Below are 72,089 nucleotides of genomic sequence, written 5' to 3'. Positions count from 1 at the left end.
TGGCAGGGTCACGATGATTTCACTAATTATTTCTGCTTTGATCATACACACTCATATTTAAATTATCATTTGTTAAATGATAATGAACAAATCCAGATCTGTTCAAACTAATAAATGCGTTTGCTTCTTTTTCTGAACACCGATTAAGTATAGGTTAACATGCGTTACTCAACTATTTTAACGCTACTGTCACCCGGCGGGATCGGGGCGATGATTTTATTATTTCGGCTTTAATCATCCAAACTCATATTTGCTCAAAACCAGTAAAAGAACTGGAAGTCGGAACTAAAATTGGAAAGGATATAATGATGAGTTGCACACGCATTCCAATTGTCCATTTTTGGTCAAATTTTATTGTCTCTACATGAAAAGTTTTGAATGCGTTATCTATTTTTTTCTCGTTGCGCTGTGGTCTGACCTCATATCACGCACGCGTTTCTCGCGAAAAAGAAAACCGAATGATTATGTTTAATAATTAGTAGGAACATCGGAAGGTGTTCCTGTGTCTTATCGCGTGATTAAGAAGAAAACATGGAAGGAACGGTTCTCTGCAAAACGGGAAAAGACGTGGATAGCGAGATTTCGGTTTCCAACGTTTCATTTGTCGCGTGTTTGAAAGCGGCAATTTGGTCAAGAAATGGAACCTCGTTATATCCGATCAAATTGCTTAATGTTTTTCTTTATCATGATTTACCGAAATTGTCCTCGTTGGATAACCGGAATCTCGATAGAACCGAACACATTATAACCGATTCGTTCTGCCATTACACGCAAAGGAAAACGGGACCGACGCGATCACCTCGTTATAAGCGGTTCCTCGTTATAACCGAACTCGTTATAACGGGGTTTCCCTGTAGGCTGTAGTAGAGGAGACAAGCCAGCCAGCATAGCATGCGTTCTGGAGCTGGAAAAAAAAAATCGTGGAGTGATGGAGAGAACCGATCTCAAGCGCACGTGTGCACAGCGAACGGCTTTAAATAGTGAATATGTATTCAACTGGTTCGTATTCTGTCTTTCAGTAAAAAGGAAATCAGGTGGTTGTTTCACAGGGTTGACAATATTGGCAGTACTGTCTGCGGCATTTTAAATCCTTGAGCGAATAAGTTTTCATATGAGAAAAGATCTAACTCAGTAAGTTTGTGTTGTGTTGAAAGGCAAAAATAATGCTAGTATGCATTTCCAGAGATAATGGTTGGATTCATAGGTTCAACAAGTGATGCGTAAATGTGTACATTTTATGTTTAAAAAACATGTTTTTTTTCCCATACCCTTGATATGACTGAATGAATACAGTCACAGTGTAGTTAAATTGGTATAGGTCTACTTGTCATGCATAAACAGCAAATATACGCATGTCAGATTTGGTATTAAATTGTGCATCACTCAATGATAAGTGGTTTATATTACACATGTAAACACATATTACTTTCATTTTGACAATCCTCGAAAAAATAGTAAGATATCAAATAGTAAGGACCTCCCTCATCGCCTTGCTCAAAAAACCCGGACGAGAAACTACTTTATTTTTTTACTTGGCCTAAGCATCCACAAAAAATTAGCTCAAAAGTTAAATCAGCCATGAATATGTTGGCTTTTACATTCATTAGTTGAATTCTACTGAGTCCTAGCTCAGTCACAATCACACAGACATGATTGACAAAATTAATGCAGTGCAATCTTCACTGTGAAAAACCGCCTCACCTCTAACTTGACTAGATTAAAGGCAAAGACAGCTTCTAATTACGTTGTATGATTTTACCAAAATACCGACTAATTAGTAAATTCCAACAACTTGTCGCTGAATATATGTTAAAGGAGACCTTCGGAAGATTTTCAGATTTTTACATTTGAGCAACTAGAGTTTCAGAATTAATGATAATCGGGATAAGATCTAATATTTTTGAAATTTATAACAAATTCCCATCTAGGATGATAACATGACAGGGTCACCATAAGAATGTTTCAGTTGAGGCTCAAGGAAGCAGAACAAAAGGAGAAGGCATGTACATACAAGTGTAGATTACTAGTATACACCTGTAGGTGAACTTGCAAGCAAACAGTATTGCAATGGAATTGCACTGCTACATTGTACATTTCTGAAATATGTGAACCTCCTATATCGTCGGTTGAGAATGATAAGGGCGTTAAGTTGTCACAAAACCCATAGTGTTCACGATGTCTTTACGCCCTTCTCATTCTCAACAGACGATATAATCATCTTATTCAGCGTAATTTGTTTAAGGTTTTTCAAAGTATTGTTTCTCTGCTCAGGAACCACAATAAATCCCGCAAATCTATATACATGGAGCTGTTGATTTATGTGCTACATGATGTGAAATTATGTAAATCGTCTGGAATGCTCCTTTAAGGACGTTCCTCAGTTGAGTTTTTGCGTATCCTAGCTGCACAGGTTGGCAGTGACGTAACAAAGAGCATAGAAGCGCACGCACGAGTGATGAGCTGAGCTAGCAGCTGAGCTGATGACTGCAGCTGCTAGAAGATCGAGCTAGAGTGTGGTACGTACGGATACCAAACAGCTCCCGGCCACAGCCACCCTCGGCTCGTGTGCCGACTGTACGCGTTACAATCTGTACGTGGTACGTACAGTGGTTCAGTGGTCTGAGCTGCACATGGTCATGCTAGCACAACACTGATCAACGGAATCGGGAAACTTGGAAATGCCTCGTAGTGAAGGAGGCAGACTTAATCGGAAGAAGAAGAAGAAGAAGGAACTGAGCTGTTTCCATTTTCAATCCATCTATCTGTTTTGTGACACACAGTTCATTATCTGTTCATCAACATGGTCAAGTGGAGTGCTAAGGTACCAAGGGCCTATGTATAGGCCCTAGTCGGGGACCATTATAGAATGGGTAGCGAGAATCCTTGATCTCATTGGTCGAGAGCTATGTGTTTATTTATACTGGCCGCACGCTGAGTCACAGTGGTAAACATGTTTATCGAGCACTTATGTAGCAAGAGTACGTGCACTTGTAACAAAGGTTTGCACATTAAGCAAGCATTCGCGCACTCAGCACGAGACTCCTATTGGCTAAAACAACCATGCATCAGTATGATGCACGGTTAGCCATGCGTCCAGTAAAAGCTGATGCATGGTTTTCGGGCTCTCGTCTACGGCAAGCCAAAAGGAAATGCATCCAGTAAATTTGTAATCGGGTAACATGATGGAAAAATGGGTTTTTGGCAAGGAAATTACCCATTCTATAAAACAGATGACGCATACATCTCTTCTTGCGTCAGTTGGAATATAGTGTGCATTCGGTAACTATGGAATTTAGCCTAAACCCAGGAGGCTTAAGCATTCCATTGTTACCTTATGCTCACAATTCTGACTGAGGCACTCAGACCTGTGCATCATTTGTATACTAGTCTACAAGACTAGGTGTTAAAAACAACAACAACAACAAAACAAGCATATGACACACATTTCATCTTTAGGTCTAAGAACAAAAAAAAAAAAATATGAGTACAGTACTCTCCGCGTAATCGGGTATCGCTTAAACAGGTACTCTGTTTAATTGGGTAGTAATGTCAAAATCAGTTCCAATGCACATTAAAATTACCTGATAATCGGGTTGCCTCTAAATAATTTTCTTCTAATCTAATTTCTATCCACTTGATCGCAGATACAATGTATAAACACTTATATAAAACATCAAGAACATCAAATTTTCCACGGCTAATCGCATTCTCTGCTTAATTTGCAAAGAAGACCAATCATTTGGGGAGTGATTAAACATTAAAACACATTTTGTACCGGTACCCGACTTGCCACACGCAACAACATTCACAATACGAGAAATTTGCAACGAAAATCAGGCCGTGCACCAGCTCCATAATTTTGCTTTTACCTAGTCACTTCTAAAAAAGTAACCCGACGTTCTACGTGACTAGTACATGCAAAGAGACATGTTCATTTCGAAAAACGCCTGCGTGTTCGCGACGAGTCTTTAGTCAAACGACAAAGTTTTCTGAGGACAATAAAGTCCATAAAAAAGAGTGTAAATTATTGCTCTTGACTGAGCAAGTGTAAGATATGTATAATGTGCCGTGCAAGCACACGTGTTGAGCATACAGTGTAGGTGTTTGGTGCAATGTACAATGCATGTATACACATTGTGTGTGTCAAATGTGAATGAGACATGTTCTTCTGTTAATCGGGTACTCTGATTAATCGGGTAAGAAATGCTCTGCTCGAGCCTACCTGATTATGCGGAGAGTACTGTATCTCTGTTAGAATCTAAATTAGATCTACATTTGTCTTTATCAGTACAAAATATTGTGTTTTTTTAATTTTTGGTTACAAAATACAAGGTCACGAAAGTATTATCAAGCAAGTATTTATCAGTTTCACCATTCAGATATTAATTTTTGATTACCAAATCTGGTGTAACAAGAAGAAAATCAAAAAATTGTTTTTTCGGAGGGGGGGGGGTACTCAAGGTACAGTACATCTCCATGTTTGCAACACGTACTTTACCACTGCAACAACCAACACATGCAATCTCATTGTTACAGCAAATGGGTAAAACAAACAAACAAACAAGCATGTCAATGTGGAGTTGTCCACATTTGCGTCCACATAATATCATTATGGCTGTGTAAGGGAAATAATAACAAAAACGCATATGGACCTTCCTTTCTGAATATTTTTTCACCATGTAACTGTAATTGTGACATGTTTTTTGTTTTTGTTTTCTTTGTTTGTTTGTGTGGGGTTTTTTTTTTGAAGAAGACGGGGTTTTGAGTGAACCGCATTAGATTAATGCCTTCTAGCAGGGTATATCCCTGCATTGGTTCCTGGCCAGATTTGGGGGTCTTGCGATGATTTCTGTCATAAGGAGGCTCTGCTAGCACTAAAACAAGCACATGAACCCCCCCCCCCCCATGTTTAGCTCACCTGAGCCGAAGGCTCAAGTGAGCCCTATTGCGATCGCTCTTCGTCAGGCGTCCGTCGTCTGTCGTCCGTCGTGCGTAAACTTTTTACATTTTCATCTTCTTCTTGAGAACCCCTTGACCGATTTTCACCAAACTTGGCAGGTAGTATCCCTAGGGGGTTAGGATCTCAATTTGTTCAAGTGGGCACTATACCCCACCTGGGGGCCCCCAGAGGGGCTCAACCCCCCCCCCCCCCGCCCCCCCCCCAAAAAAAATAAAAATTAAGGAATCTTTTAAAATCTTCTTCTCTAGAACCAGAAGTGATAGAGCTACGTTATTACTATGAATTAGTACATTGATGACTGTAGTGTCAAGTTTGTTCATGGCGGAATCAGGGGTGCTCCCTTTGGGACCCAGGGGAGGGGGAGTGAGGAAGGGTCCTAATGGGGCCCAAATTGTACATTTTCATATTTTTCTTGAAAACCCTATCACAAATTTTCACCAAACTTGGCAGGTAGCATCCCTAGGGGGAAAGAATCCCATTCCCATCAAATGGGCACCACACCCCACCTGGGGGCCCCAGGGGGCCTAAATTTGGACCTAAATTGTAAATTTTCATCCTTTTCTTGAAAACCCTATCACAGATTTTCACCAAACTTGGCAGGTAGTATCCCTAGGTAGAATCTCAATTCCATCAAATGGGCACCATGCCCCACCTGGGGACCCCAGGTTTCCCCCCTCCTGTAAGGAATCTTTACAGAATTTCTCTGGAACCAGAAGTGATTAAGCTAAGTTGATACAGTGAGTCAGTATGATGTATTGATGACTGTTGTTTCAAGTTTGTTCATGGAAAAATCAGGGGTGCCCTAACCCCACCCCCTTGGGACCCAAGGAAGCGGGATGGGATGGGGGGTCCAAATGCGGGCCTAAATTTTCATCTTCTTGCTGAAAACAACATAATGGATTTTCACCAAACTTGGCAAGTAAATATTGTAGCATTCCCATGTGGATAAGATTTCAAAATGGGGGCCCTAGGGGGTCCAAACCTCCTAAATTAATGAATATTCAATAATATTTTTCTCTAGTTCTTATCAAAAATTGATAGGGCTTTTAGTCTTTTTTTCCCCAAGCTGCATAATCCAACATTCTATAAAATACAGTGTACTTTGTAGGTATTTTTTTACCAGTGTGATGGAATATGTAAATTTATGGACACCATGCCGCCACTCTCAAAGCTACCAACCATAAGTTTCCAATGTTCTCAGGTAAGAGTCTGCAAGAATGCATGGATGGTGAACTTGCGATACTCAGGTGAGCGCGTGACCCCCGGGTCTCTTGTTACAATTGGTCTTCATTATTAGTAACCCTTCTTCTACAATTTGATAAAGTTTTGTAAAAATGACATGGGTTTTGAATGTACAGTGCATGACATTCATGAACCCCACCTAAGCAGGGCACCCATGATAGGTTTATAACCAGATTTTTGGGCCCTAGAATGATTTCTATCATATGGGGGTGCTGTCAGCACAAAAACTAGCACATGAACCCCCACTCTTTATTCTTTTTCTGGAATTAGTAAGCCTTTGTCTACAATTTGGTCAAGTTTCGTGAAAATGACATGGGTTTTGAATGTGCAGCATAAGTTTTATGAATCCTCCCTGTCAGGACATCCCTGCATAGGTTTCTGACCAGATTTTTTGGACTTACGATGATAAACATTGTATGTCACATGGGGGCACTGCTAGCGCAAAAACAAACACATGAACCCCCACTTATTAGCTTTCGGCTCAGGTGAGCTATTGCGATCGTCCTTCGTCCATCGTGCGTCGTGCGTCGTGCGTCGTGCGTAAACTTTTTTTATTTTCATCTTCTTCTTGAGAACCCCATGACCGATTTTCACCAAACTTGGCAGGTAGCATCCCTGGGGGGGGGGGGGGGGGGGGGGGGAGGGGGGGGGGGATAGGATCTCAATTTGTTCAAATGGGCACCATGGCCCACCAGGGGGCCCAAACGCCCTAAAGTTAAGGAATCTTTAAAAATCTTCTTCTCTAGAATCAGAAGTGATAGGGCTTAGTTGATACTATGAGTAAGTACATACAATGATGACTGTAGTTTCAAGTTTGTTCATGGGGGAATCAGGGGTGCCCCCCTTGGGACCCAGGCGAGGGGGATGGTGAGGGTCCTAATGGGGCCTAAATTGTACATTTTCATCTTCACTTTGAGATTGCCATGTCTGATTTTCACCAAACTTGGTAAGTAGCATCCCTAGGGGGATAGGATCTCAATTTGTTCAAATGGGCACCATGGCCCACCTGGGGGGGTCCCCAGGGGGCCCAAACCCCCTAAAATTAAGGAACCTTTAAAATCTTCTCTAGAACCAGAAGTGATAGGGCTTAGATGATACTATGAGTTAGTACATTGATGACTGTAGTTTCAAGTTTGTTCATGGGGTTGGCAGAATCAGGGGTTCCCCCCCCCCCCCTCTCTCTCTCTCTTGGGACCCAGGAGAGGGGATGGGGAGAAGTCCTACAGTTGTAATGGAGCCTGAATTGTACATGTTCATCTTCTTCTTGAAAACCTCATGATGAATTTTGACCAAACTTAGCAGGTAGCATCCCTAGGGGGATAGAATCTCAATTCCTTCAAATGGGCACCTCTTTGGGGGCCCCTAGGGGGCCCACCCCCACCCCAACATTAAGGAATATTTAAAATCTTCTGCTCTAGAACCAGAAATGATAAAGCAAAGTTAATACCATGAGTTTGTACATTGATGACTTCAGTTCCAAGTTTGTTCGTTACAGATCCAGGGCTGCCTGCCCCCCCCCCCCCCCCTGGAGTTGAGGGGGGGGGGATCCATATGCAGACCTAAGTTTCCAATGTTCTAAGGTATCCAGAGTGTGCAAGAATGCATAGAAGGTGAAATTGCGATACTCTGGTGAGCGCGTGACCCCCGGGTCTCTTGCTATTATTTTTTCTGGAATTAGTTAGCCTTCTTCTACAGTTTGGTCAAGTTTCGTGAAAATGACATGGGTTTTGAATTTACAGTATAAGTTTTATGAACCTTGTCCTTTAGCTCACCCCTATACAGAAAATGCTGATGAGAAGGATTTGAGAGATTTTCGTGTTTTCTACCATGTGAGGGCGCTGTTTGCTCCAAAATGAGAGTGTAAACCCTAACTTTAAAACCTTTTCCTCGTTTTGGGTACCTTTTTTTTTTGCAATTCTTGCAAATTTGGAGAAAATAATATGGATTTTGAAAGAATTTTGGGTATTTAAGTTTGTCATTGCAGATTTTGTTGCCAATCATGGTCTTGATCCTGTAACGCTATCATTTTCTTATAATATTATATAATAATATAATAATATATTATAGAATAATATTGCCCATAACATTTGTCGGTAACGAGTTAGGGGAATGTGTACTTTTTTCAAAAGATGAAATTTTGTGAAATTCTCTTTATATTTTCCTTATATTGTTGTACGCATGTGACATCTAAGTTATTCATACACTGCAGTAGTCTTCTCATCCAGCGGGTACTGCACAAAAACTTCAAAAATTCATAACTTTTGAACCAATTGTCCGATTTTCCTCAAACTTTCGATGATGTGTTCTACTAATATTGCTACATTCTCTCAATCCTTATGTTTATGAAGGTGAACTTGTCCTTTAAAGGACAAGTTCACCTTCATAAACATAAGGATTGAGAGAATGCAACAATAATAGTAGAACACATCAGTGAAAGTTTGAAGAAAATTGGACAATCGATGCAAAAGTTATGAATTTTTAAATTTTTGTGTTGGAACCACTGGATGAGGAGACTACTACAGCTTGTGAGTCATATGCGTACAACAGTATCAAGAAAATGTAAAAGAAAATTTAACATATTTTCACTTTTTTCGCATAATAAAAGAGCACTTGACTTGCCTCTTTCTAAAGGCGGGGGGAATAATATTACCCATAACATTTGTCGGTAACGAGTCAGGGGAATGTGTACTTTTTTCAAAAGATGGAATTTTGTGAAATTCTCTTTATATTTTCCTTATATTGTTGTACGCATGTGACATCTAAGTTATACATACACTGCAGTAGTCTTCTCATCCAGCGGTTACTGCACAAAACCTTCAAAAATTCATAACTTTTGAACGGATTGTCTGATTTTCCTCAAACTTTCACTGATGTGTTCTACTAATATTGCTACATTCTCTCAATCTTTATGTTTATGAAGGTGAACTTGTCCTTTAATGTCGTTTCCCCTGCTTTCTGAAAGAGGTAAATCAAGTGCTCTTTAGTTATACTAGAAAGGTGAAAGTATGTTTAATTTTCTTTATTTTTTTATACTGTCCATAATGATGTCATGAAGTGTAGTAGTCTTCTCAGCCAGTAATGACAGCACCACACTTAAAATGTGTAAGAGGTAAATCAAGTGCTCTTTAGTTATACTAGAAAGGTGAAAGTATGTTTAATTTTCTTTATTTTTTTTATACTGTCCATAATGATGTCATGAAGTGTAGTAGTCTTCTCAGCCAGTAATGACAGCACCACACTTAAAATGTGTAACTTTTGAATTGATCGTCCAATTTCCTCAAACTTTCACTGGCAATAATGGTGTTGCCTGCACTCAACCCACCACATGATGTATACATTGGGCTTTCTTGTTGTTGTTGTTTTGTGTTTGGCTTCTTTCAAGTGTAGCCTTCATATCACTACCTGAGAGTTGGTGGTTACATTATATGCTAGGAAAAGTAAAATGTCTGTGCCACATAACATTTCCATATATGGAAATGTTAAAAGAAAAGAGTTTGAAATTTTCAAAGGGGTTGATGAGGAAAGCTTGAGCAAATTATCTCTGTACTCGGGCAAATGTTTGAAAAAAGTCCAATATGAATGGTAATGAACCATTTACTGTTTAAGCTGTCATTTTCACCTACAGATATCTTTGCAAATGAGGAGGTCGTAATCATTTTCTCTAGATTTTTTTCACTATTTGACACTGAAGCTACATTTGTATCATAGGTGCATTATTAGCCTATTATATACATTGTAGCTACATTCTCACGCGTTGTTTATGCCGTCCAGCAGTAATTTGTGAAACTTGTGAAAATTGACCCCTTGTGAAAATGATATTATACTATGATGTTTCTCCTTCATTGTCCTTGCCATTATGTGGTATATTGCTTGTAAAGCACTTTTTTTTTCCGGGGGGGGGGGGGGGGGGGTCTAAATGGGTATGATCTCTTGTTGATGTCTCTGCATAAAGAGGAAACACATTTTTTTTTTTTTTTTTTTTTTTTGCTGGTATCTTGTGAGAATACATATATCAAGTCACATTTCGTAAAAAAAGAATAAAAAAAATCATGAAATCTGAGTATTGTTTGTGTGAAAAGTGAACAAGAAGTTCTGTGGAAATGTGGAGAGGGAGGGTAAGAGAGGGAGAGAGAGAAAGAGAGAGAGAGAAGGAAAATGGTCTGATGAAAGTCCAAATCATATGATGTTACACTATTAAGCGGTTGTTACAATCTTTGGACTTGTATGGCTTTACTGGTGTCTTGATTGCCGATAATCTGTTACACTCTTTTCGTCTACAAATGTACAGTGTATCTTTATATTTGAAAAGGCAACCTGTATAATTTCTTCCTATTCATCCATTCACAAGTGCAGGTTTGTGAGTGTGCATTAGTCTTTGTGCACTGTCGATGGACTTAAAGGGAATGTATAGTTTTGGTTGAGACCTAACTTCATTTTTGTAACTTTTTTTGTGAGATAATGAGAAACCTCTAATGAATTTGGAAAGAGCATGTAATTCCATGAGGAATTCAACATTTATTTGATGAAAATTGATTTTGAAATGGCTGAGATATATCCAAAAACAGAGCAGATCCTAATAAAATGTTAGACACACCTTTCATTACAATCACTTTGTTTTACTTTGTATTTGGATGTTTCAGCCATCCCACACCCAATTTTCATCAAATAAACTTTGAATTCCTCATAAATTGGTATGCTGTGTAGTATTTCATACTGTGTTTTCTTGGTATCTCGCAAAAAAAGTTAAAAGCCCAATTCTCATCTCCACCAACACTGTACCATCCCTTTAAAGACACTTTGTAAAGGAGAACTCTGAAAATTAATCTGTAGGGCATGAAGTGTGTTAAAATGAATGAGGAAGTATTGAAAAAATAGGGCAAAGTGCAAACTTACATGTATCTCTGGTGTGTTTCACTATTGTTTGGGATTTAAAGGGATGATACAGTATTGGTGGAGATGGGAATTGGGCTTTTAACATTTTGCAAGATACCAAGAAAACACTTATGATATAGTAGAGAGCATACCATTTTAAGAGGAATTCAAAGTTTATTTGATGAAAATCGGGTTTGGAATAACTGAAACATCCAAAAACAAAGTAAAACAAAGCAATCGTAATAAAGTGTGGGTCCCACACTTTATTAGAATTGCTCTTTTTTGGATATCTCAGCCATTTCAAAACCAATTTTTATCAAATAAACATTGAATTCCTCATAGAATTACATGCTCTTTCATATTTAATATAAATTAATAAAAGGTTTCTCATTGAATGCATTTTGAGAATTAGACTTTAACTATTAAAAGAAGTTCAAACTCCCAGAATGAATTGGTGGGACATGCCAAAGGGGAAAGGAGAAGATGGAATTTAAAACATTAGACTATTGCAGAAATAGATAGAAATGAGACAGAGATGTTCTAGCTCTGTAGGTATCTCATTCACATAAAAAACAAAAATAGAAAACCACTATAGAGAGTGCAAACATCCACCAAGCAGCCATTTCAACATAAATGATTTTAACTGTCCCTTTTCCCACAGGCCCAGTGTTATAAAGAATCCTACCACTCATACACACATGCTGAAAATCGTGCCATTTCCCATAATTTTCCACATAAATTCCACATAAAGATAAAACCTCAATACATGCAGCTTGACCTCTTAAGTTTATTGACCCATCTACGAAAAGATTTTAAAAATTCTTCAAAAATCCATAAAAATTCACGAATCACTACCAAAATTTGATCATATCTGTTCCTTGTATCATTATCAACTTTTGCTTCGAGTTTCATCCAAATCCGTTCATAACTTCTGGATTCCTTTTGCACACAGACAAACAAACAAACTATTAACAAACAAACCAAAACTGATGAAAACATCCATTATAATCTCCTCCTTGGCAGAGGTAATAAGACACACTCAAACAGTTTATCACTACTTAATCACAATGGACGATGTTAATTACACCGTATACTTGTACTTGTAGATTATTAAAAAGCTTTTTGAGCTAATGTTATCATGACCGTCTGTATTGTTCAAATGATCTCTCTAATGATTTGATTAATTATAACTGAATTCGTGGATTGACAAATTATGGACGCACTTGCTAATAGAAGAAATTTCCATTGTGGATCATGAGTTGCAGGTTTGTTCATGAAAGGAGGAAGACTTTGGCCCCACTTTGTCAAATCAGGATGAAAAGTTGTGGTTGAGCTACATAAGCCGGATGTACCCTTCTTATTTTTCTGTGTATAGATAGATCAATCTATGGTGCAGTGAATGCCAGCATAATGGTGTGTGCACTATGCTTTTGAATGTGATCTGTGTGTGGCCATGTGATCAAGTCTACAAGAGGACTGGCCACAATGTATTCTAAGTAGCAGGGATGTTCAAACCACACAGCTTTCCGCTTAGCAAGTCATGGACCTGAATAGTAATTCTATTCCTGAAGGAGTGGATTTCACAACAACTGCTGTAGCTCTCACATTATTAATTTACATTGATGACCTTTCTTTGTTCACACAGAGAAGAGTTCTACCTCTGTAGCTTGTTGCTGGGAATTGTGAATGGAATCAAATTTACAACAAAAATCCTCTTCAGCTGATAAAAACAGGCCATGTCACTTGAAACAACTGTTTCCACAGCATGAAATTTTCTCTCTTTTGTGTAGTCACTCATAACAAGAGCTTGTTGTTGAGTTTAGATGGAATATTCTTATTTCTTGTACTTCTTGTGAATTGGTCAATTAATTGTGATACCGGTACTGTAAAACGAGGAATGTTAGCATGCATTTTAATTTCGCGAATTTCTTGAGCACCAAGATTTGCGAAATTTCTTGTCGACACTACATGCATCGAACGCCAGTGGCAATTTGCGAAAATTTCATGCCAAGAAAAAGGCCATCAGCTCCAATATTCGCAAAAGTTCTATGCAGCGAACATATCATGTTTTACAGTATCTCTGAGGGAAGCCATCGTATATAGAGTACAGAGCAAATTTCCTGCTCCGTTACGAACATCCCATTCCCCAGCAAGCTCATACTGTATACGCTATAATTTTCGCGTACATAAATTTTCGCGAATTGCCGCTTTCACACATTTTTGCGAGTGGTTAAATTCGCGATTTGGGGACCAGAGAAAATATGAAGTGGCAAAGAAAGTGTGAATTTTCAACTTACTAGCAAATAAGAATGATACTAGTTATACACTGCATGAGAAAAACTTACCAAACTCTGCGAACTAGTAAGTTAGAATTCAACATTTTCGAAGTGGTTAAGTCCATCGCGCTAGATTTCTGACGAGTGGTCCCCTTGCGATAATGGATTGGCTCTCTACAGTATTCGTAAGTAGACGTGGACGTGCGTAAACAAGCTTAGCCAGTATGGTCTGTTCGGTAAGCAGTGACATATGGTATACTAGTACTGGAATGTTCGTATCATCAAGGCAAGGGATTCATTTTGGAAGGTAATATTTTCGCGTGTTAATTTCGCGAATAGCTCCCGACTCGCGAAATTCGCGAAAATAAAACCCCCGCGAAATATATAGCGTATACAGTAGTTAGGCTGCTAGACATTGGTCCGGTTAACACACAGGATAATCCATTTATCTCTTCATTTTATCAAGCTCTGCAAACCATATCACGTGCAGACACACAAACCAAAAAAGATGGTAACTCTCACAATTCACATTGCAATGTAAAAATTCTGTTCATCCTGACTTTTGTTTTTTAAAACTCCCTAGATGAATTGGCTCATGCAGTGTGTGTGACCAGCATGCAATAAAACTCTATTTTAAAAAAAATAAATCCCATGATACATCTTGCCACAAGAGAATTAATGTACACAGTCACAACATTAAAGAATTTTGAACTCTATTGACCGATTCTGTGATGCGCTATGTGTATTATTTTTGGCATGGGCAGCGCCATTACGCGGTGTCTTAGCCGACCCCCCTCTTCTCTCCCCCACCCCCTTCCGCGTACGGAATGAAAAACTGATGCATGGTTGTTATAGCCAATGGGTGTGTCGTACTGAGTGCGCGAATGCTTGCTTAGTGCGCGAACCTTTGTTACAAGTGTGCGATAAACATGTTGCCCGGGGGGTGGGGGAGAGGAGAGGGGGTCGGCTAAGACACCTCATGGCTGCGCCCAGTGCCACAAATTGTCTGCTGCCCTCAACGAACCCGAATCGGTCAATAGGCTCAAAGCTTCTGGGTTATAGTCCCTTCTTCTGCCAGTCACCGGTGTTAAAATATAGACACACTGAATCTGGAATGCACTATCATTCCGCCAGTTGTTCCACAATACAGCCACTGTTCTGGTTTTAGAGTGCACAGGCTGTTATGAGGCAATATTGATTGTATAATATACATGTACTGGGTTGTCAGAGGTGTGAAATTTCCCACACACATGTGCAGTTTCCACGACTAATGAAGCTAGAGCATGATACTATTTTCATGTAAGTTTATTGAATTTTCTTTCCCAGATGAGTTGTATGCTATCTTTAAAAAATGTCCTACTTCAGGGTACTGTTTACCACTGAAAGCAGTGATTTTAAAAAGGTCAAGTTATCATGTATTTTGTGCATACATATAAGTCAATTGTATCACAAAACATTGTACCATATAAAAAAAAATGCAATAAAACCTGAAATGTAAGGAGATATCACTATTTATAAACCATAACTGTAGGTGGTTTATTCTAGAAGCAATTCTATCCTAACTATTGTTCACATTTTGTATATATTTAACAATGCTTAAAGGGGATGACTAGTAACTGATCAGTGGGAATCAGTGGCAATGCTGAGGGATGATTGTTCCAATACTTGTGGGATTCATTTAAGAGTACATTATATATCTATTCTTGTGTGAAAATTATTTGCTTCAGAAGGGTCCCATATTCAAGTAATGTGCAGTTTAATGTTTCCAGGTAAGCGTCCCTGGTCAGTGACGGGTCATTAATCTGCACATTATTTGAATATGAGACCGTTCTGAAGCAAATAATTTTCACACAACAGTAGATATATAATGTACTCTTAAATGAATCCCACAAGGATTTGGAACAATCATCCCTCAGCATTCCCACTGATCGGTTACTAGCCATCCCCTTTAACATTGATTATACTGATTAACAATTTTACATTGGTTGTTTCTATTCCTAAATCACATTTTAGAATTTTGAAGCACTAGAGCTGGGTTTTTGTTTCATGTGCAAATGGTAATTAATGCCTTTATTATTGAAAATGATGTTTCGTCTAATTCAAGTGGTAAAATTGATTGCCTCTTAATTGCTGCTACAGTGATGGTTAAAAGTCCGGATCAAACAGTAGTGACTGCACATGAAATACATTCTATCATATAATTACTACTGACTAGTGCACAAGGACCTAGAAATTTTTTGCCCCTTTAGAATATCAAAAGTGCTTCGACACTTCTTGTTGCTGGCCTTGTTACAGTTTGTAATTATACCTGGTTGAAACTAACTCCACTGTATGATTTGTTTTTTCTTCAATCTTACAGGATAATGGCACTTTAGGAAGGCGTTCAAACTCCAGTGGTGTATCAGGTTTCGTTGAGTCATCACAGGTAGCTAGCAATGGCTCGCCTGATGCAAATCGCCTTTATAGTCATTAATGCTGTAAGTATTTCTCTTTTATCCCAATAACTCCCAGAAACCACAATTCTGTGGTTAACCAATTGGTTCTACAAGTGTATTTCTGTCATTGTGAGTCTCATTGCATCCCATTGTATGTGTTTCTCTTTTTCAGTTGAAAATTTTTTGAAAACCTTTTAATTCCGGAATTTATGTTTGATTCTTGAATTGGGAACACATAGAAAGTCAGCCGTCAATGTGATATGATTCTGCCTTTGGTAATTTGTGGATGCATGTCTGTGTGAATATGTGATTGTCATGATGTCTGTTCCTCACAAGCAAAGATTGCTTGAATATTAAATGTCTTTCACGTATTCACCGATGAGTAGGATTTACCGAAGATTTTACAGAGGATATTTGACATTTCTTCTATGATACAGTTGTGTACTAGAATGAAATCACCTAACTCATGGCTCTTCTTCAACCAGTTGCCAGGAAATATGCTTCACACATTACTGTCCGTATCTCAGTGACCATCTATGTGGAGAGAGAGGGGGGGGGGGGGGGGGGGGGGGGGGGGGACTATATACCCAAATGACACTACTGTTTACCACAAATTGCATGCATTGTGCATCTGTTGGTTTAAAAAATAAAGCAAACAAACAAACAATAAGAGAAGTCTGATACTCAATTAGTACTAGTAAGTCTGATAATTGTACATCTTGCTTTTAGTTTATACATGCTGTCACCCATAACATGTTTCTCTTTTCCATGTTTGAGGAAAAAGTGAATGCATTACAAAAATAGGAACACATTTGAGAACAAGGAATAGAATGTATGGTAAAAATGCAAAATTAGATTTCAAGAGATAGGCAAATAGATTCCTTGTATATTTTCATTAATATGTAACAAGCGCTAAGAGGAATGCACTAAGACAGCGAGGAGACAAGCTCTTACAGTCTTATGACTGAGAAGCACTTGACAGGAGTGCTTCTGGATATTTGTCAAACACTGCCCTCTTTTGTGACAGAGTAGATGTTATTTGTATTGTTTATTGACAAGAATTCATCTTTGTTGTTTGTGCGTGTGTTTTTTTTCTTGATTATTTTTTTAGGGTGGTTGGGGATTAGGAGGGGTGCAATAACAATGTGTTCCAGTGTCATGTGTTTTTTTTTTTTCTTTCTGAGAGCAAAGAAGGAGAAGAAGAAGAAGAAGGCAAAAAACAAAACAAAACAAGCTAGAAAAGCGCTCTGAGAGTGCAGACCTCCGCCAAGCATGCAGCTCATTTCCACTACTGATCTTCTTCTCCCATAGAGATATCAGTGATTTCTACCCATACGTACTTTTATAGCATTGTGTGCTGAAAGTCGCCCAATTTCCCAATATAGAAGCCTTTGTTACGTCATAAAGCCTCAGCTGCACGGCGCGCCTCGCCCTAGCAGAAACTAGAGCATGCACTTTAGTGCGCGCATGCAAACCTCAAATACGCACAGCCTGAGCTCTCAAGTTCATTGACCTTACCTGGCAAAATATAAAAAATCCTACTTAAATTCCCCCAAAATTCTCGGATCACTACCTAAAGTTAATCGATTGTTACTTGTGTCATTCTCAACCTTTCCTGCAAGTTTTCATCCCAATCCGTTAACTACTTTTTGAGTTTTATTTTGCACACAGACAAACGAGTGAACGAACGAACGAACGAACGAACACACCAATGGTAACGAAAACATAACCTCCCCCCTTGTTGGAGGTAAAAACAGGCCAGACACAAAACCCAACCAGGAAACAAATAGCACGAGCGTACTGATGTGCTTTCATACACAGTGTCGTTTGTCTATGGTGTAATATCCTGTTTATTCTTCAGTACAGTGTTCTGTAGACATAAAGTCTGGTTGGAGAAACAATTCCAAGCCGCCTATAGATTGTGTAGTGTATGTGGTAGAACTATGCCTTCTATGATACAGTAACTGAGCACTAGTAGTAGGTACAATTAATGTAACTTGAGCAATTTGACTGCTGTGGCCAGTCAACTGGGATGGCTTCATATTTTCACTCAGTAACTATAGCCTCTAAATCACACGTAGATAAAGTTCATTGATCTTGACCTTTGACTTTGAGAATTGACCTTCAACCTCAGTAGGGAGATAGAAATATGTTTCCATTTATTTACAGGATGTACTTCTATATGAATCTTTCCTTCCAACTTACAGCCAGCCGGCAGCGTCGCGAAAATGTGTCTAAATCATTCTACAGCGCAGCGGTGTGACCTTGAAATGGTCTCTCGTGCCGTGTTCGAGGACTGGTTTTCAATCTGCGATATTTCACTTCATGTGCAGGATATCAAACCAGGTTTTTTTGCAGATGATCAGCAAAATTCTGAATTTTACAGAAATCATAATATCAAGTAGAAAAGACTGCGATAACATTTTATAATTTCACATCAAAAATCGTGTTGAAAAAAAAAATAATTCAATTCAAAATCATCCGGTAAATTTCACTTTTCTAGACAATGAGCCAATAAAAAAACATCACGAAATGGGGGGAAATGTATCAATCAATCGAAAAATGTAACTCTTTATGGGTCATTTCGTGTAGATGGGTCAGGATCCAGCAAAATCTAGAGCAACTACACTGTCAACTAGCCTTAATGAAGACAATCCGATTTTCTTGTGCTGTGATTGGTCGATTACCGTCTGCAGAGGCTGACATGAATGACGTCATAGTGAATCTCCACTTACGGCTTCTGCTTTTGCCGGGCCCGACGTAAAACTAACTGTTGATAGACTAACATCAAACCATTTAGAAGTTGATTTGAACACTTATTATCACGTTTCAGTACGTATCTCGTCTTTTGATGAGTCCAATCGATCAAAATAAATGAAGGAATCGACAGAAGAATGTGAATATATACAGAGTGCAAACATGAACCCGTCAGTGTAGTCCCAAGTATTCGTTTTGCAGTGTTGCGATTGCAGCAAAAACGGTAACTGCACCGAACACTCGCTGCGGTGAACCACAGAAGCAGGTATTTCCGTAAGAAGTATCACGTGTATATCTATACGTGCCTATGATTGTTCTGAACTAGTAGTAGTACACTGTAGTAGCTATAGTAGTAGTAGTAGCACTAGTAGTAGTACTAGTACACTGTAGTAGCTATAGTAGTAGTGGACTACTAGTACATTAGTAGTACTAGTACACTTGTAATACCATACCAGTAGTGCCAGCAGCAGCAGCAGCCAGTGGTAGTAGTCCAGCATAGGTGTACTTGTATTTCTCTGGACACTTGTGTGAATGGGTGCATTGGTTATTGTAGTGTCCAGATGACAAGACGGTACATAGGCTGTGGTAACTAATCACTGATGGGACTCAGAGAATGACGATAGTCAAAGCAAGCTGGCTTCCTTGCGGATCTGTTACGTTCTTAGATATGTAAATACAATGTATATATCTTTCATATTTTATTATTATTATTATTATTTTTTTTTTTTTACATTTCATCTTTTGTCTCTGGTTGATGGAAGCAAGCTGCTAGCAAGACAAGAGAACAAAAGCTGAAAATCTACTATGGATTGTACAGATTGATGTATGTGTACTCGAGCCTTTTTATCAAAACAGAAAAAAAGTAATCATCAGTGTAGCATTCATTAATTTACACTGATTTGAAATCCACATTCAAATTCCACAAGACACGACTTTCACACTCTTGCTTGTTTTCCCCTCCTTAAACTGGACATCTCTCTCTTTCTTTCTCTCTCCTCTACCCAGTTTCCACAACGCTCTTCAGTTATTCTGCATTATCTTTTCAAGTACTTGGCAGTATAGGATGACAGGAAAAAACTTTTCATTATACGGATTACCCTAAAGTTCATAACAAACTAACAAAATATTGTAAACATTATTGCTCTTTGTTAAACAGGATGTGATGCAAAAAAAAACAAAACAAAACATTTCTGTTGGCAAGGTTGGTTGTTTACATCTTTTAAGGCACATGTACCACTAGTACTACATGTATTTGGCAAGAACAGCATATATATATGCTATATATATATATATATATATATATATATATATATATATATATATATTGTCGCTGGGGCGACAAGACCACGTATCTACAAAATGTCAAAGGTTCAGGAGAGCCAAAAAACATGGCGGCCAAAGCACTGTAGCGAATGGGATAGCCTTTCCTTTGACATGCCGTGGTGGCTTCATTTTTGGAGTAAGACAGTTGGGATTTGGACAGGACATCACTTAACCCATTATTTGACCCTTAATCCAAAAAAGTCATTTTCACCAAAATTGCAGATACAAGGTCTTGTCACCCCAGCGACGGACTATTATACAGTATATGAAAGATGGCGAAGTAGAGTAGTAATGCATTTCAGTCCAACAGCGCTATTTATTCAGGCTGAATTTTCGAAGAATACATGAATGTCTTCCTCAGGGTTCACAATAACAATTATGAAAATAAACAAAATGAGTATTTCCTTTAAAGTGGTAGTCATAGGGAATGCTTATGGCAATGCCCGAGTGTGGTATCTGAGTAGAGGCATTGTGCGTTTCTTATGAGCATGCTGACTTGCAGTCAAGATCAATTTGTATTATTATGATGTAATAATGATAGCAACCACATGAATTTGTACATGCTTAACCAAGCAGATCATCAACGCATGTAAGTGTATCATACATAAGTGGTAGTCATAGGAATGATTGTGACAACACGCGTATTTCTCAGTGTAATAACTCAGCTGTATATAACTCACATTTTCATAGACTGAGGTATCTGATGTCCAACATTTCGTTATTCCAGTTCTCTCCCAATCTTATACGTGTCTTTAAAAATGTTGGCTGCATGCCTGGTATCTATTATACATACAATATCCCATACCAAGGAGGCTTAGTACCTCCTTTGTCATACACAGCTACTTTCAGTGATACAACTGTATTTGTACTTTCCTTTTCACATACATAAAAGCTTTGTAAGAGAATGATTACTGTAAAAGTGGAAATTTTCGCGTTGTTGAAATTTTCGTGCATATCGCGCAACCATAAAAACAGCGCGAAAATAAAAGTATGTGGATATTTTTGCTTGCCATATATTCCTGTGTGGGATGTCTTGATTCTGTGGAATTAAAATCATGCGAAACTCTTCTTACCCGGCCAAGCGCGAAAATATCCACTTTTACAGTATGTGGAACTTCAAATTTGATGAGGGTAGGTATTTGGTCACATTCTGCCCATCAAAACTTTAGTTTGCCACACAAACCTAGGGCAAATAACATAATTCATAAATGTATAAACTACAATACAGGCTTTAAACGAGAAAGCTAAAACAAAGAATCAGTATACTAGTAGTATGCAGAGGTAGGATTGCTCTTAGATGAATACATGTTCATTATTCACACACATTCTTCACACACTGCATTAGACAAAATAACTTATCAAAACTGACTGACACATCTTCACAGTGGCGGATCCAGGGAGGACCGCAACCGGCGCACACCCCCCCCCCCCCTTAATTTTTTTGTTGAAACAAAAGAAATAAAAAGAAGTTTCTGTAAACAGGTATAAATGCACATATGCTTGGTTTGTGCAACTTTGATCACAATGCAAGCAAGGCTATACCATTTTCAGACAAATCTGCAGTGTCTAGATTTTACATTGTCACTATCACTACCTTCGCTTTCCATAATTACGTGGTTATCTAAATTTGTAAAATTCCTGCATGTACAACCAGGACCACAATTTTGCCCCTGTTTTTTACATTTGCACTGCTTATTCACACACTTATTTTTCTTACATCAACATTGTCTTGTTAAATATGCAACATTATTTCTTCTTTGTTCAATGTCTATTGTAAATCCCAAAAAAGTCAGCAAAAGTAGAATCTTTTTCCTGAATAACTGAAAAGCAGCCATATTGAGTGATGTCTGGATACATGAATAGTGGGACATGTCTGGGGCATTTGCCCAGACAGTTCTCACCCAGCATGATTACAACCTGTGAAACCTAAGAGCAGAATGAGGGGGCAGCAGTTGATCTTCATGAGCATTCTACTGACTTGGGGATACACCTTGAGTGTTATACTGACCAAACAAAATGGGTTTAACTAGAATAATAATTTACAGATGCAATCCTGTACAGCATTCAATTTACCAGTTCCTGCGGGAGGGTCATACAAACAAGCTGTAATGGAGCATTTCCGGCATGTTCCATCTCTTGAGCACTCTTGGCGTTGAGCAAGAGCTGACTGGGTTGGTATCCCTGCAGTGGCTGGCTTGGTGGGGCATTGTTGGCTTGGGGCAGGGGAGATGGTGTTTGGTTGGTGTCTTCATACACCTTTGGCAAGAAGCTGCTTTTGTGGCACATATCTGGTAAGGGGTTGGTGCTGAAAGGCAAATCAGAGTTTAAAAAATATTCTTCAAGAAGAACTACAATTACATGACAGCCAGAGAAGGATTACAGTCATTCAAGCTACTGCCCATAATTCATTTGACTACTCTTAAAATGTGTACAATTAAATTTCATGACTTAACGTTCAGTGGCATCTTAAATAAGAACATTACACTTTTTCTATTGCTCAATAATCATTAACAAAAATTTACAATACAACTGTACCAATTAAAATTTCAATTTATTAATCCCTGTTTGAGGAACTTGAGTGCAAGTTGAAAAGAGCAAGAATTATAACTTACAGATGCAATCCTGTATCCAATTTACCAGTTCCTGCGGGAGGGTCACATGCTTGGATGTTCTGTCTCTTGAGCACTCTTGGCGTAGAGCAGGAGCTGACTGGGTTGGTGTCCCCGCAGTGGCTGGCTTGGTGGGGCATTGTTGGCTTGGGGCAGGAGATGGTGTTTGGTCGATGTCTTCATACACCTTTGGCAAGAAGCTGCTTTTGTGGCACACATCTCGCAAGGGGTTGGTGCTGAAAGGTTAATTCAGAGTTCAAAAAATATATATACTTTGAGAAGGACTACAGTACAATTCAATTACACAACAATTATAATTATTCTAAATATTTGTCAGGAATGAAACTAATTGCAAAAATGTATACAACTGGAATTTATACAGTTCAATTCCAATGGCATTTATAAAGGAGAGCATTGTCTTTCTATTGTTCAAAGATCATTATAGAAATTTTACAAAGAGGCAAAAGAAAAAAGTGAAATAGCAACAATTGAGATGAAAATAAAATGACATTTGGCATGAACGTAATCTATACGAAACATGCATTTGTCAAGTCTATTAAAACACAGTGGAACCAGAAGTAAATAATATTTCATTTGTCACAAAAACATTGGTACATCACCCCATTGTATTCAAATTGTCAAAATGCTAATGCTACGACTGTGATAGTATGACTAGTATGAGGTGGTACATTATTATGATTGTACATATTCCCATACCATAATGTATTTTGAATTCATCAAACTATGGAATGTAGAACTTAACTGTTGGTTCTATTAAAAATAATGATAATAATGATAATAAAATAGTGCAGGGTCTATGCCAAATACAACAAGGGAAATTGACTGATGTCATGTACATTTTACTAGTAGATCGTACTCTGTCATGATCTATATCGATCTCTGTACTTTTAGTTCTAACCAGTAGTAGCGCTAGCTGTGATACGATACCGTGGACGACTATTTTACAGAACAGGACATCTAATTGTACATACGGGACTACGGCCAGTGCGTGCGCGATCAAAACTTGCCACTGCAGAGACAAAATCGAGTCCGGAATTCTCGTTAACGTGAAGGTCACGTGACCCTACATGCATACAGATGGCATCGCAAAACCAATATTTTCGGAAATTTACTTCGACTTTGGGTGCAATTTTGATCACTTCGTTTATTTTTGAGCCAAAATGAGGCTGGTATCAAAATTTCCGCTAGAATCTCATCTATTCAAATAACTGATTAAAATAACCATAGGAGTTGTAGATGGGTCAGGATCCAGCAATGTATCAGTGCATGTCAAAATCAGATTCTATCGCAAGCAGCTTCTTATATCCATTGTATCTCCCTCAAAAAGTGTCAAATTCAGCTAAAAAAAGTATGGAATTAATCATCTTTTATTGGACTGCAAGACTTACCCGGTCACGGCTCCGGAAACAGGTTCATGGCAACGTAACAACGAGCGATGTTGGGGATATACATTTTGCGTCGACAAAAAGCCTCGTCGCCAGACACATGCGCAGAATTCCTGCACGTGGAATAAATTCGGTGGATTTGCTCATTAGCATACGACGCTGCGGACTGACTGAGTAACTGATCAGTGGGAATCAGTGGGAATGCTAGGGGATGATTGTTCCAATCCTTGTGGGATTCATTTAAGAGTACAATATCTATTGTTGTGTGAAAATCATTTGCTTCAGAATGGTCTCATATAATATTCAAGTAATGTGTAGTTCAATGTTTCCAGGTTAGCATGCCTGTACAGTGGCGGGGCGATCGTTTAATTAAATCATTAACAATCACCCAACACTGTACAGGCTACACTTGCTCAAGGTCTTCCTTCATTACTCTTTGGATAGATGCAAAGAGACTCCAACTCTCCAGCTTTCGACAGGTGATCTCCTGCCTAAAGCCCATTTTGGCAAAATCTCCCGTTCTCCCGCTTGAGATTAAATTTCTCCCGCCCTGGCTCTGCATCTCCTGCTTGTATGGTGTTGTAGATGCCAGTCAATTTTATATGCATGCATGAATAGCATCTGCATATGATACAATTAAATGAAGATTTATTATCAAGTCAAAGTATATGATTTGAATCAGTGAATGATTATTTATGTAGTGCCATCCTACGTTGAAAAATAAGCCTGAGATAGCACGAGAGAGCATCTAGAACCCCAATGACCCAAGGGATTTCGCGCACATCAAGTTGGAGTCTCCCGTTTGCTAGGGGTTCAGGCGGGAGAATCTCCAGAACAGAAGGTGCTTGGGGTTGGAGTCTCTGCAAGCAAGCAAGCAAGCAAGCAAACAAACAAACAAGCAAAAACAAACAACAGAGGAAGAAGAAGAATATATATGACCTGAAAACTTTACAGTACTTGTAATTGAATGACTTTTTCCTCAATCTTAATCAGGTGGTACTACTGTGATGCATACCGTAGTGGAAGCTACAAAAAGTGCAGCCCGTGCAGCATGGAGAATTTGCTGAGCGATATAATTCTCCATCCAGAGGAATGCGCTGAAGCGCCATGCCCCTATCGCTGCCCAGAAGGTCTGAACGAAGAGAACCCAGCCCCGCCAAACAGCTGTCCAGTGGACACAACAGTGCAGCCGACCACAACAGGTGAGAGTCGCTTCACAATGTGCAGGGGCTCCCCTTGGATCCTGTCACAGATGTAGTATGCAACTAGCCAAAGTTTAACTTCAGTTCAGCTGTGAGCTAGATCTGACTGCAGCTGTAGCAGGCTTGATATCATAGCTGCATAAAGAAATGACACAGTAAATATCAAAATTTACATTTCGAGTAATTCATCCTAATGCAACAATCTTTAACTTTAATTGCCAGGCTAAAGGACACCAATCAAATAAATGTTGTTTAATCAAGGCAATTCTTCATGTAAATTAATTTTTGCCGCCTTATTTGTGTAAATATTCAGTCAAGGCCAAACTGTCCATGACCCCAATCAATCAAATCAATGGAATTCCAGGCTTGCTGGTCAATTTTAGATTTGGATTGTGTGCAGCAGCAACATGTACTTTTTTTAACTTTTTAGCACCAGCTTCTAAGTGGTATTTACCACCACATAACCTGTTAGACCATGTTTACAGTGCGGGGCTGGGCCGAGCCGCAGCCGAGCCCAGGCCAAGCCCAGCCTCAATTGCGGGGCTGAGCCCTGCAATTTTGTCTATTTACACTGCCGGGCTCGGCCGCGCTTTTAATTCAAACCTTTTAATATTTTGTCGTAGTGGCGCTCTACTTGTAAACAAACGCAATTTGGTATAGTCTGGTTTCCAGACCCTTTGCCAACTGGATTCCGTCGCAACGAAATTGCCGTTCGGGCAAAGACCTTTGCGGAAGGCAAAAATCCTTTCCAGGGCAAAACCACCTTAAACTATACTAGTTTTCGACGTTGAGGGGGTTAATATCCTGAATAGTGAAATAATACAGGCAGAGGGTTTGGAAGCCAGACTAAAATTGGCCGCGCATTTGGCCCAGTTTGCGTTTACACTGAGAAAAGGCCGGGCTCGGCCGCGGCTCGGCCGAAGCCGAGACCACCTCCAGAGCGCGGCCAAATGCACGGCCAATTTTGGCCCCGCATTTGGCCTTTTGCGCGTTTCCACTGAAATAAAGGCAGGCTCGGCCGCGGCTTGGCCGCGGCCCTCGCACTGTAAACGGGGTCCTAATGATTGGATTGTCAGATAATGAATTTGCAAATTTCATAATACTGTCATAGTTCACTTCTGAAGAAGTGAGGATCATTACCTTAAAAGGAAGAGTCTAATTTATAATACGTAAAAATACATGATGTTAACACTAATTACCGTTATGTAAATTCCTTTGTCGTTTTTAAGAGGCTGTAACTCGAACCATCATTTTGATCCGACAATATCAGTTTGGTATTGCCTCCTCCTCCTCTCCATTTCATTTATTCAGTTATTTTGATTTGTTACTGCACTTGTCTCAATACTCAAACTAATTAGTTCTTTCTTTTCCGTAACTATGTTTAGCGCTGTCTACACATGCTCAATATCTTAGTGGAATGGGTAGTGGTAATGGTGGTAGTAGTGGGATTGGTAGTGATAGTAGTAATAGTAGTGGCAGTGGTAGTGGTAGTGGAATTGGTAGTGGTAGTGGTATTGGTGACAGTGGCAGTGGCAGTGGTAATGGAATTGGTAGTGCTTACTATTGGTAATGGTAATGGTAGTGGCAGTGGTAGTGGTAGTTTTGGGAGGGAAGGAGGAGAATTTACAGTTTACCTATACAAGTGTATATTTTGACATTTATTTGACATGATTTGTTAAACTACTAGGCTCGACGACCCTGGCAGTCACCACCCTGGTAACGACAACAAAGTCCGAAGGAGGAGGAACCACCCCTGCAAGATCTAATGGGAGCACGGCCTCTCCACCTGTAACAGCATCCACACGTAACGGAGGAGATGGTACAGTGATATTGATTTCCTGTTTTAAATTGCCATGGGATTCAGGAGTTATGTCATTCAGTTTATAGTAGGATGCAGGCACTACAGATCAACCCAGTGCAAACAGATCTAGAAAAGTGCTCACTCTGCGCAAATGTGTGAAGCATTAATGTTGTCATCAATCATAGTTGTTTTGTGGTTAACCTTGCTATTTTTAGGACACAATATATTCCAGTCCTGCTTCTGAACATCAGACTGTCTCCCAGTGTTGCTCTACCAGGGGAAGCATTAAATTTGTGAAAGTGGACTGAGCTGTGGACTTGTAAATGGTAGACCATTAACCTTAATCATGCCTTGTGACATACCTTATACCTGCTTAGTTTAGTTGTTTGATCCGTGATGTCCATCTTAATCGGGGTGTGGAAAAAAAAAGGAAGATAGCTGGTAGCCATGATGGAAAGAACAGAGATGAAAAAGACTAAATAAAAATGCAACCATAGGTATATTAGACGAACAATTGTCAGAAATTCTTCTGTATATTCCATCTTTGTGACTAAAAGAAAAGAAGAGAAAAAGAAATGGACTCCTCTTCATGGTTGCTTGTGACCATGAGATGTATGTGAGTCAGTACGGTGCAAAAGTTGCATTCCGCCCACTAATGGGCTGTGAATCTCTAGCTACATGGTCAGCGGTATTGGCCAACAACGAAATGAAAAAGATTCCTATTTGATCTGGCTGGGTCTTGAAAAGATTTGTAAGAGCCAAAGTGGAACTGGGGTTGAGAGAGGTTGGGAAGCAAGGCTCTTAAACATATTTAAAGTGAAAATGTAGTTCTCATGCCTTCAAACTGACAAATTTTTACTCTAGAATTAAACAAATGCACAACACTGCTGTCATAACACAAGTTCAGTTGAGTATCAACGAAAATGCGAAATAGCTGCTAAAAAAAGATTCAAGGAAGTATGATTGTGTCAGAGCAGCGTTGAAGAGGCCATCATTTACTGTACACCACTTACAACCTCCCTTCGTCTTGACTAACACAGTGTTTGGGATGTCTGATTGTTTGACTGTTCAGAATCCATGTGGTGGGCCTTTCTTTTGCTGGGAATTTTAAGCTGTGCTGTGCTATGCTGTTTTGCTGCTACGGTGGTATGTTTCGTTTACAAGAGGCGTACGTCACACAACCGATTGAGAGCTGTGCGTCAAAGGTCATTGCGTCCTCTTGTGGGTGAGTGACACAGCCAAAGGATGTCACATCCTTTGGTGCCAAGATCTTGACTAGCGGTCACCACGTTAATCTAAATCAATCAAATCCAACATGACTCCAGACATTTTTGTGCTCCCTTGAGTAGGAATGGCTAATTCTTCCTATTGCATATAACTGTAAAAACTCGTACAATCCAGGTCTTGTTGAATTTCCATAACAATGTGTCAACAATGCTGTGCCAGTGTACAGCGCGAGCTCTATTTGATTGTACACAAAAAAACATGGAAAACTATCTTTATCTCCAATCTACCATACATATGTATTTTTGTAGATTTTTTCAGCAATTGTTACATGTTGGGAAAAGAAATATGAAGTTGTAAGCTATGAAAATGCATTTCTATTGTAAAGTGAGAATGTTTGAGTCATGATAAAAGGATGAAAATTGTATGCAATTACCACATAATATGCTTTGCCCTCACCTCCGGCACAATAACTTTGCATTACCAGATATGCATAAGTCGACACTGAAAGTGTGACCCCCCTTGACCTCCATGTGTTGCATTCAGTGTGTAAGATCACCTCATTCATTTGTTTAATTTTTTATTCGATAGGGAGAATTTGTACCCAAGTTTATTACTGACCATCTGGAACTAAAAAAGTATGCATGGTATTACATAATCATATTATAATTGAAATCATGCGTTTTGGGAGCACCATACCAAGGCATAATTTGCATCGTAAGCTTTTAGTGCCCTATTCAACTCTTTATGTGGCACATTCAAACACTCTACTCGGTCGACATGATGCCAAGTTCGCATATTCTGCTCAAATGCACAAACCGGCCCAAACCATTTGATTAATCGCCAAATGCTACACCTCAATGAGAGCATTTCTTATTCTTTTCCTGTTACTTGTAGCTTGCATTTCATATGGTGATTGACTATCAAGTGGTATTCTGTACTGCATTTACAATAATGTAGCTACTGGTCAATCAAAGAAAAACAAACATAGATTTGTTATACACTTTACATCAAAGATAAACTTGACTTTTTTTTAACCCTTTGCTCACTGCATGTCCAGGGTAACAAAAATCTGTAAAACTAACCAATTTGAAAAACAGACTGTTTTCACAAGGCGTGACTACATGGGTGTCTCAGAATAATGTGGTACATAAAGAGTTCAAAAGAGCTGATTGATAAAATACGACCAGTTCTATTTAATCTTTCTCCCGTGTAAAATATGCAGTGGAGTTGAGAAACTATGACAATTTAATGATGTTGAGATGATAGGTCATTGTGATGTATTTTATATGTGTGTTTCACACTTCTGCCATCTTCCTTTTCATTTGTTTCTGCTTCTTAGAAAATGGTGATGCTGTGGAGCTTTCTACCACCCCACCCTCTACTCCCGACACACTAGATGTAACACCGGATGTAACACCACATGACCAGTCCATAGAGGTTACTGCAAAAGTCCAACTTGCTCGCGTCACAGTGGAATGTGGGTGTGGACGTGTGGATGGGAAGGTCGTCAAAGACCTGCTGCCAGGCACCTCCTACAAGGTTGTCATGGAGACAGCCTCCCACGGAAACTTCCCCAAGATTACGAGCACCACAGGGAATGTGGACCACACTCTTTGTGACTTGACTCTTCGAGAGCTGGAGGGAATGATGAAGCACAACCCAGCAGACAGATGGGTCTACTCGTTGCGAGCAAACTTTGGTCATATCAAAGATGAAGTAATGCTCTCTTCCCTTGCAAGAACTCTCAGGGTGCAGTCCCTGTATGATGCAGTGGGAAATAACTTCCTCGAGGAGATTTTTACCATCGATGACCGGCACAGATCGAGAGATGAAGACAGCTTCAAGGTGTTTGTCATCCTGGAGACACTCAGAGCGAGTCTGTTTCGTGCGGACGATGTGCCGCAGTACCTCATCGACATTGCCAAATGCCTGCTGTCCCTACATCCGCAATGCATGCCCTGTGGGCACGTGGTGCACCAGCTGTTGGGCTTCAGGCCCCTGGTGATGACCACGCAAGTGTGAGTGAGCAAGTGGGGAGGTAGCCACTTCGCAGGAAGTGAACCTCAGTGCAGCTCTGCCTCTCCATCATTACATCTCTCTAAGATTTCTGAGAAGACCTTTCAAGGAGAGTTTGTAATAACACAGACTTTGACTGTACCGCAGGGCGGTGCCACTGGCAAATTATATTTGTGACTACTGCAAAGTGCTGTTAATTAGAAGGACTTGGTCGATGAAATCGCTCGAGTAACCTCATCTTGTTTTATAGAGTGACAAGATAATGAAGGGACCTGTTTGTACAAGAATGTGTATGTCTACCCCTACCTGTTCTGTAGCAACTTGTCGGCCCGTATCTTGCCGGTAAACAATTTGCATCTCTCTGTCTTGCCTCCTAGCTCTTCCTGTATCTTCCCTTTAATAATCAATGGTAATGATCAGAACAAACTTCAATCAATCATGGATATTGTAATTTTATATTTTCATTCTTTATTTTTTCCTTTTCGTTGGGATGGGGGGGGGGGGGTAGGGGTTGAGTTCTGCTCTGTGCACCATTCGTGATAAAGTTCTTTCATGAGGTCAAAGATCTGATGAATTTGTGAAATGCATGTCATCAGAGCAGAAATTGACTGTATTGTGTGTCTGTGTATACAAATGAGCAGCTCTTGTCAGAGACCATAATCTAATTTATAAGCCAAGAGAGCATTCTTCATGTCCAGTACTATGATAGCCACTTTGAATATTGTGTTTGTTTTGTAAGGCATGTGATGGACCATATGTATGAATTGGGACTTTTTGTACTGGGAGTTGGGGGTGTTTCATAAAGACTTTAATAATGTGGTGTAAGTTATGTGTAAATGCCAAATAGAGTACTTTACGTGTACTAGAGTGTGCATTTAACATGAAGTGTGCTATAAGATTTTTGTCATTAATTTATATACATGTAAACTCTTTCTTAAGATGAATGAAAATTAGCTTTTTTATGCCCTTTTCTTCTATTTTCTCTCAAATTGGGAATTTCTTTTGTAGATTTCTTTATTTTTTGAGATATAATTAATTTAGCCAGTTACTGTAATCTTTCTCCAGTATAATGAAGTATGCAGTGAATTGTAGGTGTTCCAATGTAATGAGTGTTCCAAAATAATGATATCTGTACAGCGAAATTCTCCAGAACTAGATTGGTTAAATGTGTGAGCAGTAGCTGTCTTCAATATCCTGTGACGTTCATAGTTTGCTTTTGTTGGTGGTGTGATAATTTCATGTCATGATAGCATGTCCAAATATATCCCTCCTGGGAAATCAGCAGCTGGCCACTGAGGAGGCCAATCTTTATCATGATCTGATGGCAATAGAGTACTAGAGAGTGATGTCATATCCACTCATCGCCATCGGAAACTGGTTCTGAACAACGTTACCTCGCCTGGTCCCTGAACACTATCACTGCTAACCATGCTCACACCGAGTTTCAACCCCAAGCTATATCAAAAGACTGTGACATCATCGCTGTGGTACTCTGCGATGATAATTTTGATGATTGTGATGATCGTGATGATTATGATGATTGATGACAATTACAATTGTTACAGAAATGGACCTACTGCACGTGGACATTCATGGCTTTGTGATATTCATGCACCTGTTTCTGTGAAAAGGGTCACAAAAAAATTTTTAAACATGCTTTCGGCTTTGATCTTATCACCGCCAACAGCCAGCCTGGATAAAAGCAAGGTGGTGCTTTGATAAATCTGAGAACTACATGCGCAAAAGATGATAAATCTCTGAAATGAAGAAAAATTCATTTGCAGTTACAGTGTATATTGGGAAATCATTGCTCAAGCAATTCAATTTGTGAAGTGCACATGCTTTACAAGAGAAAGCAAGCATTTTGGAGAGTTGATTGCTGTTTTGTAATCTAATTTTTTCCCATTTTTGCACATTGTTTATCAGAGTAAACATGGACAGTAACAGTAGACAGCATGTATATCTTAGCATTAAACACCATTCCATGCATGTCCACAAGTGTCCACTTCATTGATTACTTATTTTGTGACACAGAATTTGTCATGTTTTGATGTTTGCTCTGACACCATTGGTGCTTATTCAAAAGCAGTTGAGTCTGAAAAGGCACTTCAGCCAAATATGACCAAAATGAGGGAAACGGTTCTTTTGTCAGTGACGATGCACAATTGCCGATTGCACAATCGTCATTGTCCAAACAACTGAATGTACTTGTTAAGATGCACATATAATCGGGTGGTGGCGGTGATTATGGGATCAAAGAAAGACCTCCATTAATACTAGTAGTCCATGCATTTAGTACATGTAGGTCCATGCTTCAGGTAATAACAGTGGGGTTCACTTGCTTGACAGATTGTCATCTCAGTAGTCCCTTGACCTGTTGATATCTTATCCATCCAGTGCTTGTGGTTGTGTGTCATTACACGCCTGACTGTTTGTAAATATATATGTACCTGGTTCCTTGGAGGAACATTTTCATTGGACAGGCTGCTATATGTGGACGACATGCAATTTGTTGAAGCATTCATTCAACAAGAGAAGCTGTATTCTACTGCAGCATCCAAGTTTAATTGCCAAATCTGTAGTGTTCTTACGTAATATTTTTGATGCCTGGGCATTATGTAAATTCACCTCATTGTCATGTGTGTCTGCATGCCAACAATATTCTAGGATATTTGTTTCCTGAGGTAATCATAACATGTATGTGGAGTGCACGTACATGTCATTTTTATTTCACTTCTTTTTAAATGTAATATACTGCTCTGAACATATCTTTTGATTCTATTACGGTATTTATGGGATTGCAGTATTCAGAATACTGATGGAATTTGGATTAACTTTCCTGATTGATTTTCCAATCACCTTGCCTCATCATTAAGTTGTCTGGTGAAAAAGCCAATTCTTGACACAGACTGTACCAGTCTCCTGAACTGATTTTACTGTAAAACAAGGAATGTTCACGTGCAGTGTAAGATATGGAAATTTTGCAACAGACAAAATTCATGGTATTAAAACGTATGCGAAAATTTGATGAAAAGGCCGTCGGCTCCGATACACCAAAATTTCATGCAGCAAAAATATTGTGTTTTACAGTAGATTGAGTTCATGAATATCTCTGGTCCAAAATATTCAAAATATGCTTGTTTCCTCTGATGCTCCCATATTACCATTACAACAATTTTCTCACTGAGTGCAGCTTTGGTCCAGCAAGTTCACAGGCATGCAGGCTTTATAGTTGCCGTGGTAAATAGGATTAAACACTGGATTCATATGACATGTTATTGGCATCACAGGCAATTGGTGAATAAGTTAATGACTGTATGCTCTGGGACTTTCATGAAAAAATTCCTTATTGTAAGCTTCTGAGCATCTTTTGTTGTGGAATTGGAGTCAGTATCTAGGGCACTGGTCAAATCATGTTCAGTAATTAAACTTGTATAATGCAGGGATGAGCATTTGCACAGTAGATTTGTGGAATACTCCTCCCCCCCCCCCCCCCCCCCCCAAAAAAAAAAAAAAAAAAAAAATCAGGCTAGACTACCACTTAACCAACACTTTTTAGCAAAGTGCTCATGTCAGTACAATGATCTGAATGTTGAAGAGTATGTGTGTGACCCTGCTTGTGTGCTGTAGTATACTGAAATGCCTCATGCTAATATACTTTTGAAAGTAACATATACTTGTGTAGCTTGAACCATATTTTTTTTTTGAATGGAAAATGTGCCCTCTTGAGACCACTTGCTGGCTCTTGCAGGACCAGTACTAGTCATTTAGGATTACCCAGGTGCACAACTCTGTTGAACCCCATGCCCAGGGAAACCTGTGGAGGGGTACCGGTATCGATCAACAAATGGTATCACCTTGCTACATTGTGCCAAATAATAAGAAACGCCTTCCGCTGCCCATTACCAGTCCTTTCCCTTGAAGTAAACTTTAATTTTTTTCTTAACTTACTTGCTCCTACCCTAAAAGGATATGGAGGTACAAACAGTGTTTTGTTTTTAGTTGTAAACCTCAAGCCTTATTAACTGTGTTTGTGCAATGTGTATATGTGTTTATGTGGTTCCAAGAACTGCTGTAAAACTTGTCGGAATAGAAGACTTTACAGAGGTAGTGTGAATGAAAACGTTGCTCTCTGTTTCTTGTGTCTTTTCTATGTAATCACAGATGTGATTTAAATTACTGTACAGTGTATCGTGTTTCCTAAGATTGACCACACTAACATTTTCTGATTCCTTTTCCCTCGTGGCGTAAGTCAAGATCCAATGCTCAAAGAGCTAATGATCTTTTGATTTATTATTTTGTTTTGATGTGATGCCCTACATTAGTATAAAGTACTTTAATATGGTATCTGAAATGTAAGAAACTATGCTGCAGCCATGAGCATTAGCCATTTAACCTGTTCCTTCCGGGAACCGGGTGCGAGTATACCCAAATCCCGCAGTGTTAACTGATAGACAGATCGTAACATTTGAATGGATTGTCTTGTTTTCCTCAAACTTTTTACTAATATTGCTGCATTCACTCAATCCTCATGAATATCTTCGTTTCATTTCCCTTCAACTGCTGATTTTCTGAAAAAAAAATGACTTCTGTGTCTGCATAATTTTTCAAGAAATGTACTCTTTTCACCATACTTTGAATGCAAATTCCACAAATTTATATTGCTGATGTCAAAAGTAGTCTCTTGCCATGCTGTATTTATCAAAAACATATTTTTGGACACTCTTCTGTACATTTGGTATATGTTTGTGTGCTTGGATACCTTGCCAGACATTTGGTGAACATTTGTGTGCTTGGACACTTTTTAGACATTATTTGTGTATTTGTGTGAAAATCTATATTATTACTGTCAGTTTGTGTAATAATCTATACTATTTCTGTCATAATAAGGTTATGTTCTTCATATGTTGGTACTTTCGATCTGAAAGAGTTTGTGTTTCTTCCACATTTCCTCTGTTGGTAAACAGTCTTCTTGAATGCTCGTGTAAAAATTGTGTTATTTTTTTTTTTTGTATGTGTTGTGCATGGTAGGTTTTTAGACAAACATTCCATAGCTGTTAGAAATGACATAACATACATTTCAGTGAATAACGTTTCCTCAGTCAGTGAACTACGTTCCATTATAGTCATGCGATATCACTGCAAAAGAGCAGAGCTAGAGATGTCCAGCCAATCATTTTCACAGGATTTGAGACATTTAAAGGACAAGTTCACCTTCATAGAAATGTAGGTTGAGTGAATGCAGCAATATTAGTAGAACACATCAGTGAGCGTTTGAGGAATATAGGACAATCTGTGGAAAGTTTTTGAAAATTTTTGAAGTTTCTGCTCAGTCACTGCTGGATGAGAAGATTATTACAGCTGATGGTGTCACATGTGTACAATGATATAAAGAAAATATAAAGACAATTCAACATATTCTAACTTTTCTTGCATAATAAGAGAATGCTTGACTTCCCTCTTTCAGAAGGAAATGAGCACTTTTTTCCAAAAGTAAAATTTTGTGAATTTCTCTTTATATTTTCCTTATAAAAATTCTATGAATGTGACATCATACACTCCAGTAGTAGTCTTCTCATCCAGCATTAACTGTGCAGATACTTTAAAATTTCATTACTTTCGAACGGATTATCCAATTTCCCCCAAACTTTCCCCGATGTGTGCTGCTAATATTGTTGAATTCACTCAATTCACATGTATATGAAGGTGGACTTGTTAAGATGGTGGTCCTACATCACAGCTCACGGCTGAAGTTGAATACAGTATTTACAGATGAAAAAGAAGAACTTTCTGTGTTTTATTGCATATAGAATGTCAAAACATGTGCAAGTGAATGATTTTCTGGTACCAAGCATTTTTTTTTTTTTTTGTCATAAGAGAAAAGACACATGTACCTTAATTCAGTTGTGTCTTTTGTATTTTCTAGTACGCTGTCCTTCAGCTTCAAAAAAATTGTGTTTATTTGTTTTTCATGACATCGTAATCATTATAGTGATCTTCCTGTACTACATATTGATGTCACAATTTCAAGCAAAGCGAAAACAGAGAAACCACCTCCCCCCCCCCCCCTCCAAATTGATAGAAGAGCAGGAAAAAGAAGAAAACAACTCTTTGATCTGTTTTTACGTGTCATTTTGAAGTCTCGCCTCGTTTCAGATTTGGGGGATGTGTGAAAATCAGTTGAAATGCATTGTATCAATACTTCACCGAGAACATTTTCTAGTGCATTTCCTATTCTGTCTAGAAAAAAATAAAGAAAGAAAAACCTCAGAACTCTTTGTCTTGTACTTGGGTCAAATCCATTCAATGGACATGTTATTTTCCATCTCTGCTTTCTAGAGTTCTAGAGTATAGTGTATTAATGATGTAAGTAGGTGATTCTGTGGTGCATCAACCAAAGTGCGTGACTATTGGACTCAAATCTCTTAACTGTATACTATACTGTAGTAGGTCTCAAAACTTCACTCATGTACAGTAATGATTTTTTTTTTTTTTTGAATAAATTTTCTAGTACATGCAGTTCATCATACTCTTGTGTTCCTGCATTCTTATTGTTGTCATACATGTATTTAAGGCATATTATAATTATTGTTTGCACATTCCACAAAGCTAGCCTGTGAACAGGTTGCTAGATTGTCCCTATTCTTTGAGGCCGAGTTCAGTTTATTCGGCCAAACTATTTTTCTCGTGACCAAATTTCTCTCAAATTCTGTGTATCCCTTAAATGAACTAGGTATATTATGTACTCCTATAAAATAGATGATATATTATCATATCATGAATACAATAATATTGTCTGTTGTGTCATTGAAAACCATGTATGTGCCTCGACTCTGTATTGAAAAGTACATGCATGTTACCCTTAGTCACAGTACAAATTACACATATGGTATTTGAATCCCTTTAGCATACCTGCCAATTCACACATAAATGATATTCTCATGGTTTAGAGTAGCTGTATTTTAATGATTTTGTCATGGTTTATTTTAGTACTGGTATATTGATGCATTATCAAATTATTTTATATGTTTTTCTATGTTTTTCTATGTTTTTCATGTTGCCAAATTTCATTGTCGGGCCAACAAAAATTAGAGTTAGTGTCGAGCCTTTACTATTGTCTGTGAAATGTTGTAGCTGATCAGACTGCATGCTTTTACATGAAGAATGTTTGTTCAATAAGAAACTGAAATGACACAGGATGTTATACAACCTGAGAATATACAAGGACTTGGGTACTCTTTATTTAAATTGCTCACAAAAGAAATAACAACCTTATAAAAAATATACATGTGTAGGTCTCATCTGCAAATCGGTTTTACTGACTTCTAATCATTCATATACATATAGAGCAGTGGCAGATCTACGAGGGGTGGTGGTAAGTGGATTAAACCCCTTTGTCATTTGATAGCATAAAAATTGTGAGGGCATGACATCATCAACTTACTCATTAGAATATTCATATGGACTGGTCAAGAATTCTTTTCCGAAAAAATGTGAAATTTCAAGATGTCATCTTTCTTATTTTTATACGATTTTTGTCATTTTTGGACGTTCTGTAGAGAATATGTTTCCCTTTCTTTTGGAGTGTATTCATATTTGGGGTGGATTTCCTCTTTTAGTATGCAATGGTTGCTCTTCAAGCAAGTGCAAGTATTTGGCTTAGGGCCTTCTCTTGATAGGACACATAGGACATATGATAGTAGCTAAATTTGCTGCCTTTTGGCATGCAAGCTTTTAGAAATGGCTGCATTTTTTTCCATCTTCACAATCACCATCAAGAAATTCGACAACATTTCGATTTGCTTCAGCGAGTACATCCTCTTCTTGAATACATACTCGAGTACATTCTATACTTCTTGCTATATTTCCCACAGCATACTTCAGTCATAATTATACACTGTGTCAATTTGTGGTGCATATAGGTGTGCAACTGACGAGGTCCATCATTTGTTTGGAAACAAGAATTGACATTTTGTTTGTACCGTATTCTTGGCCACTTCTACAGGAACGAAAAAGACGTTTCATTTTGTCATATTTATACCCCCGCCAAACGAAGTTTGAAGGGGGTATATAGGAATCAGCGGACGGTCGGGCGGTCGGGCGGTCGGTCGGGCGGTCGGGCGGTCGGGCGGTCGGTTGGGCGGTCGGGCGGTCGGGCGGTCGGTCCGTTGCAAATCTTGCGTCGCGAACTACTTCCTCAGTTTTGAACCGATTCCCATAAAACTTGGCACAGATGTGTGCCTTGGGTTGTAGATGTGCAAGACGTATTTTTTGACAGTACCCAAAAGTACGTTGCCATGGTAACGGCATATTATGGGCAAAAATGGGTACAAATCTTGCGTCGCGAACTCCTCCCACAGTTTTTGATCAATTTTTATGAAATTAGGTACAGATGTTCATCTGAATATGTTAATGTGCAAGACACATATTTCCGCAGTGGCAAAAAGTATGTTGCCATGGTAACAGCTCACATATTATGAGCCAAAATGATGGAAAATTTTGTGTTGCAAACTACTTCCTCAGTTTTTGCCCAATTTCCATGAAACTTGGTACAGATGTGTGCCTTTGGTTGTAGATGTGCAAGACACATTTTTTGACAGTACCCGAAAGTACGTTGCCATGGTAACGGCATATTAATGGCAGAAGATCAAGGAAAGATCTTGCGGATTTAACTACTTCCTCAGTTTTTTGACCAAAGCTTATGAAATGTGGCACACACCTTGATCTTGGTGGGAAGATGTGGAAGACATATTTTTCGGACGTGTCGGAAGCTGCGTTGCCATGGTAACGGCATATAAATGGCAGAAGATCAAGGAAAGATCTTGCGGATTGAACTACTTCCTCTGTATTCGACTGAAGCTCATGAAATGTGGCACACACATTGGTCTTGGTGGGAAGATGTGCAAGACATATTTTTTGGATGTGTCGGAAGCTGCGTTGCCATGGTAACGGCATATTAATGGTGGAAGGTCAAGGAAAGATCTTGTGGATTGAACTACTTCCTCAGTTTTTGACAAAAGCTTATGAAATGTGGCGAAATGTGGCACACACAATAGTCTTGGTGGGAAGATGTGCAAGACATATTTTTCGGACGTGTCGGAAGCTGCGTTGCCATGGTAACGGCATTTAAATGGCAGAAGATCAAGGAAAGATCATTCCTTGGGTAAGACTGTCGTCACGGGGCGGGGGTATTAATCACCTTAAGTGATATTTCTAGTTGTCTCTAATACGATATACCCTGTACAACACTGTGACTTTCATCACGATACCCTGGTTACAGATCAGATAGTACAGAAAACACCACACTATAACACTTTCAATCCTGAACAAATGATATACAACTATAGATACAACGTGTTCAGTCGCTTTTGCTTGATTCTGTTGAAACCGCACAGAGAATGAATAAAAGTAGGACCAGAAGAAAATAATAGAAAGATGTGGAAGAAATATCGAAAAAGAATTCGGCAGAGAAGTAGGAAAATGATTAGGTTTTAGTGATGGTGATGATAACGATACTCGGGAGGATAAGACAAAGTCGAAAAAGTAATCATGAGTATTCTCATTGTGTGGTGAATGGAGGTCACGACTGGTAAACACACCTTGAATAAAAGTTGATAAATTTTGAAAGCATCACGCTGTCATGTCGATAGGTCAAGGTGAAAAGAAATATGTCATCATCGTCGTCGTCATCATCATCACCATCATTATTAAAGGGCGTATCTCATCGGAGGAGGCTTCGCCGCGACACGTGCGACTCGAAAGAACCCCAAAATGCCTTGCGCGCTCACCAAGAAGGCGGCTCCACGGCGACTTAAGAGACGTCTCCAAATTAGGTAATAATTTATTTGTCCAGAAGTCGCGGAGACGTCTCTGAGACATCTTCTCAGTCGCAGAGATGTATAAGCGACGTCTCCGGTCGGTGAGTCGCCAATGCTGGGTCTCCGTAAAGTCGCGGAGACGTCTTGTAGACCTCGCCAATAAATTTGGTTTCCGCGACTTTTCCGCCACTAGAAGACGTCGTGGAGACGTCATTGTGGCTAGCTGCAAGGAGACTGAGAAAGAGTCTAAAAAATCTAACAAATTTTATTCTCTTGCGACTCTTGCGACCTGCATTCCAGGAGACGTCTCGGAGACGTCTCCGCGAGCACTGCACGACCGGGGAGACTCGAGTCTCCACCAGGTCGCCAACTAGTCTCCAGTCCGATGAGATACCCACTTTTAAGTATCATTCATGTCTTCATTAAAACGATGATAAAGAAAGATATATCGTAAGTATCACCTCACGTGATGGCAGTTGGATAGTAATTCTTTCTCAATCGGGAATATGCTATACCAATCTTCATAGAAATTATTCCTGTCTTTACTGCACATGTGCAGTCATGACAATAACTCTACAACCTCATGATCTTTAGCAAAAACTGAAAGTCATGATATTACGACCTATGACACTCTGGTCTTGATTAGTACGATATGCATACACTCGACCTGAAAAGGACGGTAGTTAATGTTAAGCAGACAGCAGTTTGCAACACCAGAATAAATTTGTGCGATGGCGCGAAATACTGCTCGTGGAGCATACTATGTAGGTCTCCCACACGCTTCATGTCCTTAGTCGACTTCACAAAATAGTTCCATAATTGTCCTTATCAAGACACTGAAAGATTGATACACCGCATACTAAATGTTATCCTGCGGCTATAATGCGAAAGAAAATTAATCGATCTCACAATGAATATTGTTCATTGTACCGAATGTGTGCGAAATGTTAAATCAAATTAAATTTAGTTTTCGTTCCTCTGTGTGTTTCTTCTTTCGGGTATTATACAATAATGTACATGCATTCTTCTAGAAAGATGGCTACCCGTGGTGGCTAAAACAAAAAGATATGCAAAGACACCTTAGTCTTCAAGTAATGAGGTATATTTTGATATATACAAAATGTGACACAGTTACGCTCTTTTTCTTTCGCATGTATGTATCCACAGGCAGTAATACTCACTTGAACATATTTCAGTCTTTCAGACAGTGTTCATGTCTTCACTTTAAATATAAGTTTGTCTTCCTTTCCAAATCTTGTTTTGGATAAGGAGATAATTCCTTTAAACGTTCCCATAAAATTACCCTGCAAAATACTCTTATAAATGTACATTCTTCCATGTGGTTAGAAAAATAGGAGTATATTGACATCATCACTCCTGCCTGATGTTCCGTGATCATCCGCGAATAAAATTGAAAACATTCAGCCGAAGAAGGCGAAAAGGAAGACACCGAATCCGATGGCGATGATAAGGTTGGCGATCATCACTCGCCGCCAAAATGGCGTCTCTTCCAGGGATCGCATCTTTTCCAGTGACTCCGGTGTCGGCTGGTCCTCGGGCGTGGCCGAAGAGATACCACAAATGATGTTGAAGACGCGGCGGCACATGGACGGCTTCTTGATCTCCACTACAGGGTGAAGTCGTGGTGGTGGCGAGGTTGATGACGAGGAAGAAAACGGAGAAGAAGAGGAGGGTTTTAGAGAGCCATAGGAGAGACAGAGATAGACGGAGTGAAGGGAAATAGAATGAAAAGTAGAGGAAAACGAAACCAAGAGTGTGAACTCGATATCAATCTGTGAAGGATCTATACTCTGACTACTTATTGTGCTATTGAACCTTTCTCTCCACACGCGCCTCTAACTAATTGAGCCTTTTAAACACGATCGACACACACTCGTCAACAATATAATGCAGCCTATCAGAACAGCACTTTCACAGTACTTTCACAGTCACGATCAGGGGGGCATTTCATGAAGGAACTTGTCGGATAAAATGTCCGACAAGTCAATTATATCTGACAAGTTCAGAGGAATCAGCCAATCAGACTAAAGAATTTCTCAAAACTTGTTGGATAAAAGAGACTTGTCAGATATTTCATCCGACAAGTTCCTTCATGAAATGCCCCCCAGAAATTGGAAGCGAAGCTATGAACAACGATCAAAAATCAAGCTTTTGACCACTGCAGATTCAATGGGATGAAAACTGCGATATGGTCCGTATATAGACAAAGTAAAATTGTGTAAATACCTTCCTCAATGTCCAGATGGTTGGCTATTTTCTCTGAGTTGACGGGGTTGTAAGTTTCAGGCATTGCTTCTCGGGGAGCTTTGCTGTGTCTCGTCCACCACGTGAGACGTACGAGCTGCGAGGACAAGAACAGAACATAATTCTGAACGTTGAAAGAGGAAGTGCTTTCAGTTTGTAAGTAAAGGCCTCACATTTAAATCGAAACTCTAATTTGCATTTGAATTTAGTTGTGTACACAGAATATCATTGATTTTGAAATGTCTTCACGAGTGACTATAAGCTCTTCGCAATTCCGATCTTTTTTTTTCTCGTGTGCGCATTTGTGTGTGTCCATTCCGTTATTAACATAAATTTAGGAGCCTACGGGACTTAACATACATTTAATTTCAGTAGACTTGACACTTTATATACATGAGGTATGATTAATCACCCACTTTTATCATTGTGAACAAATGCTGAAACTAACTGAATGAATATGTAAAAAAGTAAAGGAATAAAGAATTGAATGAATGAATGAATGAATGAATGAATGAATGAATGAATGAATGTATGAAAGAATGAATGAATGAATGAATGAATGAATGAATGAATGAATGAATGAATGAAAGAATGGACGAATGAGCAAACATGTTGGGTTTTCTTCGCTTCCACTCAGTGAATGACATACACAATTCCCCTTCAAGGTGCCTTGGCCCAGCCCTTATGATACCCACTCTAGATAATGTGTGTAGACTTTGAAACAAGACCCAGGCTCCCCTTGTGTGGATATCGGATCAGAACGATACCAACAAAGAAGCAAGAACAAGACCAATCAATCACCTTCTCGCTGGGGATGGGTTCCGTGAAGAGACTAATAATGACGATCATGAGGAGCGTCACGGCGAAGAGCACGCAGGCAAAGTGCAGGTAGTGGAAGTTTTTCACGATCTCTGGCCGGTGGTCGGGTTGTCCACAACCCGGACTCGTGTACACGAAGTCGAGCACCATGCGGAGAACGCCCACGACCACACCCGAAAGCAGGCCGTAGAAGGCACCCTGATGGGAAAGCAAGGTAAGACTAGTTTATGAAAGATGCAAACTAATTGTAGATTCCATAAAGAACAATAACAGTACACTATCCGTTATGCACATGCACCTGCATCTCTTAATTTATTAAGAAAGTAAATGCAGATTATAGATTTATCCCATAATGTTGTCAAGATTTCAAGGTTTGCTTCTTGTGTCAACCCTGGCAACCCAATCAAACATTCCGGAATAGAAAATACAATCTACATTTACTCCTTGATTCAAGCGCGTATACGCCATAATTATATCACGAAGTCAAGATGGAGGACCTGCCCTTAGTTTTATAATTATCTTATTGTGTTGTTGTTTTTTTCTGTAAGTATGTTCATGAAAAAAGTAGCAGAAACCAATAAATGAAATCAAATGAAATGAAATGAAAGTGAATATTTTGTCACAAAATGTCATGGCACGCGCACCTCTATCGAGCGCATGTTTTATGTAACGAATAAACAAAAGCGATTCCAATCAGTTTAAATTATCTATCAATATTTTCATTATTGCCTCTTAGGAAAGACACTCACGAACAATGTCGTTTAGTTTCAAAAGAAAGAACTTTGGTCAACAGTTTGCTTGGAAGATGTAAATGTTTTAGTTGTTTGGACACAAAAGCATAAACAGGGTGCACAACATTTTTCTTTTAATTGCAGGATGACATAAAAAACCCAAAGGATGTATAACACTCGTTGAAAATATGCTATATTGAAGTACTTCAAGTTTTTAAAGTTTAGGGGTTGCATGAAATTACTTCAAATTTTACGATCATATTTCTTTCTTTTTCTTTTGTCCACAAAGCGATGAGGGTGAATAAAAGGCTGTTTCTTTAACAATTGAGTAAAACGGAAAATCCTATACGCAAGAGATGATTTGCCAATGAAATTTTGAAAACTTTGGAAGAGGCTTTCTAAATATTGCTTACCAACTAAATATCTCAAGCCGATTCACCTGAAAAGGTACCCTGTCCATCAAACAATGATTTGATATCAAAATTATCGATAGCGACTAATAAACAATGTTTCATATCAGTAAACCTAGAAGACTATACGCGATTACATATTACTGCAAATCAAAAGAAAAAAAACCGAAAATAGAACTACAGGGAAATGAATGAATTAAACAAGACATCACACAATCTGAAACTACTTTTAAATCCGGTATACCTACTTTTTCGGTGATGCGCTCCCAAAACATTCCTCCCACATAGACAGCGAAAATGGGTGGAGTCAAGTATGACGTCATCGACTGGATGTAGACGAAGAGCTGCCCCGTTCCTGAAGCTTGGATAAGAGGTAACCACAGCACCGCGATGATGGCCATGACACCAGTACTGGTCCTACATGCGAACAGATGGTAGTCATGTTGAACGTACATCATACATTAGGGTTAAGATTAGGGGAAGGGTCCGGGATGATTGCCCAGGGGGTATAGTAATTGCCCTAGACCCATACAGAGTATGTTGTCATGTCACAGGCATTTATCGCCATGGAAACTGGTTTCAAACAACATCATCTGGCCAGAATACCGATTCTGTGAACACTATTGTTGCTAACCATGTTCGCACATGGTTCCACAACCCAAGCTATATTAAAAGACATCGTCACTTCGGTACTCTAGCTGTAGCAGTGAATCACGGAAATTGCACAGGCTCATAGTCGTAAATGCAACAACTACACGAGATATAGGCCTTGGTACCGTCATGTCGAAAAGTTAGCACCTGGGCCTGACTTGATTTGATTGGACTTATATGGACCGTTTGGATTATAAAATCACATTAATTATTACAGACAGCCACCAGATTTGCTGAGGAGTGAGTGATACCTGATTATTTCTAGTGTGCATTCTGCTCTTCAAAACAAGGAGGCATCTGATCTTGCACTCTGGCGGGGTTTTGATATCTTAAAGATGTGCTGAAAAAAGGTAACGAACATTCGGAAATGACTGCGAAAAAGAAATAATGATAAACATTTTTTGATATCTTGATTAAGAACAGAGGAGTTTAAATTCTATAATCATCTACAGCCATAACACAGTCTAAAGCCATAAGGTCCGGGATCTTGCAATATGGGGAGGGGGCAGATGTGTTTTAAAATCAACATCTGCACAAGGGTAATGCCATCGTAATTGACAAATATCTCTTTGCATATATAGATTTACCTATATACTGCGTGGCAATAAGTGGAAACTTATTGATCATACACTTTCATTTGCTCTGAAATTCCTCATCAAAGTACGCTCCCCATGCAACCCCTACCCATCTTTCTCTCTAAGACAACACAAGTGGCATCATAAAAAACTATAACAACCACACCTGCACAAGCATCATTGAACTGGCAAACATAGAGACAAATATATTATAAACAACCAAAACAGACATAATGCATACAGCGCAATTATATGATACAAACCTTCCTACAATTAGAAGCTCGCTCTCTCTGGCCAGGGGCCGAAATTTGGTCCATACGTCCATGGTGAAGAGGGTGCTTAAACTGTTGAAAACGGATGTCAGCGTGCTCATGAGTGCAGCCAGCATGGCACCGAACATTAACCCTTTTAGACCTGGAATGAATATTTGAGCAGCAGAGCATAAAGTAAAACTTCGTTTTAATCAATCTGGATTGTGGCTCCATATATCTCGTTAGATTAGGTTTTAGGCCTATGTTTGTCTCTCTACCTTGCATCTTATAGCATTATTATACGATACTTCGAGGGGAATATAAAAAGTTTATTATCATAACAATACATGATTTATCTTTCTATTCTTATTAGAATATACAACATAACTGTTATTTCAATTTAATACATCAAACCGTCGCAATTTTAATAACAGAGTCGAAATTACTCGAAGTAAACCAAAACAAACAAACAAACAAACAAAAAAACCCACAAAAACCCGAATATGGTGATATGCTATTACATCTCTCATTCACTAATATCCCTCTTTCAAATTGATGTTACCATGGCAAACTATTACCGAGATATAATCATAACTTTTGTGACTAATCTATCTCATCTATGGTGCACAGTTTCTCCTCAAAATCTGACGTAAGTGTCCAATGTCCAACGTGTTTATCTAACTATGTTGTCGCTACAATATATGATTTCGGCATTTCAGAAGTCTTTATATAGACAGTCACAAATCAAGTTTGATTCAGCATGAAAAATTAAATAACAAAATAAATCATAACACGGCAACAAAGCATAAATGAAAATGACTCAATCGTGACATAAAAAAACAGGGCTTCCAGGGGCAAGAAAAGGTAAACTTAATTAACATGACTCGCCTGTCTTCTATACCACAAAGAAAACATTTGTTAACAAAGGAATGCAAACATAATAGGCAACGCTATTTGAATTGGACGACCGAAGCAGCATGATGAAATTATATAGCTGAGTGCGGCAGATAGAAATATTGGCCTTACCAGTTGGCATCAATTTCAGCACAAGTCGTGGGTATGCGATGTCAGAGCAGCCATTCGGGTTTCCGCACACAGCCATGCAACGCTCGGGGTCCTGACACGCTACTTCATCTGAAATTTTATGAATAAAAATAAATGAAACATATTTTAGGAATAAAATAAATGAATGGATGATCCTTATCACACGCTCACGGGAGCTGTATAATTTTTTAAGTTAACAGCTACTAAAAACGTCGTGATATCGGTCACTATGTAAACTGCAGCAGACGATGATGGTATCAAACCCTCACTACTTTCTCCAAATGGTTTTCCTTCATTAACAAAATTATTAAATCATTCGTAATTTATATATTTCAGCAGCAAAACTTCCCTCTCTTTACAAAATCGTCACTGCTAAATCTCCTTATAATTACCTCTTTACCAGATAATCACTTCGCCATTTTCATTATGTTCAAAACACGATAAAAATCCTGTTTTTGGTCCGTAAATCAGCACCAGTGAGCGCCCCCTCCCCCCCCCCCTTTCCCTCAAAACAAAAACAAAAACAAATATATATATATATATATATATATATATATATATATAAATGAAAGACTAGTAAGACTTCCACATCATCACCTCACATGATTTGCATATTATGAAATGACTGCAGCGACCACCGAACTGTCATTGTACTGGAGAGGCATCAATGACATCTTAATTCCATAAATTGTCCTTTTCGAGTGTACATATCATAGTATCTATACCGTAGAGAATTTATGCATGCTTTCTTCTTTCGTTCTGCTTCCTTGAGAGCCCCAACTTACGCATTCTTATGGTGAAGCTGTAATGCCATCATCCTTGTTCATTGTAATTTGTTATAGCCTTAGAAAACATTCTTATTCCTAATCCTAATCACTATAACGTCTGAAAATCTGTATCCAGTATAACTAACTTATGTTCAAATGTAAAAGTCTGACAATCACTCGAAGGTCTCCTTGCATGGTTGCTTACCGGGCCAGAGGGCGCGGCTGATCATGCCTGGGTAGATCATTAGAATCAGAGGGAGAACCTTGAGGTAGCTAGCTAGGACGGTCCCGGCTTTGGTCTGAGTGAAGTTCTTGGTCGACAGGGACCTCTGGACCAGGAACTACAGTGATCGGATAGAATAAACAGCACAAATAGACGGCAAACCATTATACAATCGTGTCGTTAGCATCGTTGTTCCGTAGTTGACTCATTCCCGTTGGTAAATGCTGCTACTCTTTTTCATTTCAATACAGTGTACAATTAAGTGTCATGCTTATCATGCTATCTAGGGCTTCGCCTATATGAAAGTTCGACAATATTATGATTACCAAACATTATTTATTTATCATTGTTTATATGAAAGAGGTTGGTCATAACATTGATCTCAGCCATAATCTCAATTATAATCACCTTCACTCTGGAAATTTAGATTCTATAATCGTACTGAATTGTTGTAACTATGAGACTGTACACATCACCCTCGTATTATATCTGTCCTTTGTCATGTTTTCAAAGTCTTGTTTGCCGGGTATAAAACAACGACAAAAACAAGGTAATAAAAGCGGCTCAATAATACGCAAGTTTACAGCATACAGTCTTCAATCTAAAGCCATTAATATTTTTACAAGCAGGATACCTCTGCTCATCGACGTTCCTCTTTTCTCTCAACAGGATGGTGAATCATTTAGCGAGATATCCATTTATAAGGTTATTTGTTTACAAGTTCTCTTCACCATGTATAAATTGATGTTGCCTATCTTTGCACCTTTTCACGTCAGAGTACTTCGACCTATCTATAAAGGGCCTCTCATGATATACCTGGTTGGTGCAGAAATACTGAGCCGAGAGGAGAAATATACCGAAGACGACGCCAGGCCAGGGGTAATCCCCGGCGCCTGCATGGCGGAAGATATGGAAGGCGTTAGTGGACGGCACCCCGCAGAGGGTCGCATTGCCAGGATTCTGATGCATCTCTTGGATGGTGGAGTTGGGGATGGCGTTAAGGTAGGCGCTTCGGAGCTCATCGAAGCCGCCGATTCTGACCATGGCTGCTCGTCAGAACGAAACACGGTAAGTAAAAACAAGTAATATCATAGTGCCATTAATAAAGTGCCACTCATGCACCTACAATAACATAGTAGCAACAGTTACTGCAAGAACAGTTTTGATCATCGAGAGAATGGAAAGCCACTCCCGAGAAAGAGAGAGCTGATTAAGTTGTATCTATATGCTATCATCATCTTCAGCAGTACGAATTTCCTGCCACATTGTACACTTTCACCAAGCCTCTCACTGCCTCGCTCTCTATCAATAGTCTTTAAAGGTTCGTCGCACTTAAATGAAGGCCCTGGCATTCCTTCATTCTCATTTCTCATCTATCCCTCATTGGATGATGACAATGATGATGATGATGATGATGATGATGATGATTATCACTATCATAACTTTATCAGTCATCATCATCGTCATTATCCCCAGCACCGTCATCATCATCATCATCGTCGCCGACGTCATCATCATTGTCGCCATTATCATCATCATCATAGCAATCATAATGTATAGTCAAGCTCTATTTTGACCTGTTAAATAGTCTAAATAGTGGTGAACTCACAGATGAAGAAGAGGATGAAGCCGCCGATGATCATGATGACGGACTGGAGAGCGTCCGTGTAGATGACTGCGGTCAGTCCTCCAGCCATCGTGTAAACAGTGGTCATCACGAGGAGCAGAATGATGGAGAGGTAGAGGTTCCATCCAAGCACTTGTTGTATGATCACGATGCCAGCGTACATCTCCGACTACAGGATGAGATGAAAGGGGCAACATAGAGGGGTTACCATGGAGACGCATAGCGCGTCATGGACGAAATTCACAATAATAGATTACACATTAAGAAGATGACAGCTACTGGGAAGTTTCTGACCTTTCCTGAAAAATCTGGCTAAATCCGTTCTCATCTTTTTTTTTTTTTTTTTTTGCATTAAGTTCGTAAAAGACAAAAAAGCGAACAAATATTAAACAAACGTCGGCAAAACGCAACCCACTCGGCGAAGGTAAAAATCAATCACGTTCAGTTTGGTTTATCGATTTGTTCACTGGTTCCCCTTTTTGCCAAAGTTGGGCAAACGGAATGATGGTAAGACTGAACTCACGGCGAGGGTGGTGATGATGATGAAGACGATGGAGACCACGGAGAGAGAGACACGAAGGCGAGATCCACCAAACCGATGCTGGAGGTACTCGGGGACCGTACTAACCTGCCACGGCCAGGAGGACATCACAGGTTTGTATGAATAGCATTTGGTTATATAAATCTATACACCTTACATTATGCATACATGAGCATTTACGAAGAAAAAAATTCTTATAGCACAGATAGATAGATAGATAGATAGATAGATAGATATGAATACAGATAAATATACAGATATATTCTGTCTTTGGTATCTTTATCTAATCTCTACTTGTCTTTGTCGAATAGTTTTAATAACCATCTTGAGGTGTTCTTTTTTTCTTCTTTATACTCCTTCGAGGGACTTTATTTCATTTCATATATCTAAAAAGTTCACAAATTCTTATGATTCATCTTCTGCTCTAATTCATAAAGTTGTCTTTTCTTGAAATCAAATAACATTTTTTAACAAAAAAAAATCAAATTTATAGTGAGCTCTTTTCTAAATTCTTTCAATAATGCGTATATACATTTGTTACTTTTGTTGTATAATTGCTCAGTATATACAAACGAAAAATCGTACATTGGGCAAAAACTAACATTAAATTCAACAACACCAAAGATTTATCTCTTACATTAAATCCTGTTAATATAATTCGCCCATCCACCGTAATATCAATATGAAAATAATTGCATATAAACTTTGTTATTCTTTTCCAGTATAACTTCGTATCTGTGTAATATAAACATGCCAAATTGATTCAGCTTCGCTGCATTTCTTACAAATCATGTCTGACGTAATTTATCATTTCACTAAATTTTCTTTAAAAGATAAAATTCTATGTAATAACTTAAAACTATAATGCTTTACTTTTTAATTAAATAATTTTCCAGACCTGAAATCAAACAACACCTTCCAATCGATAGATATGAGTACAGATAAATATACATATATATTCTGTCTTTGGTATCTTTATCTAATCTCTTCTTCTCTTTGTCGAATAGTTTTATAATAACCATATTGAGGTTGGCAACCTGCCATTTCTCCTTCGACGTAAGAGCAAAATTATATCATTATGTCAATGAACGAAATAGCAATGTCGTAGGTACATAATAAGCAATGTGGTAATCGGCTATAACCAAGACAAAACATTTATTAGACCGATTACATTTATAATCAGAGTCATTTCAAACATAGTCACCTTTATATAATGTGGTATCTTTATTTCTAATTGCTACTGGACCGAAACTTACCCCGGAAGTAATGTATATCGGCATGAAGATGAATCCCAGCAACAATAAGCAGAAAAGTCCCTGCAACAGAAAGGTATCACAGGACGAATAAATTCATCTGTAACTTTGTGTTCACATTGATGAATAAATTCATCATTAAATTGTGTTCACATCCATTCATACTCTTCCTAAGAATCCTAAACGAAATGTATGCATTTGGTGTAGACACATTAGATTCGTCACGGCTATTGCGTGCAAAATCAGTGTGAACTTGGTTGAGAAACGTTGACGTATACTCCACTATATCTGTTTGAAGAAATGTCTTTCTCAGCCAGCGTCAATGTGAAACGCTATACGAAAGTGACTTACGTGAAACTCGTAGGAGATCACGGCGATTCCATTGTTTGAAGCCGTTCCACTAAGCCCGATGAAATGAATGCTTCCAATGTTGCTGACGTACAACGAAAGACCGACCTAAGAAATATTGGCAAGATCATAGGAAATTTGATAAAGTGTATCTTATCAAAATAATTCAAGGAACATTCTTTCGTCTTATATCATGCCCTCTAACACATTGTATAAACCGTTCACACTTTACGTGTTATCGTACTCAACCTGATACTCACCATTACACATAAAACTGTCAAACAGCCGTGAGTTAAGCTTCTAGACGCTCATGTGGGAGCATAATCAAAATTATTGTGAAGAATTCTGACAAAAAGAAAAATCGTGAGGCCTTTTAGGACAAACTGACCACACAAAAACTTGTGAATTAAATAGGACAGAATGAAACGCGGATTTTAAACCTTGTTCTGTTACAGGCTCTTCCTTCTCTTTGTTTTCTTTCTTTCTTATTGAGCAGCAGCGAAGAATTTGCTAATGTTGATTCTAAAGCTTAACTATAGGCTGATTTGAAACATCTGAACTAGATCCATTGTTTACTTTTGCACAATGTTGAAAAAAAAAGATAGAAAGCTCAGAAGTTGCTACAGTAAAGCTATATCGTAGTACACTGTACACTTTTCGAAAGACTGGCTACTGACTTTTACTTACGAAAGCTTTGTTTTGAGTATAGAGAGGAACGAAAGAGATAGATGGATGAATAGACAGATAGACGTACAGCTAGATAGAAATATAGATGAATAGATGGCTGGATAGATAGATGAATGAAATGATACTATAAAATATGAGTAGATTGGTGATTAGATTAGAAAGAGAGGTGAACAAGATATTAATCTTTCATTGATAAATACATGATATAGATAAGGATATAGGATAGATAGATAGATAGATAGATAGATAGATAGATAGATAGAGACAGAGGAGGGGAGAGAAAGGGGAAGAAAAGATAGGATATAAGGAGAGAGAGGGAGGGAGAGAAAGAGAGAAAGGGGGTGGGAGGGAAGGGGGAGAGAGGGAGAGAGAAGAGAAGAGGGAATAGGCTTTGGAGAAGTCACAGACAAACGCCTAGCAGTGTCCGGTATATGACCACTATACGGGATTTGTCACGCACATCTGGGAGCAATTTTAAATTCCAATTTGGAAGTCGTCGCCTGGGCGGTATAAAGGCGCTCGCCTACGTCACCGACGTCGTTCCCAACCCAAACAAGCCCTGCAAGCCCCGATGACGCAGATGACGGGTGGCGAAATAATCCTCTTGCTCCGAAGCATACATGGTTGCCATCTATAGCATGTGGCGTACTGGAGAAACGGGGCTGAGATATTCTCGTAGCACGTTGACACCATATCGATTAGGTTTAGCGACTTAAGTGCTTGTCATCGAGACTTTTCTCTCGTGTTAATCATCTTTTCTTCGGTGCTTTGCGCAGCGATGCTTCGCTGAAGCACAGGCATTTCAGTATATAAATAGGCCTTTTATGCCCTCTGCCCTCAAAAAAGAAAACACACACAAACAGTGCATTCAGTGTTTAATGCAAAACTTTCTCGATTAGGTACAAAATTCTATAGGTCTATATGTTTATCATATCAATTAATCTAGCTATTAACATATTCCTGCCCGTCTATGCAAACATGCTATCAATAATATAATAATACATTATACACGCACACGATACTATCTACATACACGTATATATGTGGATCGTCTACTAAACGTATACCACTGAAAGAAACTAAGCCTAGTATCACATCTTAATCAGATTTCGACAGTCGCGTCGAAACCCTCGCACTCTTGATTGTGTGACGTCGCTGGAAAAAATTGTCGATTAGATCTTTCCCTATCCTATCCCCCTGTCTCATTTGCTTCAACTTACTAGCCTTATGATTCGAAACCACATAGCTGTTTCATAACAAGCTCTGGTTAAAACCACACAGTCTCCCCCATCCCTCTGTTGGATGTTCCTTGACTTTTGATTTCGATGAAACTTCCGTAAAAACGGGGTAAAGTAAAAAGCCACTTCATGGTTGTAAATATGATCGTGACTCCACACTTTTCCTTTCTCATTTTCGAATTTGGTAAAACTTTTACCTCTTCTGTCTGTTTGATCGTACTTACTCCTCGACACTCAAATTAACTTCAAATACTGTACATCTAATTTTCGAATTTGGTAAAACGTCTCGTGTTTAGTTCGTTTGATTTCACTCTATGTCAACCAGAACAAGGATCGGAGTTTCGCTTTGGCTTCAAATATTATCCAAACTTCCAACTGAAATTCTATTGCAATTTTTCCTGCCTTGATTTATCATGAAGCCTTTCTCAACACCACGACCTCATCTGTTCATTATTTCATCACAGACTTCAATTCCCTTTTTCCTGGTAAGCATGATGTACAGTAGTTTCAACCAATATACTGATGATTACAGTACCGTGAAAATTTTGCCACTAGTACACATTATTCTCCATCTTTAAAAAAAAAATCCCAATATTGTCTACTCTTCTATAGCAGTGTTCACCTCAGGAATGCTGTTTGACCCTTCGACCTTTACACGGATGAACTACAATGTATTATCTTCCTGGAGGTACAATGGTATACATGTAATTTTCACGCTATCACGTGGGATAGTTCAGCCAATCGCTGATTCACGTTCAAACAAAAGCATGCAGCAATCATTATACTCACCAACCACCAACTCATGCTTTTTCCAGCCAGGAAATAGCCAGTGGTCGTGCTCCGATTAGATTTCCATGCCGACTTCGAGGAGATTTGGAGGACGGTATAAGGAAGATAAAACAGATATGGATTAATCAGTAGAGTATAATACACAGATATTACGTCTATACGCTGAAAGTAAAGAAAAAAAAACGAACACAAAACAACACTGGTGTACTTTAATCAAAGACCATAAGAGCCGCGAACGTTCTAATACTGCGTGCTTTTAAAGGCTTCTGCTGTTAGTTTTGTGTGTGTGTGTGTGTGTGCGTGTGTGTGTGTGTCTACTTATTTCTCTTCCTTACTTGTATCTGTCTGTCCTCATATCTTTTTGTTGTTATAGTGTTGTCTTTGCGAGTCTTTATACATGGGTTGAAAACCTATGGTTATCATTGCTGGGACAAATTTCTGCCACACAACCGTTATGTTTCGATTATCTTTCACGGTAAATTATTTGGTAAAAGCGATCAGTACCTGGAGGTTTCAATATATATATATATATATATATATATATATATATATATATGCAGATAACTATACACAACCCTGTCGCTGATGTACACAAGTTAGTGTCGCACGGCGTCTGGTTGCGCAAGAGTGTAGATAGCTTCAAAATGCCAGCTAGAGCAAATCTGTGCTTTGGGCACCATATTGTATTCGGGGAATTCTCCCTCACCACTAATACTTATGACTTCTCGCTATAAGACTCTTTGTAGCTCTATCGTGAGACCATGCCCCCGACACATACACCGATTCGTCGCTCAAGTTCTCCACGTCCGCAGCAGAAAACAAAAATGCAGGGTTTTTTTTTTTTTTTTTTTACAATACCACTAAAGGTCTCTATACCCAACACACATGCATGTAAACACCATGGTCTGCCAGGCGACAGGCTTTTGTCTGAATTATTGAAAAGATTCTTTCACAGATTCTTTCTCTCTCTCCCTCTCCCTCCGTCTTTCTTCCTCTCTCTCTCTATCTCTCCCTCCCTCTCTCTCTTTCCTCTCTCTCTCTACTTCTCCCCCTTTTTTATTTCTCTTGTCTGTCTGATTGTTTATGCAGTTATACATTCATACATTGTGATGTGTCAGTATATTAGGGTATAAATTGGCGCTCAATCCTCACCGTAGGCTTACTGCATAGGAACCATACTCAGCAAGATGGTATCACCACCTTGGTATATACGTGTTGAAACATGGTCCGTGGTTATAACGGCATATGTATAAATCCCTATACATGACAAAAATTATGCTACGTCAGGGCTCGATATTTAGTTAGCGGTGGCCCGGTGGTCTGGGGCCACTAAAAATTGGTCATTATTCAAAATGGATTGTTGCTTTTGCTTGCATTTCGGGCCACCCCAAATTTCTTTTGGGGGCGCTACCAAAATTTCAGATAAAAGGAAAATTTTAGTGGCCGCACTGGTCACCAGACAGAAAAGTTAGTGTCAAGCCCCACTAAGTATACGTGCTTATATGAAGTGCAATATCCACAATGATAATGTACCCCCCCCCCCAAATCGGATCGGATATAATGTAATCCATCTCTTTTTTAAGAATCCACACAATTAAGTTTGTTCTTATAGAGGACTTAAACGGAGGATTGCAATTTTGCGAGATAATCAGAAACCGCTTATATGAAATATTAAATAGCATGTATACAACTATAAGAGGAATCAAAAGTTTATTCGATGAAATTGGTTTTGAAATGGCTGAGATATCCAAAAACAAAGTGGTCCTAAAGAGAGGTGGGTCCCACCTTTTATTACAGGACCACTTTGTTTTATTTTGTGCTTTTTTATATCTCAGCTATTCTATAACCGCTTTTCATCAAATAAACCTTTAATTCCTCTAAGAGTTGTGTGCTCTTTAATATTTTGATATAAGTGGTTTCTAATTATCAGTCTTGCAAAAAGTTAGATCCTGTATCCCCATCTCAACCAAAACTATACCATCCCTTTGGCAATTTTGACAGTCAAGTTCGCTATCGATGCACGGCTCGAAAGGATGGATTTCCCGCTTTTTCCCTCTTCTCCCTTCAAAACATCTCCTGTTTGTGACTATATACGTCATCTATGGGTATTCATATTGTGAAGTTTCCACTGCCGCGCAAATACCTTTACACGGTAAATAGTGATGTCGCACCTTTAGCTATCATCATTCTACTCTGTTGTGAGTGACGCCAGTGGCATGGTAAAATCAACGTTTGCATCAAACACTGATGGCTAAGTCATCTCTGTCGGTTAAAGAGAAGGCGCACAGCTGCATGTTGAATAATTGAAAAATTGATTAAATTAGGCACGCTTGCGATTGCCTCTTGAACAGCCGGCGAACGAAGCTGTGACGTTATTGCATGTCATTATGCCCAACTCCACGCAGGATGTTGTATACACAATCAGCCCACATATTGTTTTTACGTCTATTCATTTCTCCCAAGGCAAACGCACAACGTTTCCGCTCGTGTATCACTCCACTAACGTCAAATTGAAGCAGTATCTGTAGTGTTTTATTAGCCATAGTTCTGGAAAATGGGGACGCCAAGTTCAGTGTGGTCAAAGAAAAGAAGAGGAATTCTCCGTCAGAGCGGCTGGGTAAACAGGGCTGCACTCTCTTCGATCGCAGGGTCGTCGTACAGTCATGTCACGAACTACCGCGCGACTTACGGCAGGTTGATCAAATTCTTTCAGTGACGTCAACATAACATTATCTGATGTATGGATTCGATCTAAATCTTAAAGGTGCACGAAATATGCATCCATCCAATGTCTGCAGTGCCTGTAAATTCACATCTTCCTCTGACGTTCATTTCACCTTTCACACTGGAAAGTTCGATGGAAAGCTTCCCCAAGGACACCGCGGGGATTCAGCGAATGTAGAAAGATCAGTTTAACACATAGACATTACATTAGGCCCTATATCTTATCAGTGAAGGTTTGGGGGAAATGGGCAGTCCGTTGAACAGCTTATGATTCTAATAGCTTAGGTTTAATGCATGTGCCACCATAGATGGGAAAGTTGCAATGTTTCTGTGTCACGGTAGTGTACTACCCTACGTTACTACATTTTGTAATAATATCTTCACAAAAATAATACTTTAAGTGAAAAAAAAACAAATTCCTTCGAATTATTATTGAGATAATTATGTTAAGGCATACATTATTCTACATTTCTTCTCAAGGAGCCAAATTAGTGCCCGCTCGATGTCTCAGAAAATGAAATAGGCCTATAATTTAATGGGGAAGAAAGGAGTAATACATTGCTCAACTTATTATTAACAAGCACATTACCAGTAATCTCACTATACAGTCATAGTTGGTATGAATTCTTACATGAATGCTCAAAATTGAATGTCATTTATCATATCATAACCATACGCGTTTTTTTTCAGTCAGCATTACCCTACACAATCATAATAATAATGCAGTATCACCATGACTTTATTGTGTGCATCTTTCTGAACTGATTTACGGCATGTTCTTTGCTAAAAGAGCAATTCAATGATGCCACTTATACTTCCTTTCTCTACTCGAATCGAGTAGAGTAAAACACTCACTGTAGAGGGAAAACATTAAATACAAGAAATCGTCTCAAACCAATCAAACACAACTGGAGTTTTGGAGATTTTCGGTCGTTTTGCCAATCTCGAAGTCCAATTTGCATACTGTTCTATAGGTCAGTGTACTTCCCCATCAAAGCACAGTGGTATTAGAAAGGTAAATTGAAGGTTTACGGCCTCACGCTTTTATGTACACACGACACTGGCTGATCCGGCTTTTTTGGTTGGCGACACGGGGCAACGCCCACGGCGAGCCTTCGGACTACACACAATATACTATGTCCATACCGCTTGACGAGTGGACTATAATACGCAAGGTATTGTGATGATAGTCCTTTCACCTTTGTATAAAGGAGGGGGAAAGCATACAGTGACCTGCGGAACCAACAAACTGGGATTAGCTCAGTACTCGACAGCTAAGAATTGCCACTCAACAGCAGGATTTTGTATAGGGCGTGTCTCACGTCGCACAGACGATAAAGTTAGCCGTATGGTATGTCTTCCTTTTTCTTCATTTCTTTCTTTTCTTTTTGTGGTAGAGCAGTTAGGGAAACACTAGTCGTTGCCAAGCGAAGATGCAGTTGCAGTAACAATGGAAAAGCTTACGGCACATATTACTTGAATCATGCCCAAATGTCTTTAACGAACGCATATTCTCCTAGCTCTTCTTCCTCGTTTTGTATCATTTCTTGATAATGATGATGGTGATGAAGATGATGATGATAATGATAATGATGTGGATGATGATGATTGCTATCGTTTACAGTATCATCGTTATCATTTTTGTTATAATCGTTATCATCATTACAGTTATTATCATCAATATCATCATCATTGTCATCGTCATCATCGGTAGTAATAGTAAACAGTAGCAGTTTTTGGGATTATCAACATGATCACCATTTTGATTGCTGTTACAAATCAATCTAAGCAATCCCGTCTAATAAGTCCGCGACCGTTTACTCCAATCAAAACATAGACTCCATCACGTGCGAATACAGGCGATACAGTGGTGCGCTCTAACAGAAAGAGGAGAGAAATGGTGTGCGTACTAGTATGTGCATGTGTGCATGCAGGTGTGCATGTATGTTTGTTTGTATGTATGTATGTATGTATGTAATCATTGCATGTTGGCCATGATAACGACAGAATGTATACACAGAAGAATAAGGAGATTAATTCGCTCTCCACGTCCCACCTGTTCCGCTCGAAGCTGTTGTCAATAATTGTGAAAAATAGTAAAAGTGAATGTCCTGTATTTCTTTTCCATATACAAATCGCTTCAGCATCAGCGCGCATCCCAATCGGATACCATGACAACACTTGCCGGTTCTCATCAATTTTCATCACCTGTGTGACGCAATTGAGCGCGTTCAATTACCATAATATTACCAATTGACCCTGCCGCGATCTCCTCCGTACGTTCTCGTACGGTAGAGCGGACAGCAAAAACAAATACTGTTTCTACAAGCGCAGTCACCTTTCTCATCTTCCTTGTCTTTCAGGCTATAGGCACTTCATTCAGCAGCGGGTATACGTGGAGAAAATTCCTCTTAAAAATGCGGCAATTCCTGCGGCACGGCGACTCCTCAATAAGATGTAGAGTCATATGTATGATTGTTATATGCATCAATATGCAGGCGATCAAAACAATGCGTCCTGCGTAAGCCAAGGTGCAATAACAGTTATAAGAGTGTGATGTCACTAAAACACTGAAATAAACTTTGGCGGCTCAACCAGGATGAAAAAAAAATCCATCCACAGTCTTTAATTTGTGTGTAGTTCTCAGACGTTCTTCTATGTTTGGGGTTTGTTGTTTTGTTGTTGTTTTCTTTTATTCTCTTGATAATTGGAGCGAGAATACTTCGCCATATTATGTCACGTTACAATCAACGGAGAGAATGCAACAATGATATTTTACAACATGTGTCGCCATTAGCATGATTTGTAGGGTCTACATGAATCGAGCTATAATACTGGCATGACGGTGTCATCATCTTCGTCATCACCATCATTCATCGATAATGATGAGGATGATATTGATAATAGTGATATTGATGAAATTAGTCATAATTATTATCATGACTACGCTAATAACAATATGTCAATAACAACAATGGGAATCTGGGAATTACACCAGTCGCAAAATGGCATGCCCTGTTTAAGAGGATTCTGCCACAATCATCAATCAGTCTACCACGTGGATCAAGAGGAACATCATGCCAAAGAGGATCATCTTTATTGTCTGTATGTCACGGATACACTCACAGGCAACTACCTATCCAAGGTTCGAACCCTGGATCTCGTGTGGCCTCTGTTCATGCATGGATCACATAAAGCTGCCGCATTCACAGAACGTCATGCAATATTAGTTTTTTTATTCAATCAGGCATGCCAATTTGCCACGTGAAGGCAAATTTAGGGCTACTGTAAGGCCTACCATGTGTATATGTTCCCTCTCCTATACCTCTCTAAGTTATACCAGGGAGGTATACCAACAAATAAGTACTAGGCCCTATATACACTGTATATTCTATAACCAGCAGATTCTAATCCCGAATCAATGTGAAATTTTGCCTGCATGATAATATAATCATATAGTCTTTTGTCCGTCTCGTGTCTGTTACAAACACGAACGGCGAGGCAAGGCGTCGCCGGCGCGGCGAAACCGTCCAGTCACTTGCCCTCCTGCTTCGCTATCAGTCTCGAACAAAATATGGGGTGTGGAAAATAAACCTAAGCCAATATGCTTTTGCCTAATTAACGAATATATTCACTCTGTGTGGTACTCACCCAAATTCCCAGAGCAAGAACTACGAGGAAGTGAATAACGATCACCGCTATATCGGCAGCCTTCAACCGCGGATCCTCCATGCTTTTCTATGACAATGTCGCACACCGGTACAGAAAGTAGAGATTCAAAGCGTCGATTGTGTGCGCCTTTTGGCATGAACACAATGAGAGAAAAATACTATTTCTGTCACCGTGTGGTAGATTATATTGCCTCCCTGGTGCCCGCTAAGCTGAGCTGATCAATGAATGAACCCGTGTTTTACGCACAATAGGCTGAACCGACTCGCACCAGTGAGAGCAGAGGTTGAATCGTTTGTGTGGGTGACTGAGGATCCACGTCTATTATGCTCAAAGACATCGGTGCCGCAAACGATGTATATGAAAAATAATTGCAGAAAATATGCTTATATGACGACGTCAGGGCGGGCAATTGACAAACGAGAACACGTGTAAACTATGAAAGAACAGAGCAACGTCTGTCGGGCGCGCCGGCGATTGCCGCCACTTCGCAATCGTAATCTGACGTATACGCTCGTTCGGGCAGCTGCGTGTAGTGTATTTACATCGGTACAGGAAGGGAAAGGGGGCGTGCTGGGGGAAAGCCAGCGTCGCGTGCTTTGATTGGCTGGAGACAGATTTCGGGCGTGGTAAGGGGCAAAACGTGGCTCTGGTCAACAAACATGGCAATTATCCGACATTGTACAGAATGATGTACCAAGTTCTGCCAAATATGACTTTCTGAGTACCTGCTTAGCATGGATACAGCCCCTTAAAAGAGCTACTATTTGACCTGTCTCTTCATGGCCAAACTGCATCAAGAAGTGAGAAGACGTGTAGGTATTATAATAGGCCTTACGTGGAGTCCACTTTACGGTGGTCCGCAGCTAGTAATCCATCAATACTGAAGTACATGTACTAGTAGTATAAACGTAAGGCGGAGCCTATTTTTCAGTCATGGTGGAGTGTCGTGTGAAAGTGACCTTCATAATAAAACTGCCCGGCGAGAAAGCTGAGGTGGGCTTTTTCGGATTCGTAAAACCAGGGAAGTGGAAGAGTTCCATCATGCACCTCCCTGGTAAAACTCTTCCACCTCCCTGGGTAAAACCATGGAGCTATACTACACTCTGCGTAAAAAAAAAACAAAACAAAACAAAACCAAACCAAAAAAAAAAAAAAAAAATGCCATTGTCCACTTCTAGTGTAGCTGCTCAACAAACGTGTCGTTCCTCGTGCTTTTGCTGATATATTGCGTTTGCATGTTACATTTGTGATAACATCATAATCTCGTTGGCAACTATGGTTATGGATTTGTTACCGCTGTAGATCAAGTTGAGGGAAAATGTGCAGAATTGAAAATTACAATAATTCATTCCGTCGATCTAATGGTGCTATGCTCAAGGTTACGTCAGTGGTCTTAACTAAAAAGAATAATGATTTCAAAAGAAAAAACAGGTGAGCAAAGTCTAATTAACATAGCATTTATAAGGAAATAAGCACTGGATTACTTTAATTTCTCTTGCTTTTAGGAAATGATGATAGTGGTCAATTTCGGTGAAACATTTTGTTTGTGTGGTTTCTCTCTAGCTGTTGCTGGGTTTTTTTCAGTAAACTTGAACAAGGAAACACGTTTCATTCAAGTACCACTCCTCTTAAACAATATGGTCCTCTGAACCCGGAGGAGAATAATAAGACTCCAGATGAGATAGATTCTATACGTACAACGGAGGAATTTCATCCCTCTTCCCTCTTTAAGCCGACTAACCTGTAAATATCAAAGTGGGATATTTTCTTTATATGTAGGCCCTGATATATCGCATGTTTATGATATTCTGGAATATATGTTCCCTACAAAATCACTTTGAGTATCAAGTCTGACAGAAAAGTACGTAATGGACCCGGGAAAAAAAAAATCATCAGACCTAAGCAGCCCACATGACCCTTCATGGACGCGTCGCCTGCCTTAGGAATCTGGACAATATCATTTCGACCATACCTCTGGCATTGCCATTGCCCTCGAAATGAGATAGTACACCAGTCAAATTGGCTCGCTGACCTCTCTTGTTATAGCCTAATCATTTTATCATCATCAAAATTAGGAACGGAAACTTCATTCCATTTTCTATTTCAAAAAAGTAAAGTCAAACCAGGGAGAACAGTTTATTTGAGAAAGTTTCATCATAGTAGCACATCATAATATTGTTAATTCAGAAGTTGTAAATGCCATTATATGGCTTCCAAACAATAATAGGAGTCTACAGAGATTTATTTACATCAACTAATAATCCCTTACAAGTCTTTCGTTCACCAGCACATCTTTCCTAGACATCTTTTCTTTTCTTTTCTTTTTTTTAATGAGTTCCAAACGAAGAAACTGTATCCTCAGCCTCGAATATTTATCATTTCCTATGAGCTGCGGTACACTTATATCTCGACTTTTCACTGTTTTTGAATATAGGGACTGCTGGTGTTGCTAAATGTATTGACGGGCAAAATGTTGTGTTTGTGATATTTCCGATGGTCCAAACTATAGTGGATGATTCGTGAGGAGATCACAGCTTGTCTAATTTGCATATTTGCATATTTGACATCTTTACGAAGTCTTCTTGAACATGAAAAGGAGTCTCTACACGGAAACCGTCACTGATGGCCCGAGAGGGAAAAGCCCATGCCATAACAGGTGCATGGACGTGTAGGCCTACTATACGTTCTGAAAAGGACTTCGCCTAAAAAAGAAAGGCTGAATAAATCGGGCATCACACAATAACGTACTTTGTCCGTCAGGCGAATTGACCTCATTCAGACCAGACAGTTTTCATGTTTGTCATGTTTGCAACCTGATTGCTACCTTTCGGCCTTGCCTGTCTGCAATATCTGGCCTTTTCTTCGTTCCTCGAGAGTTGTAAAATTTGTTTTCTTTACTCTCTCCCCTCAGTCCTTGACATCGTAATCATGTGCGTCTCCGCTCTACTTCATGACTGTAAAAGTTATCTGTGTGTGTGCGTGAGTGTGTGTGTGCGCGTGGGTTTTCCTGGAGTTTGCTGGTTATTAGTTAGTGACCATGATGTACACCTTGCCTCGACGGAGGTTTGCGCTCGCTTAGTTTCTGTCCATGCGTTCGGATTTTCACCCCCACCCTTCAAAGGGGGTTTGGGAAGGGGGTGTGACTGAAACATTCACCAATTTATTGTCCATTCCAGTGGCGGATCCAGAGGGGGGGGGGGGGGGGGGGGCCGCAACCGGCGCACGCCACCCCCTTTATTTTTCGTTAAAAACAAAAGAAATAAAAAGAAAAAAGAAATGAAACCCGGAAGTGGCACCAGAAATATTAGTTGCGCCCTCCCCTTTAAAGAATTCCTGGATCCGCCCCTGCATTCAATATTTCAATGCTCTTAGCAACACCCATGACTCATTAATCCGTTTCATCGTTGTAGTTGTTACCACTTGTTTTGTTCAAGTGAGTGTTTTTTTCCTATTGGCCCATATTTCAAAGGCTTGGGAAAAAATATTGTCAAACAAAGCGTTCCCTCAGGTTTCTTAAACCCTTACCATTCGCTCTTGGCTCCTCGTGAGCCATGTTCGTTGATGCTGTTCTGTTTTTGCACGTCTGATGTGAATTAATGTCTATTAACCTACAAACGAATAATCATCAGGTACACCGCGTCATCGCGTACAATTATTCGACAGTCGCATCATTCAAAGAAATAGACGAAAGACCAATTACACCTAAATGAATTTAGAATAAATCACACTAATAATTTATGAATTTAACGTCGACCTTGCTCATAATCGCATTAAATCAAGCTTCACCGTGCACCAGATGGAGGCATTAAGTTAACTGTCATTTCATGTAAGAGGATTGAATTTACAGCCCTTCAGACGTGATACCCGCCGTATCATAGGCAAAGCTAGGATACGGCAATTTAGACGAGCGTGTAGTAATCAGCGCTGTTATAGCGATCTCTTCCTTCCTCTGACGTGTATTTTTCATCCCGGGGTCCGTTTCATGAAAGTCTGGAGGGTCTTTTCTCTAAAAAGACACACTAAATGAGAGACTTCATGAAGTGAAATTGAGAGTCTATTATAATATAGCCACTTTGGCCATTCTCAGATTTATGTCAAGACTTTTATGTGACGACTTCATGAAACGGACCCCTGGAGCTCTCGGATTAAAAACAATGAATCGGCCTTGAAGAGGCTAGCGGCTAAATACATCCGGGACACTCCTTGTATATAGACACTGAGAAGTCATATCCGGGTTTAGAATTCCGTGTATTTTGCAATACGTCAATGAACAGCACGATTACAAAATTTATGTGACGGACATACATTGTAGGTGTGGGCCCTACGTATCACTTTGAAGACAACAGACGTGTTATGATCCCTTCGACAAGAAGTGGATTTAGTCGAAGGTCACAAACAAAAATGATCCACCTCCGAACCCATCCCAATGCACCTGCAAATGAATCCAATAAAGACAGTGAGTCACCAACGCCTTATGATCATCGAAGCCCGCTCTCGAAAAAAAAAATATAGAAGAAAGAAACCAACAAAAAGGCAACGTCTAAATCAGTCACTTCCTTTTTTTTTTGGGGGGGGGGGGTGGGGGGGAGGGGGCGTCACATTCCCTAAAATTCACAATAGGTGGTTATACGGATATGGAATTTTCAATTTTCAAACGCCGGATTACCACGGATTGGGTCCGGGATGATCCATGATGCGATCCGTGAAAGTATAAAACGGGCTTTAATAGACAAGCGATTTGTCATCAGTGACCTAAGTGTAGACAGTTACATGTGATTATCCCTCATACAATTGTATTTTTAAATGAATAACGTATAATTAAATAGCAACATCGTCTCACGTGATAACGCGGTGTTTGTCTTGCTATGTTATGTCGTCATACGACCTATACAACATTGGCATCGCAGAACTAACAAAGTTTCGGTACTATAGCACTCGATCATGACACTCTGACTTTTTCCATATACACGATGTTCTTGGAATGTGAAGTCACAAATTTTAATATATTTCATCCTAAAGATTGCGATTATACATAGGCTACAGCACACAATGTAGGCTCTACAGTGTACAGTGTAGTTGTATGAATATCTAGGGAAACTGGAGTAAACTGTTCTATAGAACGAATGAATAACAAAAGATGTAATGAAACTGAAAGTCCATGCATGAATTAATGAGGAATGACAGAAATTAGAAATAGATAACATGTGTTTATTTATTCATTTATTCAATTATTTATTTAGGTTTTTGAAATTGGTAAATAATGCCTTTAAACCACAATGAAAACCAACCATGTGTGACAGTCTCGGGACAGCGAATCTGTGTGTACCAGCCTGTGCAATCTGATCAACACCATATAGCTCCTATACACTGAAGACACCGATACGCATAGAACCCGGCGATTATAGAGAAATATAATAATGATATCTATTTACGCGGGTTGTTTGCGTTGATCAGGGATATTGGACAACAGTGTCGACAGAATCAATGCTCTCGGTTCACTGCGTAACACATTGTTCTGTTAGGCATGCGATATGATCACAAACAATGTTCAATACATTACCACAGGTGGAGAGAGGGTGAATGGTATATAGTACGACAAGCGAACTTTGATAGTGTAATTCAATCTCACTTTTCAATCATTCAATCCAAACTCCTCTAGAACTTGCCCTGTTTGTTCAGCAATAATAACAATAAAAATAATGATGAAGATGATAATGATGATGATAGTGATGATGATGATGATGACGATGATGATGGTGATGATGATATAAAATGATAGCAAACATTTATATGTTAGTGATAATGATAGATGATAAATTCTTCATAGGCATATTCATTAGTGCAGTTTTATTTCGACTCTGCCTTTCGGCCTCGGTGAAATAAAACTGCATTTAGGCAATATAATGTAATATTAAATGGGTTAGTCAAATACCGGTTAGTGATCGGCTAAACACAGTCACGTGATGGAGGTACATTCGGGGCGGACATTCTTGTAATGTTCTCCCATGGGAAAACATTTTCACGTAATAAAATGACCGAAGGCCTATAGGACCGCGCGCGCACAGTGAATTTGGCTATGCGCGAGGGAGCGATCGAGTGCGTTGTGCTGGTGGTTGTCGTTGACGTATTTTACGTATTTGACTAACCCATAAAATATAACAGATGATGACTTTTGCTGTCGGGAACATGTACCAAACGTTCCAGCCTCAGGGTTTGAAATGCTATTTCGGGAGGCTATAAGTCCCTTGACTTTGTCTCGGGACTTATAACCTCCCTCAATAGCATTTCAAACCCTTCGGGTGGAGTGTTCCCTCCCCGCCAGTTATCAGTAGTCTTACATCCATCATCCTATGAAGTATTCAAGATCATGTACTATCAGTGAGATGTGGAACAATGAAATCCAGAGTTTAGGACCTCGGCAATGATATGCACAGCCTATTATAGGAAAAATGATGAAATTACACAATTTCTGATGGTTCTCATATTGATACAGATCATAATCATATCATCATGCCATGTCAATATTGTGTGATTGTTCGCAATAATCAGATGCAGTTTTTGTCTGTACAGGTCGAATTGAAATAATCTTCCCCCTAAAGTGGTGACCTGGCGCCTCTTTGGCCAGAATTCACGAAGGTGGTACAAATGAAACCATGGTTTAAACCATGGACAAAAACCATGGAATGCCAAGTATCGCCTGGAATATCAAAATTCGTTACGAAATCAGTCATTTTTGTAGTGAAATTATAACATTTTGTAACTATAAATGAACATTTCCTCCACGAAATGATAATTTCGTTAACGAAACGGTCATTTTGTCGACGAAATGATCTAATTTCGTATCGAAATATTCCGTGCGACACTTGGCGCTCCATGGTTTTTGTCCATAGTTTAAACCATGGTTTCATTATTTTGTACCACCTTCGTGAATTCGGGCCATAACGTTTGTTCAGCGGAAAGGTATCGAAATATAAATCTAACAACACTAAAGATTCATATAACAAATGCTTGGAATCTCATATCATATTTATACACACACACACACACACACACACACACACACACACACACACACACACAACCAACAGAACCTCACGGCAGTTAAGCTATTTTGTACAACTATAATGTATACAGTGTGCAACAGGGGATGACTGATATATCATATACCTCTTTTATGTACACCACTGGCAATCAGTTGTAATGACAGAATAGCTTGTAATTTTGTAGAAAATACCGAGAGAAATCTTTTAATGTACATAAAAAGTAGCCACTTATATCGCTTTGCCGTTCCATTGTTACAAGCAAGAGTTTGTGGCAGTCGATGAAAGAGCCCCAACAAAACATCTCGGCGCATTATGTATGGATATAATTATCCGGAAAAATATTCAGTGATGGCTGTTGGAATATGTTGTTCTGGTTCATGACTTTTGTAAATCGATAATGCGGGAGGGTTCCATTGTGAGCTGCACGCATGAAAGAGGGGCCAATCCCTACGTATATAACTCTGATGATAGATATTTCAATATCATACAATGACCTTTGCGAGTACTGTGTCATGGTAATCTATTAGGAATGTGAAGACATGATGCCATATTATCACAAGTTTGAACCCAAGCCACACTGCAGGTCCTTTTAAAGGGGAAGGCTAGTAACTGATCAGTGGGAATCAGTGGAAATGCTGGGAGATGATTGTTCCAATCCTTATGGGATTCATTCAAGAGTTCATCGTATATCTATTGTTGTGTGAAAATGATTTGCTTCAGAATGGTCTCATATTCAAGTAATGTGCAGTTTAATGCTTCCAGGTTAGCGTCCCTGGTCAGTGACGGGGCATTAATCTGCACATTGCTTGAATATGAGACCGTTCTGAAGCAAATCATTTTCACACAACAATAGATATACAATGAACTCTTGAATGAATCCCATAAGGATTGGAACAATCATCTCCCAGCATTTCCACTGATTCCCACTGAACAGTTACTAGCCTTCCCCTTTAAAGCGAGATGACGGTGTGAATATATTTTATATATTGTATTATGTCTGCTCGTGGAGTGCGCTGAATGCTGTTTCGGGCGTCATACAATCAATTCTGTGCTGGGTAATTGTAGCTATATAACTGTGTTACATATCACCAAAAAACAAGCTAGAATCATTCATACATTCAAGGGACTGCATTCCATAATATGCATGGACCCACCTGCGTAATACTAAAACTCTGTGCATGGACCTGGCAAGTGCGAGGGACCGCACTCACAAGCGCCCTCAACGGTGGTCGTAGAAAAGAAACTGCAGGGGGGGGGGGGGCATTTTCATGAAACTTTTTTCACGCAACATACAGTGACAAATATGTCGGACAAATTTGCTCTCAGCCAGTCAGATGCAAGGATTTCAGTAGCTTATAAAAGTTTGTCAGAAAAATATTTGGCAAAAACGCTTCACAAAATACCCCAGGAGATTCTCACCACTAACGATTCTAACCTCCAGACATTAAATTTTAATTATAGTGCTTCTTCCACTAAACCAGAAAAAAATCCAAACAACCCCTCCCCCCCCCCAAAAAAAAGAAGAAAACACGAAAAGTAGCAACAACAATCAACTTCTGTCACCAGCTATCTTGTGATTTGTCAACTTGAAATAAACATTCATGCAGATCTTGTCGTTGTTTTGACAACTATAATCATAATACAGTAATTATGATACTAAGCATGTCTAGCAAAAATGCTGTTGGCCCTATCACTAATTATGTTTGTGGTCAAATGTCTCTCTGACTGGAGGTTAAAAATGAACAGTTATTCCTGACCCCTAAAATAAAGTGGACCCCCTTAAACATACTGCCTTAATCCATAGTGACCAAGAGACACTTTCGCCCTACCCTATACACTGCATTTCAGATCAATAATGTTGTGTTTTCCTCAAACTTAATCGATGTGTTTTATTTAGTACATTTAATACGCGTATTGATATACATTTTAGATGACGACTGCACCGTTACATTAAAAAGCAAGCTTGATTTGCGCTCTGATTCTTGTCAAGGCGGGTGTATCTATATGTGAATTTGCAATTGTTTTATGTCTAGAAACCAGCGATTGTATAATTTTGTTAGGTTCGTAGAATTAGGAACAGCTTGTTGGCTACCCTTCGAGAGCGACTCTCGAGGTCTTCCCAAGTTGTGGTGTCTTAAATGGCTCAACTTATAAAAGATGTATATAGCAATTCAACGCTTTCTGCAATGTAAATGATCTCTTCCCGTATAGCAACAGCCAATCAAGAAGCAGGATATTTGTTATTATATTTTGGATCAAAAATTTATCCTCTGATAATTGGTTGAAAGAGCTTCACGTGATTAAAGGTAATTTCAGCTATTTCAGAAAGTTGACAGTCCATAAAGTACCCTTTGCAAAATGACGTCACTTCTGTGATGACATAATGCAAATAGCATACTATTTGCAAAATGATGTCACAAAGCAATTCTGAAATTGTGCGCAGCTTTGAACCATCAGTCTGTGAAATGTAACAATTCCTAACAAAACAATTGTGACGCCACAAAGCAATTTTGACATTGCGCACTGCTCGTACAGTCACTCCGAAAATGTATCATTTCCATGCGCACTGCTCGTACAGTCTCTCCGAAAATGTACCAATTCCTAACAAAGCGATTTTGACGTCATAAAAACAATTCTGACATTCAGAGCTACCAAGTCTCCGCATTCTGCGTGAGACTCAAGCATTTAGGGTTCGTCTCACGATCTCACGCATGGCCTAGCACCCATTTTTCTCACGCATTGGGTGAAATCTGCAACTTGGGCCTAATGAGCATAGCTCAAAGGATTAAAGTGATAGTTGCAATTGAAGGTTTTTTTTTCCTTTTTGTCTTTCAAAATAAGTAAAAAGCTCCGTACTAACCCCTCCCACACCCTCGCTCACGCGCACATGAGCGCGCTGAGACGTTGAGTCATGAAAATCTCACTCATAAACATTTTTCGAACTTGGCATCCCTGGACATTGCGCAAATTGCTTCGCACCGTGCATCGCGTCGCGCTTGTCAAAATGTAACATTAGCCATGTCTACACCTATCCAAAAACTTGTAGTTATACTAACTACGAGCGCTAAAATTCCTTCCCCTAACCACGACAAAACTTCGATGCCGTTCACACCTACATGCAGTTAGCAAAACCTCGAGGTAATGCTAACTACGATAGAAAATAAAGGGCGCCTAGTTCGCACATAGGGTTGCGCGCTATTGTGGAAAAAATTGAGCGTCGTGGTTAACAAAACTCCATTCACATCTGTCACAGTTTACAGGGGCGGATCCAGGGAGGACCGCAACCGGCGCACGCCCCCCCCCCCTTTATTTTTTGTTGAAACGAAAGAAATAAAAAGAAAAAAATGGGGGAGGGGTGCGTGCGCTCCCCTATAATTTTGTAAACGCGCCCCCTCTTTACGGAATTCCTGGATCCGCCCCTGGTTTAAGCGCGCTGTGGGGGGCCTTCCCAAAACTACGACGAAACCACGACAACACCCTAAGAAATCTTATGGTGTTGTCGTGGTGCATGCGTCTACATCTACGCTAATACCCCTTTCATAAACTCATCCTCCAATTATCCGCATAAGAATAATGCGGACAATTCAATAAAAAATGCGTTCACAAACTCTGAAAATTATCCGCATTATTTTTACAAGCACCCGTCCTGAAAAAGGCGGATAATCGTCATGGTGACTGCACACGTCCCTCCTGCGGGAAAGACAGGTGACGTTTGATCGCACCCCGGCAATTATTCGCATTATTTGGGTTTGCGTTCATAAACTCCAAATCTGGTCCCGATGCTGCTATTATGCGGATAATAGAAGGGTCGAAATAAAGCGCATTATTCTTTCCCCGCTCCGATTTTACGACCAAATGTTGCGGATATTGTCCGCATTATTGAGTTTATGAAAGGGGTATTGGAGTTTAGTGCCTCGTAGTTTACAAAACCTCGAGGTTTCGAAAACATTAAGGTAAAGGGATCTAGGTGTGAACCTCACTATTTTAGCAACATCACAAAGCGTTCTACATCGTACGCTGCAGCTAGCTCCATGCTTAGGTCCTAGTGTTGAGTGTAGGATCCCTTCACATCGCATCCACGTTTACGACTTCTGGGCCCTGTTGCATAAAACCCTTACCGCTGGACTTACCGCTCCTTTCTAGCGGTAAGTCTTCAAATCAGCGGTAAATTTTATAATCCTTGATGCTGATTGGCTGTGACGCCTAATTTTGACGGTAGTCACCATTGAAATTCAGTGGTAAGTTTTATGCAACGGGCCCCAGGTTTTGCATTTCAATCATTTTCCTCTTTTTTTTTTATCCAAAATATAAAACAAATATACTTTGCCTAATTTCGAGTTTCTTGTTAAAACTATAGGCCTCGGCGCCTCCAAAAGAACTATTCACTTCGGGGCTGCGCCCCTCAGTGAATAGTTCTTCTGGAGTCATCTCTGCCCATAGTTTTAACAAGAAACTCTCAAGGCCAAGTATATTTGTATACTATCGTG

At 39.3% G+C, this 72,089-nt stretch overlaps 2 protein-coding genes across 2 annotated transcripts; one reads left to right on the top strand and one right to left on the bottom strand.

The window, feature by feature from the left end:
- The first annotated feature begins 24,885 nt into the window (after nucleotides 1-24,885).
- On the top strand, nucleotides 24,886-30,621 carry LOC139710124 (uncharacterized). Its single transcript, XM_071622057.1, has 4 exons — nucleotides 24,886-25,082; nucleotides 26,770-26,901; nucleotides 27,956-28,108; nucleotides 29,450-30,621. The coding sequence occupies exons 1-4, from the start codon at nucleotides 24,932-24,934 to the stop codon at nucleotides 30,130-30,132; spliced, it is 1,119 nt and encodes a 372-aa protein (XP_071478158.1). The 5' UTR covers nucleotides 24,886-24,931; the 3' UTR covers nucleotides 30,133-30,621.
- Nucleotides 30,622-41,365: 10,744 nt separating this feature from the next.
- LOC139710116 (sodium/glucose cotransporter 4-like) lies at nucleotides 41,366-60,619 on the bottom strand. Its single transcript, XM_071622050.1, has 14 exons — nucleotides 60,539-60,619; nucleotides 54,164-54,235; nucleotides 51,453-51,557; nucleotides 51,105-51,164; nucleotides 49,831-49,935; nucleotides 49,290-49,476; nucleotides 48,497-48,726; nucleotides 47,663-47,798; nucleotides 46,673-46,780; nucleotides 45,659-45,809; nucleotides 44,418-44,586; nucleotides 43,011-43,226; nucleotides 42,192-42,306; nucleotides 41,366-41,571 (listed from the first exon to the last, which is right to left on the bottom strand). The coding sequence occupies exons 1-14, from the start codon at nucleotides 60,617-60,619 to the stop codon at nucleotides 41,366-41,368; spliced, it is 1,941 nt and encodes a 646-aa protein (XP_071478151.1).
- Between the last annotated feature and the right edge of the window lie 11,470 nt (nucleotides 60,620-72,089).

The sequence above is a fragment of the Diadema antillarum genome, unplaced genomic scaffold (genome assembly GCF_040938485.1).
Source record: "Diadema antillarum isolate AM-2024a unplaced genomic scaffold, OU_Dant_1.0 seq00001502_RagTag, whole genome shotgun sequence".
NCBI lineage: Eukaryota > Metazoa > Echinodermata > Echinoidea > Diadematoida > Diadematidae > Diadema > Diadema antillarum.
The sequence above is the reverse complement of the archived record's forward strand: the minus strand, read 5'-3'. Positions and strand labels throughout refer to the sequence as shown.

What these genes read in the sequence shown, in the direction of transcription:
- LOC139710124 (XM_071622057.1), top strand. Translation starts at nt 24,932, where the DNA reads ATGGAGAATTTGCTGAGCGATATAATTCTCCATCCAGAGGAATGCGCT. An exon ending in AGTGCAGCCGACCACAACAG is followed by an intron (nt 25,083 to 26,769) that starts GTGAGAGTCGCT and finishes TTAAACTACTAG; the next exon opens with GCTCGACGACCCTGGCAGTC. An exon ending in CACACGTAACGGAGGAGATG is followed by an intron (nt 26,902 to 27,955) that starts GTACAGTGATAT and finishes TTGACTGTTCAG; the next exon opens with AATCCATGTGGTGGGCCTTT.
- LOC139710116 (XM_071622050.1), bottom strand. Translation starts at nt 60,619, where the DNA reads ATGGAGGATCCGCGGTTGAAGGCTGCCGATATAGCGGTGATCGTTATT. An exon ending in TTCTTGCTCTGGGAATTTGG is followed by an intron (nt 54,236 to 60,538) that starts GTGAGTACCACA and finishes ATCTCCTCGAAG; the next exon opens with TCGGCATGGAAATCTAATCG. An exon ending in CTTCATCCTCTTCTTCATCT is followed by an intron (nt 48,727 to 49,289) that starts GTGAGTTCACCA and finishes TCTGACGAGCAG; the next exon opens with CCATGGTCAGAATCGGCGGC.